This window comes from Aythya fuligula, chromosome 23, assembly GCF_009819795.1.
Source record: "Aythya fuligula isolate bAytFul2 chromosome 23, bAytFul2.pri, whole genome shotgun sequence".
NCBI lineage: Eukaryota > Metazoa > Chordata > Aves > Anseriformes > Anatidae > Aythya > Aythya fuligula.
The window spans coordinates 2832064-2902924 of record NC_045581.1 but is presented as its reverse complement, the minus strand read 5'-3'; the positions used below and the strand labels follow the sequence as shown (position 1 = coordinate 2902924).

Genomic DNA, 70861 nt, shown 5'->3' with positions numbered 1-70861 from the left:
AAGAGGTGACATTTCTCCGGGAAAAAAAAAAACAAAACAAAACAAAACTTTCCCCATCCACAAATATTCCCATGCACACCTGGGGCTGAAGCAATGGGGACATTGCGCTCCCGACCCCAAGCACCCTGAGGGCGAGACGAGGCGGCACCGCGTGGCATCGAGAGAACATTTAATGGCCCGGCCGGGCTGGCGTGCGCTGCTCAAGCAAATTTCCCGCTGGGGCTGGGTGAGGGAACCCCCCCGGTGCCCCCACCCTCGCCCTGGTGCAATGAAGTGCCCTGGGGCTTTGCCCACCCCGTGTCCCCGTCCCGTGGTCTGCGCTGGGTGTCAAAGCGAGGGCTCCTCCGGGAAAGCCGCCAGCAGGACTTGTAGGGCCGAGAGCATCCAGGAGGAAGCTGCTGAGGAAGAGGAGCAGGCAGGGAGGAGCACAGGTCCCAACCCAGGAGCCCTCCCCGAGATCGGGGACCCCTCGGTGTGGTGATGTCCGCTTAAAAACCATGACCCTGTAGCCTGTGGGGCCGTCAGACCCGCGAGCCCCCCTCCACCCCGACTGCCCAGGAGCTGGGCCGGGGCTCGGCGCGGCGCGGGGTCTCGTTGGGCTCCAGCAGCCGGTCCGAGGACTCGCCCCGGTTCTCCAGTTTGGCGTAAGCCCCCGGGGTGACGTGGTCGAGCCGGGGCCAGCTCCGATTTTTGCGGTCCTTGATGGGAGCCACCAGCAGCACCCCCGGCCGGCCCAGGTCCAGCGACTTGGAGTGCCCCGGGTTGTGGGGCTGAGCATCGGGGCCAAGCTCCGCCACGGGGCAGCCTTCCTCCACGGTGACGATGACGTGGCCACCGCGGTGCTCCTGGCCCCGGGGCGGGACGCTGCTGCCACCGGGGGACAGCAGAGCCCAGGGGGGCAGTGGGGCTTCAGCGGGGGGCTCGGCTGCCTCCACAGGCCTCCCGGCCCCCCGTGTTGCTGCATCCAGCAAGCGGTTGTTGAGCTTGATGATGGGCAGCGCCAAGGCGCCGACGGCCGAGGAGAGCCCGAGGGTGCCCTCTGAGTGGAGGCTGAGCAGGGAGGCAGTCGGGGAGGCCCCCGGGCGCTGCAGGAACTCAGCCGTGGTCTGCAGCCGGTTGGGGCCGTAGCAGTCGGCCCATTTGCTGCCCAGGGACAGGTCCACCTCGTAGCAGCCCTCCAAGCACTCGGGGCTGGCCTTGGGTGCCAGCGGGCTGTCCGCGTCCTCGGGGCCGGTCCCCTCGGGGAGCCCCGTGGCCATGCAGTAGAGCCCCTTCTGCATCAGCATGCGGGTCTCCATGTCCCTGTTCTCGTAGAGCATGGTGTTGGCGCAGATGAAGATGAAGAGCCCGATGCCCATGATGACGGGGCCGATCAACTTCAGCTTCTCGCTGTGGGGCACGGCGCGCCCGGCAGCCACCTCCCTCCTCATGTCCCCCGTGCTGCTGGCGTTCCCCGCTCCGGCTCCAGCACCCCCGTGCCCCCGGTGGGGCCAGTAGCCCACCACGGCGATGGTCATGCCCACCAAGACCACCGAGATGCCCACCATGACGAAGGCTCCCGACGGCGAGCGCATGCGGAGCTGCCCCTTCACCTGCACCTCCGGCGGGGACTTGCGGCGCAGCCTTCGGCCCCGGCGCCGCGGTGGGGCTGGGGGGGCCGCCGGTTTGGTGCCCCCCGCCGCCGGCTCCCGCACGGGGCCGTTGGGTTCGGCGCTCTCGGCAGTCATCGTCGCCCTCCCGGCCGCTCCTCCTGCAGGGTGGGGAAGGGAGAAGGGGAGAAAAAGAGGTGGAGAAGTCACTCGATGGTCTGGGGGGGGGTCCACGTGCATGGGATGGTGGGGACATGGGGACCACAGGGACACTGGGATGCTGAGAACATGGGAGGCAAAGGGACACCGTGGCTATGGGGGCATCAGGAGGATGGGGACCACAAGGACACCAAGCCCGTGGGCTGCACCACATCAGGGTCCAGCGGGTTTGCTCTCCTCTCCCACCTGCCTGCTTCCTTCTTGTTATTTCTCCATCCCTGCTTGGTGGTGGAAGAGCTGAGGGGCTCCTTCACACCCGCCAAAGCCCTAAAAACACCGAGCTGTGCAGGGCAGCAGGGCCAGGATCCCACTGCACCCTGTGCTGCAGAGCCTGTCCTGGGTCACCGTGCCCTATGGCACCTGCAAAAGGGTGGCAGCAGCAAGGGAAGGGACTGTTTATTAACCCAGTGGGGAAATTGTGGCATGGAGACGGGCAGCTACAGAACGGCTCTCCAAAGCCACCAAAACCATCCCAGTAACCCCACTCCAAAGGTTTGACAGGGCAGCAGCATCACGGTGCCCTGTGCACACCGCAGCCGCTCCCTGGCTTGCTCTGCTTGCTGCCAAAGTGACCCCAAAACAACAAGGGGACACAAATGTGCCCTGGCCATGCAGGTGCCCCAGCCCCACAGCGAGCACCCTGGCCCCGCAGACCCCACACCCCAGATTTGTGCTCGGCCAGAGCCCTGTGGCACACAGCCGGTGCGATTTGGGGGCTGCAACAGGAGCCAAGCACTGCGTAGGGCTGGGGGCAACCCAGCCTAATTAAACCCAACCTAATTAAATCTCGGAGAGGTTCACCTGCCTCTTCTGGGGGCTGCCAGGAGAGCTCCTGGGCAGGATTTACGCTGCAAGGGTTCGGGCTCTTTGCTGGGATGGGAAGGCTGGGTGCTGGGGGGAGCCAAGGGACGCTGCGGGACAGGGGTCACCGCGCCTCTGAATCAGCCGCAGCAGCACGGGGAGGCTCCGGGCACCGCAGCAGCTCCAGCACGCCCATGAAAGCAGCCCGACGGCACCGCGAGGGAAAGCCAGAAAGTAAAACTGATTGGGAACGCAAGGGCAGGGGGTCAGGGAGGGGAGGTGACCAGGCTCATTTACTTCCCGAGATGAATGAAGAGGCGAGAGCCAGCAAACAGCATCACCGGCGGGAGGAAAATAAAATACTGAGTTTTTTTTTCCCAGTCTTAATCATCTTAAGGTGTTATTAGCATCCCATGGAAGGGAATTAAAGATATGAGTTTCAGGATGACAGCGTGTTCCTGGCACAAGGCTGTCAAGCTGTGACAATTCAAATGAGGGAGATTTAAAAAAAAAAAAAAAAAAAAAAAAAAAACACAGCCCCAAACAAAAAGAGCCCAAACCCCAGCTCGCTGCTGTGAGATTTTAAATGTTTCTCTGAAACAAGCTGATAATCCTGCATCGCAAGGCAGAAAAGACAATAAACACTGCTACACCAATACAGTGGTCACCCCAAATGGTAAAATGAGGTTTTAAACGTTTTATTCTCAGGGGAAACAAGCGGGCACTCAAACACCTCCAAAGGTGTTCGTCCACCTCGAGCACCATGGCTTAGGGTCCCCAACTTTCTCCAAGTCCCATCCTAAATTCAACCTCTCAAATGTTACATGTCAAATGCTAAATGCCTTGCTGGTAACTTAGGGCTCAAAAAAATGAAAAAACAAAACAAAACAAACAAAACCCTAAAGTTTCAGAGCTGTGCAAAGGTTCTGGGGAGGAAGGATAAAGGCACAACCCCCCCGGGTGCCCAGCCCCTGCCCTGGACCTGCCACGAGCACGCAGCCAGCTCCTATTTCTGGCAGCGAGCCCCAGCCGTGCCTCTTTACACCAAATTCCTTCGTTATCTCCTGCACCCCCCCGAGCCCCATCCCTGGGGGTGACCCCCCCATGGGAAGCCCCCTGCAGCCCGCTGGAGCCCTTTGCCCCCTCCCCAGGTGCCGGAGGTGTTGCTGGCCCCGCCGCTGCCCCCTTATCTCCCCGCTGCCCGATAGCTGCCTGCTTGCAGACGTTGCAGCATTTAATTGCTCGTTGCTGGAGATGGTTGTTCCCAGAGTTCAAAACCATTATTTTTATTAATAGAATCCCCAAGGTTATATAAGCTCTTTAGGGGGGAAAAAAAAAATATAATAAAAAAAAAAAATCCAGCGTTGGCATCAAATTCAGAAGCTCGCAGACACCGACACTCCCACCCCGGGGTTAATTTGCTGTGGCACCGCACGGGGTTGGGGCTGGGGGCAGTGACGAGGGTCCTGGTGGCACTGCCAGGGTGGGGGGACAGCCCCGTCCCTCCGTGGGGACAGCTGGTGGCCTCGCTCCCTGCCGGCCTCCTCCCTCCTTAAGGCCTGAGCTGAGCCGTGGTTTGGGAAGGGTTCCCACCCCGCAGGAGCAGCGGTACAGAAATGTAAATGTCATTTAGTGTTATGGGGCGAGCTGACGGCTCGGCTGCCGTGCTGCCAGGTTCGGGGCTAAGCTCCCAATCCCCGCAATAAACCCGGCATTAAAATAAACGCAAATATTTCTCTAATCCCCCCCACCATGAAGGCACATTGCTGGCTCCACCCTCCTCCCCCCAATCCCTCCTTCGCAGGCAGACGTCCCGAAAATGTGATGCTAAATCCCAAAGTGTCTGAGGGCAAACCTGGGGTACTGTCCCTCCGGCTGGGGTGCCTGGGATGCTCTGCCCTATGAGCATGTGTTGGCTGTGCTAATTTGCAGCATGCTGCGGTCCATAAAAAGGCAGATTTGGCCTCAAAACCTCCCTCTGGACAAAGGATGAGGGCCTGGTGCCATGCAGAACCGCCCGGGGCTGTGCCAAAGGGGACGGCAGCCCCGTGGAGATGCAGCAGGATGAGGGCTGCACAAGCCTTTCTCCACACGTGGCTCGCAAAGCTTCTCCAAAACATCCCCCCCAGCTCCTCGAAACGCACCGGGGAGCCAGGCCGATGAGGAAGGCAGGATCCGTGCCTTCGTGCAGAGCTCTGCTGCTGTCTGTTGTAGGCTGAGAGACCGAAGGGTCTGCGTGCTCCGGCTGCGCAGAAGCTTCCAGCAGCGCTGACACAGCCCCAGTGTCCCCCGCGGGCACGGAGAGGGAAGGAAGCAGCCCAGGCTGGAGCAAAAGCTTGGGAAATCACTGACAAACAGCAAACACCTCCTTTTTCCATTTCTTTTTTTGGAAATATTGTGACTTTAAAGCTGCTCGCTCGATTTTTGGAAGGAGGCGAGGTTGCAATCCATCACCCAAGTGCCCAGAAAAGCGCCAGCGTGTTTAAAGCCGCGGTGATGGGTGAGACCCAAGAGCCCCGGCGGCACGGCTCAGCCTCTCCGCATGGCCACGTGCTAAAATAAAACCAGGTTCAGATCGCTTCCAGCTCCTGAGATCCCGATGCCCCTCAAAGCTGAGCTCCCCCCCGTGCCGCACAGGGGGCCCCGGGCCGCTGAGACCCGTGGGTGCGAGGACGCGCCGAGCTGCGCCAGCCCGCCCCGGCTTCCCCACCCACGGCAAAGGTGAGAGCGTGGTAATTACAGTCTGCACCGAGCTGCGCCGGTTAAAAATAACTCCGTAACCTCCAACGCCGCCCCAGCACGGGGCTCTCGCGGAGCAGCGCCCCGACACCAGCTCCCCTCTCCCATCCTCGCCTCCCCTCGTGGCAGGAGGCAGGATGGGGCCCGCGGTGCCACGGAGCTGCCTCAGTCCCTGGATGCGTGCACGGCTCGTGAGCACCGCGTGCAGCCTTCACCCCAGTGCTGTGCTCTCCTCAAGCAATGCTTGGTGGTGCCCAGGAGTTTGCAGGATCCGGCCCAGAGCTCTGCTGGCTTCTCACTTGCAGCTGACTTCTCCCCAGCAAGGGGACCCCCAGCTCGATGCCTCCAAATTTCCAGCCGGCTTTTTCCCCTCTTTGGCCCAGCAATCTCAGCGTGAAGAACTCGCCCCCAGCCTGGCTGCAGCCTGCAGTCCCGTCCCTCCTCCTTTCCTCTGTTCTCAGTCCACTTCAAATTCCCCCTTTGGCTACACATTAAAGGTGTCCAGACAGAAGGAAAAAAAGATGAAAAGCAGCAAAAAAAAAGATGACGAGGGTGTCTCAGCGGAGGAAAGCCCTGTTTAACATCCCAGCCCTCACCAGCAGCTCTCAGCCCAATGGGGCAAAGCCTCCTCCAGGCTTGGTCCCTGCTGGTAAATCCCCGCATCGAGCCCGCAGCACAGGCACGCTCCCAGCACAGGGACAAAAAGCAGCTCTCCAGCTCCAGCTTTTGTTGGGGACACCCGTTAATCAATCGTAATTAATTAAGCTCCCTCGCAGAAGCTTTCAGGCAGGCACAGTAACTCTGAGATTATCACGGCTTGGGAGGGATCATCACAGCTCCAGTCCCGGGCTGGGGGTCTCGTGCTGGCTTTTAACCAAGTTTTGGAAACGTTTCCACCGCAGCCTTTGCTGCAGAGCAGCAGACCCCGGCTGTGACCTGTCCATGGCCCCAAGGTGACAACGGCTCACCAGACTGAAACATCCCCGTTTTCCTTCTGCACCCCTGTCTCCCCAGGCTAAAGGACGGGGTGCACAGGGTGCACCGAGCGCTCGCAGGCGGAGATGTCCCCAACACGCCTGGCTGGGCAGGACACTTGCTGGCGTCCTCACCAGGAGGTGACCGATGTCACTCAGAAATGAGATGCAGGGCATTGGGCTGGGGGTGCTGCAGAGTTTTGGGGACACAGCTCGGCCCCTTTGCTCCCTGCCCCATGCTCAATAATCCCCAACCAAAGGGGTCCCCAAGGGTGCGTGGCCCCGTTCCCCTTGGCTTCTCCCAAGGCCCCCCTGCTCCTGAAACGGGGCCATCCGCTTAATTCCTCCCTGCCCCTCAGGCAAAGAAAGTGTGTGGAAACATCCAACTGATTGCTAATTACGAGAGCTTGCCTTACCCAGATTTGCTCTGCTAATTAGACTAATCTCCACGGCTGGGAGACGAGCTGCAGTCACCCGTGGTGAGGAGATCATGCAACTTGGACGGCCACTTAACTCGTACCAGGCCCCTGGAAGGGGGCTGCAGTTCCCGGCCCTTTCTGACGGGCCATTGTTTAATGAGACAATAGAAACGCAGGCGAGTTTTGTGTCTCTCCTCCAAGCCCATTCTGAAATCAGGACATCTGCATTGCTCAACTTTTTGATATGAACCAGATGCAAATAATTAATAAATCCAAATTCAAGATAATGCAGGCATCTAAATTTAAACTGAGAACGGATTTCTAATGTCAGCTTTTTGCTTCCTTGAAGGGGGAGGAGGCGTGGGGAGCTCAGAGGGATTTCCTGGGAGAATTCCTGCCTCGGGAAGCCGAGCAGGGTGGCAGAGCACGGGAAGAAGGCTGCAGCCAAGCACCTTGCAAAAATCATCACAGCCGAGAGAGAAGGAAGGAGGGAAAAACCCCTTCGGCTGGGATTTCCAGGGAATTGGAACCAAACTCTTTCTGAATTTGGCACCTTCCCTTCTGCGCCTCTGAAAATCCCTGCCAGGGTGGAGGAAGGGAAGGGACGGGGGGCTGCCAAGTGCTCCACGCTCGCAGGCACAGACCCAGCTCCCCAGCGGCTCCAGGCAGGCGCGCTCCATCTCCCCCCCGACCCAGGGACCCCGCTCCTCACTGCGTGCAAGCAGGGCTGGCGGAGAGAAGTTCCCCGAAGCGTTCCCAGCTGGGATCCTCTTGTCTCCAGCAGTCTAAACCTCACGCCTCCCCTGCTCTGTGCCCTGCTTTACCTTGCTTTGCCCTGCAGCCCCATCCCCAAATTCACGAGCAGGAATCAAAACCCACCTGGGAGCGACACAGGACAGACGCAGGTCCCCCCTCCGAGCGGGCTCAGCCACCGGTGCCAAAAGGCCCTCCCGATCCCCAGCTCGGGGAGCTACTGGGATAATTTCCACCCACTTCTCCTCTCTAGAGTGTCTAAATCAAATCCTGCGCGGGGATTAGCTCCGTGACCAGCCCTCACGCAAACCCTCTGCGAGGAGACTCGGGGAACTGCAAAAAAAAGTGCTGGGGTTTGGGTCCTACAGCCGGCGCTCCTGCTTGGCTCCTGGGTGTGCAAGGGTGCGTGGCCGGGTGCGTGCTTGCACGTGAGCGTGAGCATGTGTGTGAGCATGTGAGTGTGTGAGTGTGTTTGTGTGTGTGTGTGTGCGTGCGTGTGCTTGCTCTCGCTCCAAGCACCCGTGTCCCTTCGTGTCAGCGTTCCCACGCGTGTCCGTGCCCACCCGTGGGTGCCGGTGCCCGGGGAGGGGGACGCGTGTCCGTCTGTCCTCCCCCTGTCCGTGCGTCCGTGCGCCCCGCGCCCCCTCCGTGTCCGTACCCACGGCTCCCCCCGTTGCCCCCCGTTCCCCCCCGGCTCCTCCCGACCCCCGGCCCCGCTCCCCGCCGCCCCCAGCCCGCACTCACCCGCGGCCGCCGAGCCCTGCGCCTGCCGCCGGGACCGGGACCGGGACCGGGACCAGGACCGGGACCGGGACCGGGGCCGGGGCCGGGGCCGGTCCCCCGGGGGCGGCGGGCGCTGGGGGCCGCCGCCGCGGCCGGGGCCATGGAGGGGCGGCGGAGCGGCTCGGCTCGGCTCGGAGCGGGGCGGCGGCGGGACCCGCCCGGCCCCGGGTCCCCTCCCCGCCCTCCGCCCGCCCCGGCCCCGGCCCCGGCCCCGCGGGGAGGCGGAGCGCGGGGCCCGGAGCATCGCCGGGGAGGGACGGAGGAAGGGATGGAGGGATGGAGGTTACGGGGAGGGGGTTGTTTGGGGGCAGCATCCTTAGCCCCCGGCCGCCCGGCCACCGAGAAGTTGGCCCCGCTCCGTGGAGCGCTGCTGCGGCACCCGGGGGGCTCCTGCCCAGCCCCTGCTCGGGGAGCGCACGGAGGTCCCCTGGGGGTCTCCCACCCGCCCCCCTCCCGCATCCCCCCTCCCGCAGCGGGGACCCTCGGCCCGGCAGCCCCGTGCTCGGGATGGGACCCGCTGAGACCCGAGCGAGGCGCTGGGAGCCTGGCCGTGGGCAAGCCCTGGGGAAGGAGATGGAGACCCTGCTCCTGCCCCTAACCCCTGCCCCTGCCCCTGCCCCTGCTCCTGTCCGCAGGGCAGGGATGTGCCCTCATCCCATTGTGCCCAGCCAGGCCAGGGCAGCTGCACTGGGAGAGGGTCTGCAGCAGCAGGAGCCTTTACTTCACCCTTTACTTGCTCCCTCCCAGTCGTACAGCTCCAGGAGAGTGTATCAGCTGGAATAAAAGCATTATCCTAAGTTCACTTTTCAGCCACGCTGCTTGAAGGCAGCCCCCCGCAGACGCTGTTTAAGCAGGTTCCTGAGTGCTCTCCCCTCTTGGGCAGGCACAAAGAGGAGAGGCTCTGAAAGCAGCCAGGTTTCAGCATCCCACTTTGATTCTCTTCCCCTGAATGTGCCAGGGACGTGCTCAGCCCCTCTGTCAGTCCCAAGGACTGTGGCACTGCATGAGCTGCATTGTAGTGGCATCCCACTGCCCCCAGCAGCCAGCAGCACGTTGTGATGCCCAAAAAAACAGCCCAGCCTTACTCCATGTGCTCACACACCAGCACGTATGGTGTGTCCATCGGTGGACATTCGGCCTCATTAAAGCCCTCTGCCACGCATCTTTTGCAGGCAGGCTCGTTATCAGGCTTTAATTAAAAATGTGCCAGGCTTTTCCTCATCACAGTTGTGGCAAATCTAAGAGCATCAAACCAGACCCCTGCTTTCCCCAGAGAGCCACAAAACACAGCTCCACTGTTCCCAACATGATGGGAGCCACAGCATCCCATGGCCTGTAAGGAAATGCAGATTGCAGGCACCTGGCTTTATTGCAGGGACCATTGCTGGGGAAGGTTTTTAGGGCCAAAGCTCAGGTGTGGGGCTCAGGCTGTTCCTCACCCATCTCCGTCAGGGAAGCATCACCCCGTGGCCTGGCCTTGAGCCCAAATCCCCACTGCTGGGTTTTGCAGCGGAGATGCTGCACCAGGACGTCCTCCCCACCCCCCCTGTGAGGCTCAATTAAAGCAGCGCTGCGGAAACTTTGCAGCTTCTGGAGCTGGGAAGGGACTGGGGCTGCAGGTTTGTGGGGGCAGCCATCCCACTGAGCTGCACAGACACCTCACTCATCCACTGTCCCGCTATCCCAGCTTCCCGGTGAGGAATTATGGCCTCAAGTTGGATTTGCTCACTGCTCAGTGACATTCGTCTCCCTTTGCCACCACTGGAAACCATCAGGGCTCTCCCCAGCCCAGGAGAAATTACTGCTTTTGAGCAACGTTTGATCTCTGTTCTGGGCTGTGCCTGTGCCAGGCGGAGCCAGGGATAGGAGTGGTGTGAGCTCAGAAGCAGTTTCCCAGTTCCAGGCCACCCAGCGACACCCCAAGTGTCGGTAACGCCACCAGCACCAGCGAAGGTGCTGGAGGCGGGCGCAGGGGACGCGGGGAGGTGGGTGCTGCCGTTGTCCTGTCGCCTCCCACTTCTTCTTGCAGAAAGTGGGAAAACACCCGGAGGAGCAGAGAGAAGAGGAGAAAATAGCCCAATGGGGGCAAGGAGGCACCAGGAATAGAGAGGGGTGGCCGCTGGGGGGTGGTTCTGGAGCAGAGCTCTCTGTAGGACAGGAGATGTGCGGGACCCAGGGCTTGGAGAGCTGCTCCTGATGCTCTGGGAGAAGGCAGGCAGCGCTCGCCCTGCTGCAGGCACTGGATGGGGAGGAACCACAGAAGGCAATATAAAAAAGAATCTACATCACTGCCTCTTTTCTGAGAGAGGAAAAAAAAAAAAGAAAAAAAAAAAAGATCTCATGGTAATTGAGCACCTCCCTCCTGATTTGGGGGAAGGAGGAGAATCAGAACGTGCCTTTTTTCAGGCTCTGCTGGTTGCTGCTCCTGGCAGAGCCTCCCCCGCTCCCTGCTGCCTCGTTTGGGGACCGGGTCCGGGCACAGGAACCATGTGGACGGGGGAAGGAGAAGGAGACAGAGACTGATCACAGCCAGGATCTTAGATCAGAGAGAAGGAATGTTGTTGTGGAGAGGCTGAGCGCTGGGTGGGATGACTCATGCTGGAGAACATACAGCTGTTGGAGTGGGACTTGGCACCGCACGCTGAGGCTGTGGAGCCTTCCCCGACAGAGAGGAGGGGAGGAGAGGAGCCCCCGCCCCGCATCCCTCTCTGACCCTCTGCTGGAGGTGAAGGGGAGGCCACTGCTGCCAGCCAGAATTGGGCCACAGCCCGGCTCTGCCCAGCCCCAGCACCGGTCTCAAGGCAGAGCCCGGGGCTGGAGCCATGAGGACACACCAGGCATGAAGGAGGCATCCCTCCCCCTTCCCTGTCAGTGGGGAAACTGAGGCACAGAGCAGGGACCTGATGGATTCCCCGCAGGCCAGCTGAGGAGGTTATAAAGGCTCGTGGTGAGTGTTGCTCGCTGCTGTACCCCTGGGCTGTGGCTGCGCCCGCCTCGCTCCAGGAAGAGGAAGAAAGTTTCGTGGCTGGGAGCAGTCTCTGGAGGAGAAGCCGGACAGCCCTCTGCTCCTGGGCCAGGAGATGGCATCTGTGGGGTGCAAGAATCTCAATCTGCCTGGTGCCCAGGAACCTGCAGAGCTCCCGGTGGTGATGCTGACAGCGGCTTCCCAGACGGGCACGGGGTTGCTGCAGGGGAATTGGGGAAGCAATTCTCTCCGCATCCACCAAAGTCCATGGACGCACATTACCGTGGAGGAGATTTGGGGAAGGCATCAGGAGAACCACCAAGGCAGGGGGATGAGCCAGTGTCTCCCCAAAGTCCCTCCCAGACATATTTTTGGCACACGCCTGGAAATAACCCGTGCGCCACATCCCCAGTGCACAGGGACAAAAAACTTCAGAGTCAGCTTCAGAGGTGGCCCCATTTTGGCAGGGAGGGAAGTGGCTGTAAACACAAACAGGCCGTGATTAATCGTGCTCTGCTCCCGGTAGATGTGGAGTCATTACCTTCACGTCCCTGGAAAAGTAATTATCTCCAGTTTGTCAATGAGAACTTGGAGAAACCTGAAGCTCTGGGAATGCCGTCCGGTTCCACATACAAGATAACCTGCATATTTTTGTAGGTTAATAAAAGGTAACCAAATTTACAAAATGAGTAGATTTAATACATTGCCAAAGCTTTAAGGGTAAACGACTTATCTTCCTGGGGATTTATAATCCTGTTTTGCAGACTTTGCCTTATGCTGTATTTTATTCTCACGTCCAGCGGTACTAGCGCAGGAGACAAGGTGGAGAGCACGACATTCCTGCTCTGATTTATGGGCTCCCTCCTCCACTGCCATGTAAAGCAATCCTTCCCCACAAGACCAAGCCCACGGGTCGCAGAGCTCCATCCTGCTCACAATTTCGGGAATTATTCCTTCCTCCAGATAACCAAACAGAAACCTCTTCCAGTCGAGGGGAACATCGGGGCAGTAACTTGGGGCCAAAAGGCGAAGTTTTGTGCAACAAGAGGGCCACAAAAACACAGCCATGCGAGCACGCCTGGCAGAAAATATTTCTGAAGGAGAACATTTACATTCCTGGAGTCCCAGCGTGGGGGGACCAGGGGGCTCAGAAGCACCTCAACATTTCGCTCCCAGCTCCGGCACTGCAGCGTCAGCACGAGCTAGGGAAGGAAATCTGCACCGGGGCTGTTCCTAATTGCACCCGGTGCCTGCGGAAGGCAGGACTCGCACTGCACATCATCCCCCTGCAGAAGGAAGCAGGAAAAGGAGAGTGCCAGCACTCACTCCTGGTGTGAACGTGCCCGGGGGGGTCAGCACCCTGGTTTGGAGCAGCCAGCGATGCTCAGGAGAGGGGGCTTTGCTCCGGAGGCACGCATCCGCCTGTCGCTTCGGATGCTTGCTCACACCAGGGATCAAGAGACAGCTCGTGATGGAGGAGAAATTATCTAGAAAGAATTATCCCAAAACGCACCAAGTGCCTTCCCATCCCAAAGGGCTCGGCAGAGCGGCTGGAGGTTTCTCAGAAATGCCGTCAAACTTCTCAGCACGAACTCGTCAGTGTTTTTGGTTTGGCATTTAGGTTCTGCTCTAAATTGCCCAGCATTAGTGCTTGCTAATGTTGAAGTAACAAAAATAAAAGCCGAAGTGAAGTGCTTCAGCTAAAGCTGGGATGGAATATTTCACAGAAACGCAATATTTGGAGATTGCCTTTTCATTTCGAAATGAGCCATAACAGTTCCAGCTCCACACGGCCCTTGTGGGAAGACAAATCTCATTTCCATCCACCTCTTCCTCCTTCCTCAGGCACCGCGGGGGCCAGCCTCGATCCCTGCTTCGTGGGCAGCTGCTGGAGGTGGAGGACGTGGCAATGCCTTGGGCGATGCTGCTGCAGGAGCCCTGGACGTGACAGCACTTGGCCTGGGCAGAGCATGTTAGTGAAGGATGCTGCCCTGAGTCCCGGCCATCCCACAGACCCGTCCTGGCTGGGACGTGCCCAGGAGACCCCCAAATCATCCAGTGCAATGGCCACAGCCTTCTCTATGTTTTGGCTAGTTATTGTGGGTAGGTTGGAGTAGGAGGCCCCAAGCTGTATCCCAGCACTAACAATACCTTTATCTCGCCCCAGCAGCCACATCTCAGCATCTTCCAAGCACCACTACATCTACCCACCCCCCTGCCTCAAGTAACAGCCCAGGGCACAGGCAGGGAGCTGAGGCCCCAGGAAGGAGCAGGACTTGGGTAACTTCACATGGAAAAGGAGCTGAGCTGACCCCGAGCCTCAGACACGAAGCTGTCGTGATTTGGGATATCTGGATTCAGGCTCATCCTCAGCAGACCGCACCCCACAGCCCCGTCCCTGTGCTGAGTGAGAAGACCGAGAGGAAGAGGAGAGGGGACGTTTGCTGGCATCCTTCCCTGCTGCAAAGGTCGGGCGGTGAGGATGGAAATCCGGCACTCCAGCTGCTTCCAGGACATTATTTGGGCTCCAGCATCTCACTGAGCTTGACCTCGGCAGAAGAAGCCGGGCAGGGACAGGAGCAGAGCAACCCGAGCTATTAAAGCTAATGGGTGGGAAGTGGCCATGAATAAATCAGCAGCAACTTAGCAGCTATCAAAGCCTGAAATCCTCCAGGACAGAGGGTGAAGCAGCAGCGATTTCAAGATGTTATACGCTTGGTTTTGGATAGGGGCTTTCGAAGCTGTTACCTACAAACCCAGAAACCTTGCCCATGCGTACCCTGGGGCACCGTGGTTGGGGCAGGAATTTGGGGGCAGGATCCACGCAGGGGTTTGGTGCTCACCACATCCTTCCAGCATCGCATTTGCCAACTACAGCAGCTTCCAAGCATGGAGCAGGGAGAGAAGACGCGGGGAGGAAAACCTCCCATTAAACCGAGACGTCCTTCTACCTCAAACCACCCAGACTGGCCTCGGTAATCCCAAATCCTGGGTATTAGGCATTTAATCTTGCATTTCATCGTGTCCCCTTGTGCCAGGGGTCTGAAATTAAAAGGGAAGCGGGGAAGGGCTGAGCTTCTGCCGGCTTAATCGGTTCTTGCTCGTGGATGACAAGGAAGGAGGGAGGAGAAGGCGGCGGTTCCCTTTTCCCTGGCGTTCCCAGCTGCGAGAGCTGGCACAGGAGAGGGGGACGAGCAGCAGCATCAGGGGAGGGAAGGGAAAAACCACCCTAGGGCAAGGAGGAAGCGGAGCTGTGGCTCAGCGAGCGGCTGCGTGGAGCTGTGCCAGCGGCCCCGGCCGGAGGCCGAGCTTTTGTTTCCATGATGCAAGCTGGGGAGAGGGGCCGAGGCAGGACCAGGAATCATTCGGGGCTTTGGTGTCTTTGCTGCCTCTGCCTGCCCTGCAGGAAAGCTGGGGCAGCTCTGCTGCATGGATCCTGAGCACTGGAAGTGGCTGTAGGAGGAACCGGGGACAGAGACAGAGTGGGGGAAGCATCTGAGCCCCTCCCCAGGCCAGGCAGCCCCTGGTTCCTGTCCCCGCTGCTGAAAACCCCGTGCCCTTGCCTTTCCCCTGTGCCACTGCAGTGCTGTGCGATGTCCCATGTACAGCCTGATGTGAGGGGATCCCCTGTGGCTTGAGAGCAGGGGGACCCCCCCACCTGGCCCCAGGAAGAGAAAATCACAGCTTGGGGCAGCCCCGCAGTGCAGGGCAGGGGGTGCTGAGTGCTGGGGCAGCACCCAATGCTGGGTGACAGCAGCACAGTGCCCAGTGCAGGTCCCAGCCCCACGGGACCCACATATTGCCCCTGGGATGAAAACCCCTCAATTCTCCCTCCCTCCCAGCCTGCTGCCCTGGCTCTGCACCCCTCGGTTTTGGTCCAGCACCGACGTGCAGATCCAGCCCCTCTTGCTACTCAGCCCTGGGTTCTCGTGATGCCCATCACAGACAGAGCTGCTCTGACTAATAAATGCACTTGTTTAATTATTGTTGGCAGAATGAAGAGCTTTTAATTGCACTCTCCCACCACAGGGTGTAACGAGGGGCTGTGCTTTGACCTCAGCTGAAATATCTGTTAGTAACAGGTACGTGCCCTCGATACACTGATTTCTAAATAAAACCAGGCAGATCCACAGCTGAAGGGACACAAGGCAAAGCCTGAGTCTAGAAACTTCAATCAAGCTTTTTGCTCCTATTAAACTTCACCTTCACCCATATTTACCAAGAAAAGGCACAACACAGGAGCCTCAGCGTGTGCAGCTGCTGGGGAAGGTCCCCGGGATGCTGCAGGACCTCAGCACTGCCAGCCCGCGGGAGCTCGCTCTGCTGCGTGTCATTACAGAGAAGATGGATTTTGGAAGAGCTGCACGCACTTAAAGAATAATGCAACCTGCCAGGCACTTAACGCAGCCCAGATAAATGGAAGCAACAGCGAGAGCTTACCCAGGTAAAACTGCCAGAGCAAGGGGGCTCTGGGGACAGGAGGGGGTTTGCAGAGAGGAGCTGGAAGAGGCTCCTGGCTCTCGGCAGCCCAGGTGTGCCAGGAGATGCCCATTTATCTTGCACGCTGGAGAAATGATGGAAACAGTGGAAATTCAGAATTTAGCAAGGCCACAGGCTAGGTACAGACATGTAACAGACACACAAGACGCGAAGACGTCCTGCTGCTCCCTGCCCCATGCTGAGCACTGGAAGATGGGGCAAAAAAAAGGAGTCAAGAAAGTTTTGTGCAATGGCATCAGCTACACACACACTGCACAAATCTCCCCAGCCAGCAGCTCTGCAGCGTCCCAGGGAGAAGGTGCCCACACACAGAAACAATGAACGCTTTGCAGCTTAAACCTATTGTGAGAACGAAGCTCTGCCTGCCCCCTGCGAGCCAAGCCAAGGCTCGCTGCTCCACATGGCAATCATTACTGCATGCGGCAACGGCACAGCGTGCACTGTGCACACACAGAAAACACACACACAGCGCACACACACACACAATGCACACACAACACACACACACAGCCATGCATGCAGGACAAAGCAGCTCACAACTTCCCTGCAGTGTCTGCACAGAGCTCTCCCAGCCCAACGCAAGCGTGGCCTCACTGCAGCCCATAATAAAGTGCAGGAACAACCAAAATTTCCAGAATTGTGGCACTTTCCCAGCTCCCTGTCCCTCCTGAGCTCCTGGAGATGCACTGGGCCTCATCCTGCCGCCCCATGCAGAGCAGCATCTCTGCTCGCCCTGGGTGCAGCAGCGGTGCTGCCAGGCAGTGCGTGCCGGCGGGGTTTGTCCTACCAGCGCGGCCAGGAGCGCTGTTTGCAATTAAGGCAGCCCCGCCGTTCCCATCGTGAGGCCTCGCTCTCATCGCTGGACCTCAGCGAGCTTCAAAGCCCTCGGCTGAGGTTTCTGGTGCCAGGCGAGTTTTCCCCTTTGTGGGAAAATGCAGCAGCGGCGAGGGGCTGGATGCGTGCACAGACGTTCGGGAGGTGGAATAGCACCAGTTACCGCATTTCGCCAAGTTTTACCCCAAAACCACTGAGCCTCGTGTGATCCACGCGTGCACACACGCACGGACAGCTCTAACCTGGCACACTCGGAGTCCTGAGGTGGCAGCAGCCAAACGGCCTTCAGCATAAAGGCACTGACAAGCGTGACAAATGCTGGCAGTAATCCCTCTGGAGAGGATTACACCACGCGGGTATCGGGAATGGAGATGTTTTATGGCCACCTGAACACCGGGCAGGGGGCAGGCCCCAGCGGGGCCCCGGACGGGCCAAGAAACCCATTGGGAACAAACCAGAAACTCAAGGGGTTCATGGGAGCAAAAGGGATAACTTTAACCTCAGCAACCTGACACTGCTTCCCCCAAGCAAGTTTTCAATTAAGAACTGGCTAACGGAAAATCCTGTGATAATTATGTCAGCGTTGTGGTGGTACGGAAAGCCCTGTAATGAGATTAGGTACGCACCAGGACGCTCCGCAGCAGCACGGCCTTGAGCACGGCTCACCAGGCCCCTCTGCACCCCTGGGAAGTATTTCGGGGCTCAGGAGCCCTCCCAAATGCCCTCGTGGGGTGGGTGAGCATGAAGATTTTTCCCCACCTTAAGCCAGGGCTGGAGGGAATTAAACGCAGGTCTCTGGCCGCAGCCCCTGGAGGAGGCTCTCTCCAGACCTCCGATCGTTTTCAGCTTCGTGATCTCCATCGGTGATTTTTCCTGGAGATATTTATGGCTCTTTCTGTGTTGATTTCCATGTCCCACTGAATATTGCATGTGCTATCGCTCCCCAAGGACCGATAGTCTGAAGAAAGCAGCTTCTTCGCAGGCTTTTCTGGAGCTGCTAAATGGCACCTCTTCCCTTCCCCAGCATGATTATATCTGCGCACTTACCACTGATTATATTTGCAGGCACGTTGGAGTGTGATTATTAGCTGAAACCTGTCAAGGAGTCAATCGGAGTGGTAAGAGCATCTCTGGGGGCTGCAGTGGAAAAACAAAAGCAGCATCCTCCTGCTGATGGGGGCACGTGCCTGGGGCTCAAGCCCTTTGTCCCCATCCTCCGTGAGCAGGAGAGATCTTGACCAGACACAAGCAGCTGGAAGCAAGGATGAGAAGCTAAAAAGAGGGCAAAAAAGTCAAGAAATGGGGAGCAGAGGAGATATGTGGGCCCAAAGGGAAGGTGGGGAATCAGTGAGAGCAATTCCTGGGAAGAGATGCTCCAGTACCAAGAGAGAAATCCACCTCTAAGAGCTGCTTTCCTCAAAGTGCTGCTTCATCTTACCAAGTGATATGAAATTTGGGATGATTTTCTGCTGAAGAAATAAATGAATAGGCTCATGAACGCTGGATTTCTCCCAGGGCAGCAGTGCAAGCTCTTCTGGCATCTAAACGCTGCAAAATGGGCTCCCTCCCACCCCTGAGTGGTCCAGGGGGAACAGCCCTTCTGATTAGCAAAGATTTCTGACACCACATTAAGCTGAAAACTTGGATCAGGTCTCTCAGTGGCTGTGCCGAGATGAAAAACAAGGGAAAAAAAAAAAAAGGAGGTGCCATGCGGGACAGGAACTCACTCACCCTGCTAACAGGCGCTGGAGCAATTACACACCCGGCTCTAATAGGCATGAAAATAATTAACACTCTGCCGAAGGCTCAAGTAGTGATTTTATGAGTCCTGCTGAACCTGAGCTCCCAGCGGGGTATTAGCGTAGGGTTTTGTTTTATTTTTTTTCATCCTTTTGGGGCTGTTTTATGACCTCACGTGCAGCTGTTGTTTTTTTGCCTCTCTCCACGTAGGCTGAGCAGCAGCGGGTGAGACGGCGAGGAAACAGCTCTGGGACGGCCCCGGCCCCTCCAGCTGCTGAATTTCCCATCCGATGGTTTCCTAAATTCAGCCAGCACCTGCTCAACACTGCGCGGAGCCTTTCTGGGTTAATTACACTCTGAGGTCCTGCACAGCCAGGCCTAAGGAAGGAGGAGATGGGAGAAAAACGCTGCGGTGTTATTACGGTGACACATGCGGTGCTGCTGGAAGCATCCCACGTACCTTGCCGGGGGGGATTCACCACATCCGAAGGGCAGGCAGAGATCCTCTGGGACCCCCGAGAGTTAAGGGGAAAGTCAGTGCTTCCACAGGTCCGACCCCAAGATGGCTGTGTAAGAGAAGGGGGCATCACCCCTTCCCACCGATGCTGTTTTTTTTCTCCCCTGTGGCTGGCACAGGAGCTGAGATGCCCAAGACAAAAGATCCTCCTGACATTGCCCTGTGCCTCTATGGGTCACTCTGGATCACATAAACCCACCCTGTTTGTTTCCTTCTGTCTTTTGTGACCCAGGGAGACGGGATGGAGGCAGGCAGGCTCAGGCTGTTGCTCTCGTCCTTCTTTGCCTGGAGCAGAGCAGCCGATGCCCCCCTTGCAGTGTCTCACCTGCACCCATCCGGGTGATGCTCAGCACCCCTGCGGAGCCTCCCACAAGGTGAGAATCCTGCTCGAGGGCGGCCAGCAGCCATCTGTGGGATGTTTTTCCATTTACACCCCTGCTCCACCTCTTGAAGCTGGGCAGGAGCACCTCAGGATGGCCCAAAGCGTTTTGGCTGCTGCCCGGGAGAAGGACAGCACAGAGGGGGTAACGGGAGGTAAAACCGTCCATTATCCGCCGAGCATCTCCGCCACAGCAGGCCTTACCCCGCGGGATCAACAGAAGGCTTTGTTTTCCTTACCCCTTCCAGTAATTCATCAATTTTACTGCTCAACAAAGCCACCTCTTTGAAGGGAGGTCTCCTACTCTAAACCCTGGTTCGGCGGAAGCAGTGGATGATCCTAACCAGACGTGTCTGCTTAAAGGGCTGCAGATGCTACCGCGCTGGCTCTGGAAGATGAAAGGAGAACTCCCCGCGCTGCATCGCGCTCCCTGCAAACACCGGTGACCGCCTCCCACCAGCCAGAAGGACTTGAACACCTCCACCCAGCTCTTTTAATCCCTGAGGCTTGTGCAGAAACATCGTGTCCACCTCACCTGGGTGCTGGAGAGCTCCAAGGGGGGGGCGGCAGCGCCTGCAGAAGCCCCAGCTTCTCACCGCAGGCTCTGCGATAACCACGGCACCTCCAGCTGGGTGAGATGGGCTTTGTAGCACACTGACACATTTCAAGATACCAGCACACTACGCTCCTCCTGGTTATCGCTCCAAGCCCTTCTCAGATGCACGTGGTCCTTTCCTTACAGCTTTGGGGCCAAACCCCCCATTTTTCTCCCACCACAAAGCCGACTCCGTGGCTCCGCGGCCAGCAGCTCTGCATTTGAATTTATGAAGATTTTCCATTTGTGGTGGATGTGGAGCTGCGCTGCCAGCTGGAAACACGATGGCAAGGCGAAATGGTGCTATCTGCTGCATCACTCTGGATGTTTAATGTAATTTGATTGTAAGTAGATGTAAACAAGCACTGGCTTTAGGGCAGGAGGAAAGCTTCAGCTGCTCCGCTGCAGAGATAACTCCGTGCAAGATTGAAAAAAAGGGTCTGCTTCCTGCCCTGCTTGCATAAAGCCTTCATGCACATTTTATAAGAGAAGCTGCCTGGATATTAAAAAAAAAAATAAATAAATAGGAAAAAAAAAAAAAAAAGAAAAAAGATTTACTCAGAAACTGGTAACACTGAACGTAACTACATTTGGAACCGAAGCCAAGAGGCTTTATTTACTTGCCGTGTGAATTATTCCTTCACCCACCTCCAGGTTCAGGAGGAGTTCAGGGCAGGTTCCTTCCAAGCGGGTCACCCGGCCCTGAGCTCGGTGCGGTCCCAGGGGAGCGGCGTGGGAGGCTGCGAGGGGCTCGGGGTCAGCTTATGGGGAGGAGGAGGGGGGAGCAGCTTCCTCGGGAAGTCCTTCACAGGGCCACCAACGCCAGGGACCTTCCGTGATGTTGTTGCAGTGAGATGAGCAGCAGCAGCAGCACTCTCCCACTTGCTCCAAGCACATCACCGCTCGTTATTTATCCTCCCAGCCCAGCCCGCAGCCTCTAATTAGCGTTAGGTAAGGCTTACGGGAGCACAAAGACCCCAGCAGGCATGGGTGGAAGAGAATCAAGAGTGGGTGAGGGGCAGAATTAACCGAGCACAGGATGAATTGACTGGCAGGGGAAAGAGGGTCCCAGGGCAGCTGAGCTGAGCGGGCAGGGAAAACCAGATGGAAAAGGGAAGAAAAACAACCCAGGAAGAAAGCAAAGCACGTGAAGAAGGGTCACTCACAGCCCTGCTGAACACCCCAGCCCTCTGCCCCAGTCCCATCGGGAGCCCAGCCTCGTGCTGCTGAGCTCCAACAACTCATTAGGTGAATTCTTCCTGCATGTGGTGCCCTGGCACGCTGCAAGCCAGAGGAAAAAGAAATCTGTTCAATGGGAAAAAACAAACAAACAAAAAAAAAAAAACGAGTTTCAGCTGCTGTGCTGCTTCTGAAATGAAGATGCTTGGAAAGTTTTTTCACTGAAACCTGAGAGCAAGACCTTCCCCAGTCTGGGAAGAGGGGAATTTACACGCAAGCCTCTTCTCTGGCCATTTCCAATTCCACCCCTAAGAGAGATGAGTTCAAGACGGCGCAAGATGCATCCGGAGAGGCTCATTGAAGAGCTGTGTGGTCCCGCTCAGTAGCGCAGAGACATACCACAGCTTCCTGTGCTCCTGCCAGGGATAACAAAACCCAGAGCTGCATGCCCTGGGTACCTGAGCCCAGAGCGGAAAAGCTCAATTCAAGCTTTTTGGTGGTGCAGGAACATTTGGCATCGTGCAGGTGGGGCAACTCCAAAAATAAGCGTTGCTGCAAAAGCCGTTTTCTGGCCCCAAAGAGCTCAGCACCGATGATGCCCAGGAACATCTGACTGACCCTGGTGCTGGAGCTGGTTTGGGAGACAAACCGTGCTCCAAATCCCTCGTGTGATCACATTTTTGGGCAGGAGCTGCTCAGATTTGCCAGGGGCTGGTTTGTCGGGGGGTGTCAGAGCCCCCCATCAGCTCCCGGCTGTGGTGCCGGTTCCCTCTTTGCCCGAGTCCTCAGTGCCTTTCTCTGAGAAACAGCTGGAAAGCCTCCAGCAGCAAATGTGGCCGTCTCCAAAAGGGAAAAAATATCTTGCTTACATTAACAGTGTCTGGGTGGTGAATAATGCACAGAGCCCAAAGCGTCACGGGGCAATTCATTAGCCGAGGCTGTGCGTGGTAGCGAGGCTGGCAGAAAATATTAGGGGAAGTGCCAGGCAAGGCCAATAAATAGTGCAGCAAATGTGTTACTTGGGGAAGGAGCGGCAGCACAGCCCCAGGCCCCTCCAGCCCCCAGGTTTGTCCTTTGCACCTTTTTCTTTTCCTCCCAAAGGCAGGATTTGTCCAGCAGCTTGCACGTGAGCACGGAGAGGGCACAATTCCCCCTTCTCGCTGGGCTGGCAGCCTGGGGGCCCTGGAGGAGCAGGATCCATCCTGCACAATGAGGATGTGAGAGCTGGTGCCCAGCACACGCCTCCTTTTACACCGCCGGGTTCTAGCAGGTTAATTGAGCACCGCTAAAATGCTGATTAACACCTCAACCCCGCTGCGAAAGCACAATGAAAACTGGTGTTTAAAAGCACTTAGGAGGTGAAGGGGCTCGGCTTCTTCTTCACCTAACCCCGGCTGTTCCCCGCCCTGCTGAGCATCGGGGGGACGTGGGCACCTCCTTCACCAGAGCGACCCCACTGCAGCCCCCAGGTTCCCCCAGAGCAGATCTGGGCACGTTTCTCGTGCAGGGCAGGCAGCACCTCAAAGCAACAGGGCTGGCCGCTCCAGCACAAGTTTTCCCTTTGGAATTAATGTCATTTACACCCAAAAGCAACAGCCCCTAGCCTCAATCCGCTGCTGCCATCGCTCTGAAGGTGCCCGCTCTGCATCTCCCCACCCCGACGGGAGCAGAGCCCAGCCCAGCAGGGATGGGTGCTCAGCCTCCAAAATGTGCAGCCAAGGCAAACAGCCCCCGGCAGCCGCTGCAACGCGGCCCCGGGAGATGTTACGGGAGGGAAGGAGGAGGGGAAGCCACCGCTGTTCTCCGAAGGCTGCGGTGTCAGACAAGGACACCGCTCAGGGCACGAATCCTCTAGGAAAAGAGGCCGAGGGGAGGACCAGGGGCCGCTTGCTGCATGGGGTTGAGGTCAGGATGCTCCTTTTCCCCGGTGCTGGCTCCATCCCCTCAGCCAGATTTTGCCCCTTTGGAAGTTTTCACAGCAGCACGACAAGAACCGAGCTGCTCAGAGGGGTCTCCACAGTGATGTGCAAGCACTAAGATCACACAACCCCTGTGCAGGTGGCAGAGCACACCTTCCCTGCAGGGAAAACAGCACACGTCCAGCAAAGACGGGCGACAAGGGACGGATTCAGCACGTACCCCACCACGCAGCGCTGTCCTTCCTGGGGCAGAGCTGCAGGAGAAGGGGAGAGCTTGTGCGGGGGCTCAACCCCCCTGGGCAGCGTGCAGGAGCCCCAGCATGAGCAAAAACCCAAGGAGCATGGTGAGGGCTGGCCGCAGACGCTGGCATCCAGAAGGCAAAAAAATAAATGACAGGTTTGGCCTGCCCGAGGAGAAATGTGGCTGAGAACAAAAAATTCCCTGACTGCTTGAGCAGAATAATCTGCAAATGTAATCAGCCATTTGTGTGATTAATGCACCCTGCTCTGTTAAGACTTCTCTATCAAAATCTCGGTTAAAAAAAAAATCCTTTCGGCTTCCACAGAGAAACTCAGATATCAAAAGTGCAACGACAGAGAGGAGCACACATCCCAGCAGGACCCCAAGGGAACAAATGGAGCAAGCAGACGCAAAATTCAATGTTATCGAGCATGCAACAAGCATCCAGGCTCACCAGGCTGGGAATCTGATCACGGTAACAAAAGCAAACAAGCCGGGGTTTAAATAGAAGCAAAAACCTTGGAAGGGAAAACCAGCGAGAGCAAATGTTTACCCTGATGATGGGATAGTTTAGAAATTATGGCTGGAGGCCAGCTCGCCAATATTTTTAGTTTTGAGAGGTCTGCTAATCTCAGCCCGCTAACAAGCGAGCCCATACCCTCGCCCCCTTTGCTCCCGGCTCAGCTCAGCACCGCAGGAACCGCTCCCACGTTTCGGCTGGATGAAGGCTTCCACCTCAAAACAGAAACAAATGCCCAGGTGAGTTCACTAAAATCCTTCTGAGATGCCCAGACAGCAAGGAAGACGCCCAACAGGGCCTCAAGAAAGGTGAAACAGGCACAAAGAACCCAAAACGCCAAGGTTTAACATTGATTCGTGCTGATAGCAAGTTCTTGCTAATTTTAGTTAAGCGCCCCGATTTGGAAGCTGCTTTAGGCCAGCATAGTCCTGGGGGAAGTTTGCAATAGAAAAGCACGAGGGATTAAAATATTGTCAGCAGCACAGGAAGGAATTTGGGGGATTAGGCACAGCCTCGGCTGCGATACTGGCCGAAGTCGATGCTGTCCTGTGTACAAATCAAGGAGAGTACAAACACAGGGCTTTGCTCTGAATGATTAAAGAGATGATAGATGCAAACTCTCCCTGCATTTTGATTCTCAGGTTTATGGGGAGGAAAACAAGGGCTAAAAGCAGGGCCCCTGAAATGCCCAACCCACCCTGGGGCCAGCCCAGCAGGGCAGCGAGCTGGGGTCGGCCCCGCGCTTGGAAAGAACCAGCCAGGTCTGAATTTATATTAATTTTATTCACATTTCCAGAAGAAAAGCATTGGTGGAGTGCAACATCATGGCTAGTGTCAAAAAGCTCAAGTATTTGTTTGGTTTAAAACAGGCAAACATTTCAGAGGTTGAACAGAGACAACGTGCACCCTCCCTTCCCCTGTGCATGTTTCCAGTTCAAGTAATAGGAATTTCAGAAATAAGCTGGCTCATCACATGGCGGGGAGAATGTCAGAAACTTTAAAGCTTTCTGTGGTATAAATCCCTAAGCAGGGCATGAAAGTAGCAGGCAGGAAATCTTCTACAGCTGAACTAGCTTATCCCCTGGGCTGAGTTTTTTCTTTCTTTTTTTTTTTTTTTTTCCTTTGGTTGTAGAATTTTGCTCTCAGTGTTGCCGAACGCTTCTGTCCGACGTTAATGCGATTCATTACCCAGAGCGGAAATTTGCTGCTCCTGGATTACAAGGACGATCATTTGCGGTGGCACAGAAAAACTTCAACAGTAGAGTTAACGGTAGAGGAGAAGAAAGAAAAGGAGAACCGTTCGATCACTTTGGATTTCCAAAACACGTACAGGAGTAAGAGCCACCCTAGCCGAGAAGGGAGCCTTCGCAGCTGTGCTGCTGGTCCCCACGAAGCTGTCCCAGCTCCTTGTGGCTTTCAAGTCATTTATTTCTGGGCCAACAGCCGGTTTCTGTTGATGCTCAGTAGACTATGAAAGCCTCCTAAACCAGGTGGCACTAACCAGTTGCAGCTTTTGTTCGACACAGAGCCCCTACTTTTGGCTTTCTGCTTCAAAGTGCATGTTTCAAATTAGACAACAAGGCATTAGGACAATCAAAGGCATCTGCAGAGCCCTCGCCTAGACACAGGCCGTGACCAGGACTGGGAAAAGGCAGAGCTGAGGCTGCAAAAGCAGAGCCTGGCTGCAGGACCAAGCCCTCAAGCTGCCCACGAAAGCAGGGCTCCCTGCTGCAGGCAAGGTGGCATCAGCCAGCAGTGAATTCCTAAGTCAAGGAGCAAAGCTGAGGCTAAAAGATGAGTTGTTTTCACTTAGTCTTGTAAATATTAGGGAATTTTAAACGCGTCCAGCGAGGACAGGAAATCTTTTTGCCCTTGCAGTACCGTGAAGATGTCTGATTTTATTAGAATATAGCTATATTTGGAAAAAGAATCAGTAATAGATGTGTGCACATTCTTGCTTGCTCTGCAAAGACAATTACTGGATTACAAAAAAAGGCACAAGAAGCACATTCCTCCTTCTTCTATCCCTAAAAGGGTTCCTCCTTCCTCCCTGCTGAAAGCACTACTTCTGCTGTCACTGAATAATCTCCAAGCACACATTTCCATCTGATCCAGCTGGCTTGGAAGCCCCTAGGATTAAAGATCTCTCTTCTGTTTGAGTAATTTCAGCGATGAGAATCTTATTGCTTGTTGCACCAATTCTCTTCATCCTCTATCTATATATAGCAAGAGATGAAATAATATCACATTTTGTTTTATTGCTGGAGGCAGTCTGCCGTCCCCCAGGGCAGTTTCCCAAAGGAAGGAGGTAAAACAGAAGATTTGGCAGGACCTGCTTCCTGAGACAAGAACAAGGTAGCGCTGTGCTCACCCCACCTGGCTGGCTGTCACAGCAGGGAAACTGGAGCAAAGAAGGGCTCAGGGTTATTGAGCAAGGGGTGGAGAGCCAGGAACAAAGCAGTCCAGCCACTGACCCTCTGCTCCATTTGTCATGAACTGATTTTGCTGTGCCTGGAAGGCGAGCTGTGTCACAGCCCAGGACGTGCCGATCCCAAGTGAAGCCTTTACACAGACTTGGGTGCACGGAGTGGGAAAAAGGAATGTGACTCTTTGGTGAAAATCCTGGTTGTCATACCATAGATTCATTTTAATAAATTAAGTTTGTATCTCTAGTCCCTACTACTGCATTAAATCACTATCTCCTGCAGTTGCCTGGCTGTTATTCAAGGTTTCAGCGATTAAATATCCCCCCACCCCTATGTCTTCTCTGTGGAAGGCTTAAAATCCTTAACACCTTACACAAAAATAGAAAGCAATGAGACCAAGAGCTCTACACATTAACCCAGGACTGAATGGATTCTGCTCTATTGATAAATGTAAGAAAAGTCACCAGGACCTTCGCAGAAGCTTCAAGGCTGGACAAAGGACACAGAGTGATTAAAGACAGAAAACCAAGTGTGTTCCTTGTGCCATCACACAGTCACAAAGGGTGTGCCCTGAGAAATTCGTGCAGCCCTGGGCTGTGATGGCGTGCCTGCCTTCGGCAGCACGGTGCAAGCACTCTTCCAGTGCTCGGGAGGATTTGCTCACTCACTCACAGCCTGGCGGCTTCGAATGAAGAGGTGGAAAGTTTTACCTAGCTGTGATGGTTCTTGTTGAACTCCAGAAGAGACAGAGGAAGTCAGAAGCCAGCATGCTGCCAGCTGCAACAGGAAATGCTGAGCAGGGCCCCGGCAGGGCTCCCCGCTTCCCACTGGAAGAAAATGGCTTTGGAAGTAATGGCATGGAAATCCCCCATCCAAGGCATTGCAGTCCCTGCTGCATGTTCCTAAAGCTGTGCTTTGGCTTCCAGCAGAGCAAGGAACACCAGTGCTCTTCTGGCAGGAAAGCACACAGGCTGCCACCTGCACACACAGGAACAGGGCCACAAGCTTTGCTGATCTGTGCCAGCGAGGAAGCAATCTCTTTTGAGAAGTAATTCCTACCTTGCTTTGCTGTCTGTTCAAACCCTGATCCCCCTTCAGTGAAACCTGCCCACGTGTTCTTCCACTAAAGATGCAGAGGAGCGAGTGCCCTGCTACTACAGCACACAGCTCACCGGCACAACAGATCAATGTCCACCTGGAGGCCGAAAATGCTAAAGCACTAAGTGTTCATGGGGTTTGGATTGTTTGAAAATAAAAGCAAATTGCTTCTAGGAAACTTGCTTGCATCTGTACACGTAACACTGCCCACTGGTGGGTTTTTAGTTCCTAGCATTTGGCTGATAGTGGAGAGGGCTTGGATGAACCCATCAAATTCCTGAGCGCTCCTGATGGCATCATTTTGCCGTAAGATGTTCATGGTCCAGATAGCAGTTGCACAAAAGCACTGATGGGAGAAATAGAGCTAGAATATTTACCTTTGTCTCCTGTGGGAGATATCTGTATGAGAGAGCTTTGGCTACGCAAAGCCTATCCAAACAGGGCTGGCCTGGAACTGCCTGGTGGCATGAATGAGAAAGGTTTGCTTGTTAACAGAAACGATGTAAGCGACCACTGATGGAAGCTCTTTGCCCATGGTATGCTTCTGTTGTGGTGTGAGCAGCCCAGGAGGCAAGGGTATTAGAAAACAATATCAGCAGGAGAAACTGGAGTTTAAATCAGTCATGAAAAGGTCAGCTTTGGACTCATAGCACTGCTCTGAAGGACACCTTTTTCCTATTTTCTTACTCTCAGAGTTTTTGTACATATATATACATATTAAACATGCTGGTGATAACTCAGTCTCTCTTTCAGGCACTATCATCGGACACAGAATTCATTTCACTTGGAACTTTCCTCTTACTATTGCAGCTCCACCAATGTTACCCTGGATTCCCCTTATAACCGGAGGTGTCTTCTAGATCTCAAAAGAGATTGATATATCAAAACCAAACTCAATTACAAAATATAATAATATCCTCTTCTTGGAAGTGAAGCTGCCCCATATTCCAGATTGCGGCAGGATTTTTATGTCCTCAAAATATTTTTTAATAAGTTCTACTTAAAATATATCCGAGTCCAAGTTTGCCTCTTGGGCACGTTGTAATGCTCAGTGGAAGATCTGTTCCCTGTCAATTCCTCTTGGGCTCTGCCGAAGGGCTCTTCTCACTCTTCTTCTGCAGACTTGAGCATGAGAATGGCATTGTAGATCTTCAGGGCAGGACCCAGTTTGATACCGAGTATTTTAACTATGTCGGTCTGGTTCAGGAGCAGAAAGGCTTCACCATCTATCTGCTAGAGGTGCAAAACACAACATCAGATAAAAATTACCATGAAGATACAGGCAGGATTCTCACTTCTGCTTGTTCAGTTAAATGATGTGCTTAGAACTGAGGAACGAAAGCACAAGCACAGCCCTGAAGACTGAGACCTCATATTTCTCCCTAGTGTTGGCACCCACCCAGCCTGAAGTTCCCAGGCATGCTGCCCTTCCCAGGGGTCTCAGGACTCAACCAAGAAGCCCGTCTTCTAGAAACAGAGAAGCCAAAGCGTGGGCAAAAATTACAAAGAGATCACGAGGAGGAGGCTCGTTCATTAGACTTTCTGTTCACTGTAAGGATACTTCTCTAAAAAGCCAACAACTGTCAAAAATCCTACTGCCTATTCATAATATGTGGCCAGAAATTAGATCAGGAAATGCAAGTCTTCAGGAGGCAGCTATCCAAGAATTAATCTATTACACTGATCTGCAATGATTAGAAGTATAAAATCACCATTTCCTAGTGCATTCATTACATACTGTCATTGCACAGCTTCTTGGATTCCTGCTGAGCTGTTCAGGGTAAAGTTTGAAGCTGATTTTTTTGGTGAGCTTTGCTAGAAACCTTACAGATGAGAAAAAACCCTTAGATGTGCACACCTGGCTGCTCTAAGAGCCAGTCCTTTGCCCACAACCAGCCAGTCTCCATTTAAAGGAGTAAAACAGGAGGCTGTTATGAAATAACTTTCAATGGCACTAAATGCGCTTGTTCAGCACAAGGTAAAAGAAATGTGCTATATAAAACACGGCACAGTAAAGACCTGGAATCTGTCTGGATTTATACACGCACTCTCCTAATCTATCAGCAAGGAGACATTCAATTAGATTCAAAGCAAGCGATCCAAAAACACACTACCTTGTGGAAGTAAGGGATGCTCTAGGTACCAGTGAGTAAAAACATATTAAGAAAAGGTTAAAAATGTACTTGGTTTCATAAGGACATCCAGAGAGACAACAAAGATATAATTAACATAAACCCCAAATGCTGCAGGGAGGAAGCCAAAGATTAATGGACACAGACAAACAATGCATGTGTCTCTAAGTTATTCCATTAAAGTCCATTTACAGAGACCGACAGCCATCTCCTCCTCTCGCTTGATGTTCACCAGTCCAGCAGACACCACCAGACTCTCAGCTGATCCAGAATAACAATCCTTCTGTCCCTGCAGTCTTCCTAACTAGAATTCTTTTGAATGTCAACAACTGGCGGAAGAGGATACATTCAATAAACTTGGACAAACATACAATTAAAGCAAAGAGCTGGGACATGGGAGATTTGGTTTCCTCCTCTCTGGCCACACAAGAGACTGTTAGCAAGTTACTTTTACCTCCCAGTATGTACACTGGAAATGACAGCAGGGCTCCCAGTCCACAGACAGCCACACAACCTCACTGAATATTATTTATAAGCTGCCTGGAGTCTACACTGCTGCAATGCCCATGTTAAAAATAGCTTGAAATGGATGGACTGCTGCTTAAATTAAATAAAAAGAGTCAAGAGCAGGAGAAAGCTGCTGGAAAAACAGTCCTGTGTTTCAAAATGTTTTTGAGTTCAGTATTATTATTACTGTGTTTCACTTTCACTGCATCGCCTCGAAGATGCTTATTTTAACCAGACCTTCCCTGAACCGGTCCTAGAAACAAGCGCCGTTATCACTGCCTGTGGTTTACTATTCATTTCTTTGTTCCATCTTATTTGGATGGTTTTTAAAATTCTGGGCACAATTTGTTCTCTTCATTCATAACGTAAGCAGCAACTTATCCCTCTCCCCCCAGCCAAGAGAAGCCTGCAAGGGATTTATTTATCCTAAACTGAGAGCACTCAGAGGCCTGATTACAGCTAATGGACAATCCTGGTGGAGGCCAGCAGTCCTGTCACTCACACCTGAATTCTGGCCAAAGCCAAACTGCTAAAAGGGTTTTAATTTCAAACTGATAGTTCAGTTTGAGCAGAAACCTGAAAAACAGTCCAAGCCCCTCTCGTTTGGCATAGCGAATCATACTTGGAGGTTGCAGAAAATCAGGTACTAAAATAGAACACGGCCAGGCTGCTCTCTGAACTAGAAAACAGCCACCTTGCTCAGGGCCCATTTAAATTATTGCTAGAAGAAATGAAATAAATTGTGAATGGTTGGATTCATTATAAGACTTACATCTCACTTACCAAGCCCTCATTTCTGAGCACAACTTCACTAGAAATCAGGCTGCATCTTTTACACTCAGCTACACCGAAGGACTGGTTCAGTAGGATAAATTTCATTATTCCCACTATATTCAATTAAACAGCATTCCACTAGAATGTCACACTGCGAACGGTGCTTCTCGCAAGCCTCAATTTATTTTGCTTTTTATTTGGTGTGTGTGTGTGTTTTAAAATAAGGGAAAACAAAATACAGAGACATAAATCCCATAAAATGCACTACGGCCTGATTCATCCTGAAAGGAAGCCAGCTCTGGGGAGCAGTCATCTATTAAAAACCTGCCCTTTACAGTCACTACAGCGTGCAGCGCGTCTCCTCGGTACAGAGGGTGTGCTCAGTGCCTCGCAGAATACAGAGAAGGCACAACCCCTTCTCTCAAGCTCTTCCCATCAAAGCAGGAGAGCTGTGGTGACAGAAGGGAGGCACGGCTGTGCATATTAATCAGGGGCTCGCACAGAACCTCCAAGTTGTACCTGCATCATAACTGGAAGCCAAAGCAATCAGCAGAGCCTGGGCATCGTACCATCAGTGACAGGACGTGCTAAGGAACAGGACAGCCGTATCCTGCACTAGCTGCGGTTTCTGAGAAGCCACGGTGAAGGCACCACAAACAGGGAGCAGAGCCCAGAGCCCAGCCTGGCACGAGGCAGCAGTGACAGGACACACCGCATGCAGGTGACGCTGACTTCCCAGCAGCTGCTTTTCAAGGCGAGGACCTTCTCCTGCTCCCACCTCAGTCCTCAGGAGAAGCTCCGAAGACACCCTACAACTGCCAGCCTCACCAAGAGGAGCAGGCATATGTTCTCGTTAGAGGGAGCAGATGAGATCTTCGCTGCACCATTCCAACAGGACATCTTTATAACGATGCCAGAAACACTATGCCATAGTCCAAGACAGGATGTTAAGCATAAGCTAAGTGATTGGAACTGGAGGGGAAATTTAAAGCAGCAGAATGCAATTAACCATGCTGGAATCGAGCTTGATGCCGAAGCTGCCTCCTAAATGCCACGGGCTCCTTAATGACAAGGCTGAGCATGTCTGTGCAGCCAGCCCCGTAACTCTGGAGCAGCAGGGGTACGGAGCAGACCCAGCAGTGTCACAGCACTGCACTTGGGAGTGCACATGGCAGGCTTGGCTTACCTCTTCCCTGAACACGGACGCTTGTTCTTTGCAACCAGGTAGACGCTGGATAAAGCTCACCACCTGTAATTAGATGTAGAAGAAGAGAAACGTGAATAATTGAAATGGACATCAAGTAAAAAGGCCTCATTTCTGTATGTGAGTTCTGTATGCAAGAATTTGTCAAACTTGAATACTTACGAATCTCCCACTGATGAAGGACATATATGAAAATATTACTGAGTTGTTGCTGCAGCACAAATACTTTCCATATTGCTGTTTGACCACCTCTCTTCCTTTAAGAGAGCAGTTTCTCCAATGCTCTAAGTGGTTCTTATAAAACACCATTATTACTTTTACAGATTAAGAAGTGTATATGGTTATGCACTAGTTTAAACCCATCCCCAACTTTACTTCCTCTATGGTATTATCAGAAAATACAATTACAAAGAGAAGGATATAGAGAATTTCCCACGATGAAAATCCTTTAAGAGAGAAGATAAACCAACCAAATGAGTACTCCTGGTTTACCAACACACAGGAGGCAGAAGAGCTATGAAAGAAAAGTGGGTTTTATTTAATCTGTGGTGGATGCAGGGGATCCATGGAACCAACAGCATTAAATAAGTTAATTTTACATTCCATATTAGAGAAAACCTTTCTAAGCAGGAAATGTGTTAACATTTGGAATAACCTCCTCTGAGACATGCAAGCAAGCCTTGGATTACATTATATAACACTAACTAGTGCAAGAAGCAATCCTGAATGCAGTGGAGGATGACTTAATAAGCATTGTCTTCTCCATCTGTAGCTTCACTGGTTCACAGAAGATTTGTATATTGAGGCATAATCAGATCAAACATCGCATGCTAATTGGATGCTCCCTTGCAGGAACAGCTCTGTTTCACGAGGCATATTCATTTGAGTTATTACAGATGTGACATTTCTTCCATAAACACAAACAGACAAACAGTTAGGAGGGTTTGCTGTCAAAGATGAGCTTCCCTTTAACTCACGATTGTCAGACTCTCTCCTAAATCACGTCCTTGCATCTCCAGCTGATCCCACCACTCGTGCTCATTCCCTTCCCCCAGTTCCGTCCGCAGGGAGCTATCAGCCTGCCCCCGGGCTCCCCTCCACCCTGGCAGAGCTGATTTTTGGTGAGCAGCTCTGACTCCACTGCTTCTGTTACGCAATCTGCCAGCAGAGCCTTCCTCTCCTCTCACGTTTCACCATTACATGGTGCTAGGAGGGAAAGCTCCATTTTAAAGAGAACCTCTAAAATCCACAGCTCTAGCACACAGTGACTCCCAAATCTTCTTCTGTAGAAGTGCAAACAAGTAACAAAATACAACTCTATTTCCTTTTGAACTCCTCCCCAACTTATAACGAAAAGAAACAAATCAAAATGCCTCTGCAGGGCAGCATCTTCCAGAATTTAAATGACACTAGGACCCCTGGGGACAAAACCCTTAGGGTCTGCTGCATGGAGAGGTTGGCAGAGATTTCAGGGGACTGCTCTGAGCTCACTTTGCTCTTCCGTCTCTTCTGTCCTTCCCTGGAGAATTGCTGCAGGCCACTGTCATGGTCAGTGTGATGGGGCTTTGATCTGTCCCAAAGTCACTTGTATGTACACAGCAAGCACCCTGCTCCAGAGAGGCCTTTTAAACAAATAACGGTCCTGGGGGTCACCAGAAATGGAGAAAAGGAGGAAGGAGGAGGATGCAAGAGAAGAATACTGGAGGGATCGTTGTCGGGGTGTTAGCCTGACCCTGGGTCCTGCAGAGCCGGGTGGCCTGCCTGGCCCGTGCCACTGCCAGAGAGGACAGTCCCCAAACTAAGGCACTGGGGAGAAAAGGGAGCAGCAGAAGCCCAGGACAGCAGCACCTCAGGCTGCAACAAACTTATTTGAACCCCGACACAGCTGCACAATCACTGCAGGGCACACAATTACCCAGGGAAAGGCGAGGATGGGGAGGGCAGGAGATGTGTTGGATAGGTCCGGAGCACAGCGGGATCAGGCAGATCAGGGCCTTTCCTTTGAGGAGGTGAACTCCTGCCTGCCTTTCCTGCTGGTAATAACCTCACGTCATAACCTCAGAGCTATCTGGTGGAAGTGTCTCACACTATGACTGCGTATCAGTGATGGTGGTGGGGAATTGTGCTGTGTAACTCTGAGAGCACTTAAATCTCCACGCAATGGGTGATAATGAGATCCCAGACATGATACATCACACTTGGCACAGTACTGGAATATCGTTTAGGATATTTTGGGATAGGAGCTGGGCTTAACTCAGATGCAGTAACCCACAAGCAATTAGCACAGGGACAGTCCCTTCACAAGGTACCAGCATCTGATGAGGGATTAACTAATGAACAATTCAGCTCCGGCACATATTAATGTTCTCCTGTGATTCCATACCCTACACTAACTGTGCTTTGAAAACATGATAGGAAGCTTTCAATACATAACAAAGCTGCATTAAAGTAACTAATCTGGTTGAACTGTTCAGTGTTACCAAGGGTTTCTTAGCTTGAGGGTCCCTAAATACTGCTGCTGCTCTGTCATTTCAGCTGTTCTCAACCAACAGAGAATTAAAGCAAGATTTTTTTTTCCCTTAATGTGGGTTTTATAAAATAAAAACAGTTCTTGGGTCTGAAACCAAAGGAGAATTTTGCACTCCCATTGCTCTTGTTTCACATCAGCAGAATAGGCTCCTTTGTGCAGCAGAGTTCAAAGCACAACTCATAGGCGACTGTTTGCCCTGCAGGAAGATGTTAGAAGCCCAAACACCGACAGATCAAATCTACTTTGGACTCACTAAAACACAGAGAAGTCCTACTGCTTTCATCTTCCAGACCTTGCGGCTACATTGCCCTGCACGTGCCGATCCTGCAAGTGCTCACACAAGGGCTAAATTAATTCCTACGGGAATCTGGGAGGAACATGAGATTTGCAAAACCCCGATCCACTTTACTGAAATTCAAAACAAAACCTGTAAGGACTTTAGCCGGTCTGTTGTGGTGCTGCAGCTGATCTTTTTAATGTGCCATTCACACTCCTACTGGTAGTCAGCGCATCGCTGGTAGTTTCAGGCAGTTCACTGTGTTCTGGATTGTGAATCACTGCACCACTATGCCCTGCATCGATGCCCTGTGGTCCCTACTTATATTCATCTGCTATCAAACTAATATCCCAGTTAAATTTACCCAGCAGTTGCTTTAAAGGTCAACTGTAAAGGACAAATTTTATTTGGCTTGTATCCTGTCTCTGTTCCTCCATGAAACAACCTCCATGTTTTGTCCAAAAGAAAGAGATTTTGATTGTTTTCATGTCAGAGGATTAGCTGCTCCTGCCTGTATTGATTTACTAAAAGACCTTTTGGAAAAAAAATAAAAAATCAGTGGAAGCTTTCTTAGAAGGATACAAATAGAAAATCTTTCAGAGAGATTTTTTTTTTTCCTCCTTGCTATGAATTCAATTCTAACTCATCTTCATTAAAACTTAAAAGAAAAAAAGAAGAAAAAAATGGACAGTTTTTAAAGCAGCCACACTAATTGCTCTATTGCCTTCACATTTGCTGTGGTTCCCATCCCTTGTGATTCTGCAATCCCACCAGACTCCAACCAGTCCTCCAGCATGAAGAACAAAGTAAAGATTGGATTTATCTGACGTAAGAGGCACTTAGGGAAAATGCACTTTTTAAAAGTCTCTGAAGATCCTCTATGCATCATGAAGAATGGCACCTTTTCCTGCTTTGCAGATTACTCCTTCCTTGCAAGCGCAACATTACAGCACATTTCTCTTCAATTAAATGGCCTGTGATTAAGCGCCAGGATCCAAATTGTCACCGCTTCCCGAGTGGAGATACAAATATTATTTATGCCCAAGGCATCAAGGCAAAAACCAACTACTCAGCACACAAAAGATACCAGCGTTTTCACATGCCTCCTAATTACAGGAGACATCTCAAGAGCTGGGACTGCAGAGACATATCCCCAGCTGCACAGCTACCTCTGTCAGAAATCAGGTCAGGCTGTGGGCAGTTTTGTTGCAGGGGAAGCAGGCAGGGAGACGTGGGAGGAGTGGGTATGCACAGTGCAGTTTCGAATTATCTGCAATGTAAAAGTGAATAAGCAGGAAAGTCACAGGAGAGGGGGAGGGAGACCAGAGAGAAACAGAATCTGCTGTCAGAATCGTGTTTCAGGCCTGAGCACTGAAAGATCAAGGGGTAAATAAACAAAGAGAGTCTCACTCACTGAAATAACCCATGGGCACCAGAGAGTTAATAGGGATCTTTCCCCTCCATTTATAAAGGACTCAGGTACAACTTCTAGCTGAGTCAGCTCTGGCATATGCAAGGCAAATGGCAAAGCATTACCTAGGGACGCACAGAAAATAAAGATGTTTTCTAATCAGCACTCCATAAAAAGGGGGGCTCTGGCATTCCCGCAGCCGAGAGCAGAGCAGGTAGCAGGTAACTCACCTCTTCCACAGTCCATTTGGCCACGTGCTTGGCTGTGAGGCCCGAGACCTCTGGCAAGAGCTTGCAGTGCTGCTCCCAGCAGAGATGGAGGCGGTGGGTCGGGTTAGAGGTCAGGGAAGGCATGAAGATGGACTGGTGGAGGGCCTGCTGGAGATCGAAATCAGGGTCTGGAAAAGGAAACGAGACAAGTCAGAGCGAGTCTTCAAGTAGGAGCAATTACAACAAAAGAGGAAGGGTCACAGTCTGGAGGAAAAAGCAAGGCAGGACAAGCAGGCAGCCAGGCACTGCTATTGCAGGGCACACAGCTCTCAGGGCGTTCTCCCCCACCCTCCCAAGAAAAAGAAACCAAAAAAAGATAAGATAAGATAAGATTGCCAGGCTGGAGGCTTTATCGTTAGCTCGTTAGCTTCTTCCCAGGAAAATGATGTCACGCTGCTAACACAGAAGATGTTTGCAGCATTTTATTGACAAGGTGGAGGAGTTCTGGTAACAGCATCTTCAGCTGGAAACTAATGGCATCGTTCCAGCTCACAGCTGTAGCCAGCCTGCAAGGAGCATGCCAGCTGATGGCCTGGGCTCGCCGCCTCCCCAGGAGGCTCCCAGGCCAGGAGTGCTGCATATTACCTCCAGACATCAGTTCCCTCCTCATGTGTCAAGTGATGGAGGCTTTTAAAAAAAAAAAAAAATCAAGGAGGGAGGGAAAAAAAAAAAAAGGGAGACAGAAGAAATCACCCCTCCCTAATGAGATCATTTGAGTAGTGCAGAGTCATGGTCCTACAGGGATTTGCCCGGTTATACAACAGGAAGTGAAGCAGAGGATGGAAACAGCATGGAAAGCGTTCCTCTGCTTTACAAGGGGTACCGTGCCCCGTCCCCTCGCCCCCCGGCAGGCACGGTGCAGGCTGCCAGGCGCCATCCCGTGGCAGCAGTACCCACGTCCCGTTTTGCTGCTGTTTTCATAAACCTTCCCCAGCCACAGCACCGACAGGGCTGCTGCCTGCCTCGGATTTACTCAGTGTTATCGTGAGCAGCGTTTGCAGGACAGTGTGTGAGGACCTGTGGGGTGTGCCAGGCGCTGCTTGTAAAGCACAATGAAAGCAGTGCTACAGGGAACGTTTTGACAGGTTGCCTGCTCCTCACCAGCTGAGGTGAAAGAAGTGTTAGAGGCAAAGGTTATTCCTCTGTCCCCTGCTGGGTCACCTTCCTTCATCGCCACCTCACTAAGGGATGCAGGACAGCATCAGATACGGGTCTCTACTTCTAATAACGAGACCAGAGTGGGGGAATTAAAACTTCAATAAATAAAGCCCACGAAAGAACTGCTCCTTAGTGCAGAAGCTGATGCTGCTGGTGATGACACAGCATGAGACATTGCTCCTGGGAGGCTGTCACCTGCTCCTCACCTTGTCTCTCCCCGTGTCCCCAGGGGCTGGCAGCAGCTGGCCTCGCCCCCCTCCCCGTGCCAGGAGGTCCCATTCGTGCCAGGATCTTATGTGCTGCCACATCCCTGCTGCGTGGGCACGGCCTCGATCACAGGCTGTTCCCTATTCATTTTATTCCCTCCTCATCCTTACAGCTTGGCTTTTCTTCATTTCACCCCCTTCTCCGCCCTGAATGTCACCAGTAAGCCTTTAAACCTTTAGTCACATTGATAACATGGCAGCTCACGGTGAACAAAAAGCCTGCCTGCTGCAAAGCGTGCACAGGAACAGTGACAGGCACCTGGAGGGAGAGGGAGCCTCACAGCAACACGAACTGGAAGGCCTTTTCCTTCCCTGAGCTCAGATCCTCGGGGAAAGCGTCCAAACCACGATCTACAGAAATTATTGTCCATTCAGAAGGAAGCGGTGTCCTAATAGTTTAAATATAGATGGGATGAAAGCTCTGGGCAATCACAAAATTACAGGTCAGTGGATTATTGCAGAATTTCCCTCTACTGATTTCCATCACTCTGCTTAAGGTAAATGCGACAGGAAAGCAGACAGCTTTCCCTGCCAACTGCAACTGCAGCTCAGAGCTGGCAGACTTCTCTAGCTCTGACTGCAGAAGTCAGCACAAGGTAAAAATGAATAAAAAAAAAAAAAAGCTAGGCACCTGCCCCAGTTTGTGCCTGCTTAGCTATTTTTGATTGGAGACTTATTACCATGTTAAATCCTCCTAAAAGCCTGGTCAGCTCGGTTCTCTGAAATGGCTTTTTATAGTAAATCTGAAAGTTAAGCATATGGTTTGCCAAAGTGATACCAGAAAGCTTCTCTTAAAACTTAACCTGTCAAGTACCAGAATAAAAAATACATTGTTTTTTCACTTGATTTTCTTTTTCCTCCTTAGGAGAACCTTCAAAAAGTTACCCTAAATGATTCTAATCATGTTTCTGAATACCCAGGGGGAATCTACTGCAAGAAGTTAACTGAACTTAGCACCTATCTGCCAGGTTTTGTCTGTCTCCCATGACACCTCTGCTCACTCTACCAGCAGCCGAGGGAACAACTTCCCCTTGCCATTTCAGGAGAGTGTGTAGTGGTACTACAGATGATGAAGGCTCATCTTTCTCAGTTAATAAATACAAAGCTGCGCTCTAAAAAGTATAAAACCCTCTACCTCTAAGCAATTTTACTCTTCTTCTTCATTTTAAAGGAAAAAAGACTACCATTATCGTAATCTCCAGGGTATGTTCTCTCTTGACCGTGGAATCAACAACAAAAAAAGCTGTAGAGTTTTAAATTGTCCTTGGGGGTCTTGTATATTGCACATGCAAACACACACACACAAATAAATAAATAAATCAACCAACCTTTCCCATTGTTTTCCTGTTTCACCAGCTGGAACTTTATATAGGCACGTGAGCACCCAAGCCTGAAATTATCAAGTACAAAACATTTCAAATGATAACACAAACTGATAACACAACCTCCTCTACAGAAAGAGATTAACAGTGTATTTAGCAACCACAATTATCTCCCTCTTACCATTAGCGATAAAACTACTTGTCCCTGGCCTCTCTACGCTAAGGACTGTGATATTCAGTTCATAGCTACAACTCAGATTTGAGTTCACAGTGGGAAATAAAGCCCCCGAAATAGTGGGAGGAAAGGAGGAGACTTAACAACACGTCATTCTAAAACTCTGTGCTGCAAACCTCTGATCAAACTGAGCCGTTCTAAGCTCCTGATTTACATCTGTATTTCCTATGTAGCAGCAGCATCAAGAGGCAAAATTGCTAATCCATGAAAATACCTCACAAAAATCTTATTTACTTTTTCGGTTTGGCTTTGATGTCTGCAGACGATTCCTCTTCTATCCAGTCTTTCTCTTGATTGTTTTCAGACTGTTCCGACAGACTGTGAACACTGCTTTGACATGACTTTTCACTGTCTTGTGCAGATTTTCTGGAGAGACAGATAAATGATAGCAGCTAAGCTGACATCCTCTGTTCCCTTTTCCCAGAGGAGAGGCAAAGCCGGCAGCTTCTTGCAAACGAGAGTAACAACTACCACCTAGTGGTGGAAGCCTTCCTCTCCCCCACCATCGCTACTGGCACAGTACAAAGTGCTTTTTTACTCTAGCATGGATTGAAAGAGATTATCTGAAATAATCAGCCCCTGTGGACCAAGACTCTGATCCCAGCAGCTACAGGAAACCCACTGAAGCATGTACTGCGGTGAAATCAAGAGATTTAAGATTTTGGAACTCTGATTCCTCCGGATAACATTTAAGACAGTTTCCACAGCTAAGTTTGCTGCATAAATAGAGCTACACAGTTAACCATGATAGGACAAACAGCAGAAGTTAAAGGATATGCACACTGAATTTGAACCTCCTACTATCAGGAAATTAACTAGTTAGAAAAACATAAGTATACTGCAATTTTAGTTTGCCATTTATTCTAGGAGAATCCCAAAACTCCTGATAAAATTTTCAAGTAACAGTGCCATTGAAATGCAATCAATTCCGTTGTCAAGAGTAGCAAAAGGAGATCCCAGCACATTACTGGGATAAGAAGAGGCAAACTTTGGCCTGGCTACGCACACTTTAGGGGAGAGGTATTCCTTTTGTCTGACCAAACATATCTCAATAACGTTATAAATCTAAGCAAAGCAAAGAAACCTTAAAATGCATACAGGCCTTAAAATACAGAAAAGACCTAAGATATCACCAAAGACTGCCTTAGTGAGACTGAATTCCTACAGATTGCAAGTGACAATAGTGAAAGAATTCCTGCCCAGGTTTGTCCCAGTGACAGACTGACTGCCTCCTGCAGCCAGTGAACTAATACACTGTTTACCTCAATGATACTCAATTCCAAGATCTTCATGTAAGAAAATAAAATATCTGAAGGAACTCCACTTGTTTGCCAAGTGATACATACGGAGCCATTACACCTAGCAGTGTAACGCAACAGGCTCTGGGGTAGATCGCAGTTACAGTTTAACAGTGCAAAATAATCTTGCTTGACAGTTTTAGGACAGGAAATGAAGAAAAAGAATATATTTTAAATTGAAACAGCAAAGAAAAATTTATGGAGTCAGAATGCAATTTCCTTTGTTGGAATGTGACCAGAGCAGCAGGATTAAGGAATCAAGAAACCTATTAAGGCATATGAGGGTATAAAATGCACTGCTCTGTGTTAAGAGTGTCTGGGGCATGGGTCAATATTACAGACAGATGAACTCAATGCTCTACTGCTTCTCTGCCAATTCCTGTGTTTGTCAGCCTTGTAAAATGGTTTTGTTCCCTAGTACCTGCCTAGGAAATGTGTTCAGCTCACCTGGAGTGTGGAGAGTCCTCCTGAGAAGACTCTCCTGTTCCCAGCAGGACTGGGGCAGGGGTCTCTATCCTCTTGGCTTTCTGAAGGCTATTGGCAGGGGAAGGTCTTTCCCCACTCAGGCGGTCCTGTAACGAGTTTTCTCTGCTGAGGTTCACGTCAGAATATGGGCAGCCAACTAACCTGAGTTAAAGAAGAAAAAAAAAAAAAAAAGAGATCATGATGCATGTTTCTAAAATCAGTCTTACCAGCCTCAGGCAGATATATACATCAACAAACCCAGAAAAAGCAAGGCCAAAACATGTCTGGAAGGGAGACATCATTACCCAATCTAAGGTGTGGGAAAGCACAGGACCAAATAGCAGGTTTAGAAATCAAAGTAGCGTTTTTAGAGTCATCTTAGAGAATAACAACAGCTTTTCCTGTGCAGCCTGCTTGTCTGAGCAGTATTTCATGAAACAAAACAGTCCTGCAACTACCACTTTCAACAATGCAAAGTCCTTTACCACATTATCATTTACCACATTATATACTCCTGGACCTTCAGACCTCCCATTTGAGATTGTTTTCTTGCTCTGTAAAATAGTTTAATCAAGAAAAACCTTTCTTTTCCAAGAACACATAAGAAATCAAAGGCAAACCACAAAACAAGAGTGCTTTCTCCTTTCTCCTTATGGTATAATAATCTACCAACACTCTCCCTCTTAGTTGTCTTCTTGCATCCTGTTCTTGGGTATGTTATTTTATAAAAGAAATTCCCTCAGTAATACTGGAAGATAGAAATTGGAGAGAATTCATCTATGCTAGATTGTATTGCAGTTGTAATGATTATACTGGTATGAACTGAATTTATGGTGGAACAGTGCATTTAGACACAAGAGGGAGCTGCAATTTCACTAATAACTATCTCCAGAACAAACACCCTGTGATAATTTCAGTGCAGTGCAGGTGCTTGTTGCTGCATTACTCTTACAGACAGCATCAGACAGCTCACAAACAGAACCCTTATAAGATCTCATATACATACGTATAATGTGTTCCATATCGTGGGCCCCTGACATGACCAATACCGTGACAGCCTGGAGTAGGACACGCTTGTCCCACTGTTCCCACAGGATCAACAGCACCTGGCAATAAGAATTAAAAAAAGGTTAACGGATTTGTAAAAAGTTTCATACACCTCAAGAGCAGATCACATTTAGGGAAAATTATTTAATACAACAACGAGGTCATCTACATTACCTAGAGGGACTTGCAAAGCATGTCCAGTTTTTGCACACCAGCCTACTGGATGAACATCAGGGCTGTCTGCATCGACCCAAAAATCATAATTATGGTCCCAGCCATCAAAATGTATCTAAAAGAAGCACAGAGTCTCAGTGAGAGATACAGTTAAGGATATGACTCAGCTTTTATTTTAACTTCCCCCTTTTGTTTCACCTTGCTCAAGTTGGAGCTGATTCATTCAATCTTTCAGTCAAGCACAATCATTCTTTGTGCTCATTTTGTTTTCCTGACCCCTATGTCTATCTTTTAGGGAACAACCAGATTCTGGTGACATAGTCAAATAACAGGGCCTGCAAGAAAGCACAGACCGTTGGGTACTCCAGCACACTCCAGGCTAAATATATGCAAACAGAATTGCTTATTTAATTGTTTTGTTTTCTATGAATCCCTGAACACCATAAAAGCCAATGAGTTTGGCAAGTTTTGCAGTAAACAAGCTAGAATTTTCCACTGGACGAAGGGACTAGTAATGGTTGTTCAGATCCAGCTCAGGCAAACAGAAACTAAGGATTGCTGCTGTTTAAAGGTTAATGGGTTGCTCATATGGCAAAGCTGCAAAAAAAAAGGTATGAACTGCGTGTCATGCCACTATACACTGGCAAAACTTGACTTTAGCTGGCAGTCACAGTGATGAGACTGAGAATCAAATGGCCAAGGGGGAGCAAACTTCACTCCTGACCACATAATCATCCTTCAGGAAGGAGACCTGTGGCCAAGAAGCCCCCATCAGTGCAGGATCCACTTTAGCCAACTGATAACTAATTTCTCAGAAGCCAGTGCACAACGGACATTTCTGGTAGTATATTAACATGAAAATAATTAGCTAAAATGCATCTGTGTAATGAATTTTTATTGGTTGGCGAATGAAGCTGCTTCCCACATGTACCAGGGCTTAACTTGCTTTTGATTTTCTTTTAAGTGTGTTAGAAAAAAATTGTCAGGTAGCTTCCCACCAGCAGAACATTAATGCTGCCTTCACTCGTACAGATCACACAAAAACCACTAAGAGATGGAAAATCATTCTGTCAAATCTTATTTCAAAATAGTTACATTAAAACAGTAACTAACAATACCAGGCAATTCCATCAGATTTCAATAGGCCAAAACAACAGAAATCATTTCCAGTTGGGCAGGCCTGTAGGCTCGATCATCTGTAAGGTGTGTGTTTGCTGCTTCTCATATCAAACGGGTATTTTTTTTGTACTGCCAATCACTGCATTCCTCAGCAGAAAGGCTCTGCGCTTCAAAGCAAGGTCATACCTTAATACGATGGTCATCTTTGTCAATTATCGTTGCTACTCTTATCAAGATGGGATTTCTTTTGTCTACAGCCTCTAACTTCATATTAACTTGGAATCCGTGAGCAGGACGCTGTAAAACAAGATCGTAAGCAGAATGCTAAAAAGTCAGGGCATTCACAACTAGCTGCCTTCTCTGAATAAAATGCACTGAATTTTTCATATACCAGTCAAATGTTTTTGCAGCTTTGGCCCCTGACCTCATATGGCAGACTATTTCAGAGGTTAAAGTAAGAGTTTTCTAAAGGAGTAGGCTGTCCATTTGTCAGAAGTCCAAAATTACTCAAGGGGAAGCCTGAGCTTCCCCACGGCAGAGGAACATCTCAGTCAGTGCAAGAGGCTCTTCCTTGACAGAAGAGAAAAGACCAAATACGACCACAAGCTCCACTAATACACAGACTGAACAGTCTTGACAGCAAAACCGCTCAACACGGCAGAGATTACCTCACATTTGACAAGGATGCTGGCCAGCTTGCTTCTGTCTCACATCAGAATGCCTGAAATGCTGCTGTGGGACACCTCCCTTCACTACATTACAGAGCATCATTCTGAGCATCAGATGCAGCCACCTCTGCTTCTGGACACTAACAGAGTTATCTTCATTTGGTGCTTGGGCTGGGAAACAAGTGGCTTCACTTCAGTGCACTGCCAAATTCTTCCTCTGACAAACACATTTTGCCTTAACTGTAACCTGGCAATTCCAGACACTCCTCTTCCTTCCCAGAGTAAAGAGGTACAAAAATCCCCACTTCCAAGACAACCGGAGGTATTTCAGATCTTTGCTTTGAGCCTGGGCTTAAGCCTCTCTCATGCAACAATGGTGCAGGACCAGGAGCCCATGGGTCAAAAGAGTAATTGCCATCTGCTTCTTATGATAACTGCACCTGCTTGTTATCAGTTGTTGAAAACTGTGGCACTGGGGAACAGCGCTGGGACATGAGAGCAGTTCCAGCCACAGGAGTCTCATGCCCACAGTTGCTCATTTACCATTTGGTCGAAGTACTTTGTAAAGATTCCAGGATGCCCTTTGACGTGACGTGTGCCCTCTGCAGCAGCTGTGGATGTAAACCTCTATGTAACAGACAGTGTTTACCAATTTGTTTTCCATTTATTTTTGAAGGACTGTGAATTCCTCCTCTGAACTCCTCATCTGGGGGTTACAGAGCACTGGGTACTCATTGAAAACACACCCCTCTTCACTTCTGCACACAAAGGTCAGGGGAGATGACAGTTCTAAATCATGTCTTTGAACAAGATCAGGTTAACAAAAAGATTAATATCATCACTCTTTCCTCGCAATCTTCCTTACCCTTTTCACTGTCAGCAGCTGGGTACAGGGAGGGAGGTCACTTCTGAGATGAGGGGATTACAGACTCCAAACCTCGAGTTTCCCTTCAGTCTTTTCACCTGGATACAAGCTTTTATCCGCAGGCTTCCAGCCACGTGGTACATCACAAGCCAAGCAATCTAAACTGCATTTAGTTTTAAGAGTGTCTTATTGAGCCAGCCAACATTGCCTGACTTTCTTGGGGAAAGAGTGAGTGCTAGAGAACAAAACGCTGCCCAGAAGAGGAGTCTATTTGAGTCTTGTTGAAGGGTTGCTGCCTTTCTGGAATAGCTTCTGAATGTTTTTGACATCCCAAGACAATGGGTTGAAATAGTGCTGCTGACAATGAAGCTGTCTCCTCCTATGTTTCTGGGTGGAGGAAAAGGCAGAAATCCAGATACAAGATCTACCATTTGCGCTGATGATCAGTGTCTCCAGACTACATACATTAGCTCTTGAAAACTGTTAAAAAATAATTCAGTGAGAAATGCCAGTTCTGGCTCTCAACCCGTATTTTTATGTACTGATTTCCTGTAATTGCTAGCTGGAAAAATAATAATAATAATACAAAAATCAATAACTGTGCCATGTATTTGCACTTCAGACCAACCATGCCAGAAAAATAACAAGGTTTGATCCTGGAAGAGTTCTATTAACCGTTGTTATATCAAATGCAATTTTTTTCTGCCTCATTTTCATAGAAGAGTCTTGGATGCTGATTTAGACTCCAAAGTTTCATGAGAGCCAGAATTGGCCCTTCAACCATTCTCTCAAAGCCAGATATCTGGACGAACAAAGCAATGGCTGCAGAAATTGATGAAAAACAGGAAGAGAGTCAGACAAGGCACTTACATTCCCCCTTGGGAAGATGCTTCATTTTGGAAGAATCCAAAAGAGGGAGTATCCACATTAAAAAGGCTCTCTGTACTGAGCAAAGCCCTATTATCTTCAGGTGACATTTCTCAACACATTTTATATTCTGAAAATCTGAGGAAGCAATGCTATAATGATAGATTACTGAGGACTGGAGAGTGGCAGTTTTAAGTAGGCTGCACTCCACTGTTTTTTTTGTCATGGAGAGTTTTATCACCTTTCCAAAATATTTGTCTCTACAGCACCAGTTCTGTTGTTCCTCTATCGTGCAGAAGACCAGTTGCTGCATTCCTTCTCTCCTGTATTCTGAAATTCCCCATTTTCCAGCACTGTTGGGATTTTGCAAATGCAGCTCAGAAAAAGGCTGAGCCTACGCTGGGGGTAACAAACGCGTCCTACTGACAAGCCTCACTCATTATCCAGCACACTGCCTCCGAGGTGCTTCGCATGCTGCGCTTCGTGATCGAAGATGCTGCCTGCCCAGCTCTGGAAAACCTTAATCCAAGGGATGCTTTGGAGTTCCACTGTGCTGCAGATAGCTCCAGCTGTGGCCTCACAGCTCTCTAAAGAGGCAAACCCAGCCTCCTCCTATTACGTGACACCCGCCTTGACAACCTACAACAATTTCAAATGGACACCTGCTGAAATCTAGCAATTATCAGCCCTGCTTGGCTGGATTTTTACCTCCCTTATCTGAGGCCTCCTTGATTGCTTTTCCTCCTCAGGCCCAAAGACCTTACCCACAAAATGTAAGGGAGGGCAGCAGGTATTAACCTGCAAGTCTAACTTTATCAAAAGGATTCAAGGCAAATATCATGATGCCACAGGAAAGTTTTTAAACGCACCGCAAAGTTTAGCAATGTGAACCAGCGCCATGGAAGACACTGCTAAGAAATAAAAAAAGCAACTACAGAATTTATTTATGAAGTTATTTTAAAGGCTTTTGTTGCATTTTTGCTCACAGTGAGCTTCCAGATAAATGCACTGAACTCCACTGTAAAAAAATGAAGCTCAGGCTCCCATGGTTGAGAGAATCTGAGAATCTTCAGATGGTCTTACTCCATTCTAGGAGTCTGGCAGAGATGCTCCATCACCTGGCAGTACGCTTATTCCTGCGGAGGGCACAGCTGGCTCCCCCAGAGAAGAACCACGATCGGTATCAGAACACGCTAGTTCTCAACAGGAACTTTTCACTCTACCTTCATTTTATCCTCACCAACCAGGGGACAAGGGGATTTACACAACTTCAAGGGGAAAATATTTCAGAGGAGTTTTTAAAATTTAATGTGGGGGAGACCAACCAATGAGAGGAATTCCAGACATCTCTTTCCCTTCAAACACATACACACATACCACTGCTTCTCCTCCCTTCCTCACCAAATATCCCAAGCTGCAGACCGGTGATACTCAGTTCTGATCCCAGCAAAGGGAGTGTCTGGAGTCTCCTCAGCCAGCACCAGTCTTGCCCATCTCACCTGGGAGAACCCCTCTGCCCACCCAGTCAGACCTTGAGCAAAATGCCAGCTCCAGTAAAAGTAAAAAACATGCCTTCACTTTCTTAGCACAGACATGGTGAACCACCACCAAATACAACATCTAGAAAGAAAGGGTAGATAACAGAAGTTTCCCCTACTCTTCTGACCTAAGAAAATCAAAGAGATTCACCAACCAGTTTGAATGCTCTTGCTGGAGCTGCCTGGGAATTAGTTTCTTCCAAGTATTTCTCCCATGAGAAGGCTTTAGGATCCTTGTATCCTGAAAAACATGGAGAATTAATATTTAAGTAAGAAAAACCCAGCTATTGTTATAAATAACAGAAAAGCAGCTATGTAGCACACGGTTATTATGTTAACTTAGCACTTTTAAAGGATGGCACTGGGAAGTGTTGTTCATACACATCACTTACAGCACACACAACAGCACTGCAAGTTTCCTGAGCTTCTACACAGGCCTTTAACCCTGACCTGAAAAACCTGAAGAGTTTGTTTCTGTACAGCTTAATCAATTCTTACTCTCTAGAGAAAGCTGCCAATTAAGAGCTACTCAGAGGATTCTGTGATGTGCAATGGCATCACTAAATTAATTTCCTATTTTATTAACCATCCTATGTGTGAGTGCCTGCCAGATTGCAGGAACTTCTCATCTCCTCCTACCTACTCACCCATAGCTGAATAAAATTAGCAGTCTTGAAGCAAGAGGCTCTGTCACCATTACCTACCTACCCAGACACCTACATGGCTGTGCTACTCTAACGACAACAGGATGCATCTCTCTGGCAGCAACTCCTAAGCTACGTTTAAGAAACTGCTCTACCTTCTTTTCCTCCCTATTTCAGTATTTTTTTTAGCCTCAATATTGTTCCCTTTTGGCAGGAGGACCCGATCACTAATTGCATAGGACAGTCTGCAAATTGCTGCACATAAATCTTTCAGCAGAGAAATGAGAATTGACTGCAGATTCTCTTAGGGGCACAGGCAATCACAATGTGAGTAGGGGAGCTGCACGCCACAGCCTTGTTGTACTTTCCAGAAGCAGGAACAGAGGTGGTGCTGCTGAAGAATAAGGGTCTACAACCCCTTTAGCATCTACAGTAAAAGGCACTACGGCTAATTCTTCCACTGCAGAGGCAGCTTGTAGTGCTACCCACTCTACTAAACTTGATATGCAGTAATTACAGAATTTCTCACTCCAGGGCTGTCAATCTAGCAAACAGCAGACATTATTTTTTTATTATTTTTAAGGTGAATAAGCACTTGCATTGCCTGAAAACAACACTCGTTTTCCTGTAGGTTCTGTCCTTTTTCATTTGCCCAACATTCTCCTCATTTACTGAATTCCAGTGCAGCAGAAGGCGATGTGGCTTCAGTTATTCCTTCATTTTCAGAAATTCCATCCCATTATCTATAAAATCCTGATACCAATTCCTCTTTCTTCCAACTCACCTTAGAGGAAATTCTGAAAATACTTCAAATTTCTTTCCCTTCTGAAATCAAATTCAATTGCAAATTACCAAACCTTGTTCCTTTGCTTGAAAGAGCTGTAAAACAAAATAAACTGCAGTGCAAAAAGTATGAACAATAACATTGTTCAGTCGGTAAAGAATACTGAATGGAATCTGTAAATTCCTGTAAATCTTGCAAATACGTAATTATGTGGAAGATAAAGCCTGCAGGTTTTTTGACTGAGGCAGGAAATAAGTCTCACTTTCAACATACCAGGTGGTGTTGTCAGCGGGGTTCCAGTTTCTTGGCAATAGCCAACAGGACGAATATATGGGCTGCTAGCTTCACACCTGAATCAAAGAGAAGTTGGCATCAGTCAGTTTTAAAGCAAAAAGAAAAAAAAGAATTTCAGATGCTGTCTGATACGCTTTTGCTAGGGTAGCAGATGCTTTCAGTGGGTGTGATCACGGTGTAAAAGACAAGCATTACCTCGTCAGAATTTATAAAGCCAGGTTTTCAAGGCATTCAAGCTGCCCCAAAAGATGTCTGTTGCTTTAAAAAACAACAACCAAAAAGCTCCCCCCATGGGCCATACAAACCACACATCACCCTGGACCATCCAAGCTGAAATATAAAGGAAGCAAACAAACGAAAACCAAACTTTTGTCCCTAACTGAAACCCAAACTTTGGAAGAAGGGGCAATGACTTTCAATATCTCACCAAGAACTACATGTTACCCATTAACTCCAGCTGAAACCTACTGGTAGTTTGCCTGGTTCCCAATTTTATTGCATATATACACCTCTTGAGCTCCCAGAGGAGGGGATGTGTCCATTTGAGACAGCCACTTTTGTCACATCTGCTCTAAGGAAGGGACCAAAGCAGCCTTTCAGACTGAGGAAAAAAACTGTATTTTCAGCCAAATGCTGCTCTGAAGCTTTGTTTGCTTGTGTTTCCAGTTAACATTTCCAAATTCCAAACAAAACATGGCATGGAAACAAAGCTTCATGGGCTACAGCGGCAAAGGAACTAGATCTGAAGACCTGCTAATCGAAACACCAGTGTTACAAAACTCTGGATGATATATTTATGGCAAAGAAAGAAAAGACTCTCTTGGCACCAGAGAGGTACCTATGCTGAAAAAAAAAAAATCATACAAAAGGAGGTGAGGGAGAAAACACAGAACACTGATTGAATCAGTGCTATGTAGATAAGCATGTGCCTCGTGTTGCTTTCACAGGCAAATTCAAAGAAAGTTTCTCCATTCATGTGGGCTGGGAAACCTGGGCCAAAGAGGAAAAATGGTTTTTAAACTAATACTTCACCTGGCCCCAGCATGAGGGGTGGGGATCAAGATGCAGATGCAGAACAATTGTAGTTCAGGTCAGGACTTCAAAGCCTAAATGTTGGCAATCCCTTCTATTTTTGAAGTGCCTTATCTAAACTCTGCTGAAGCAAATGGGAAGATTTTTACTGACTTCAGTACTACCTACTTCCAAACGTAAGTCTGCAGGGAAACATGCCAACAGCCATTACTAGCTCTAGAGGAGAGGATGTTACTAATTAGAGGTGGTTGTCACCAGTGGAGCTTACTGTTTTTTATTTCAGTTCTGCCGGAGGATAACATGAACAGTTCCTAACCTGGCCCCCAGTCACCAGCTGCATTTCCTCAAAGGCTGCTCTAGCAGTTCAGGTTAATCCCACTGACTTTGCACGGAGCCAGCTGAAGAGTACACAAACAGCAGGGGAAACTACTGGGCAGTGTCACTTAGTAAAAAACCCCAAACAATTACTCGGATATTTGAAAGCTAATTTAAGATCCCAACTTTAATGACTACACTTAAAATATGAGATGTTAGTGACAGAGTGCAATAAACCACGGTCTACTTGCAGATATATATTAGGAATAGATTCTCTTTACCAGTAGTCATAATTCTCATCCCAGTTATCAAAATGAATTAGCAGGCGATTTTCCACCATGTCAGTGATGGTTGCAACACACATCAGTGACGGATTCTTCTTGTCCACTGCCTCTAGCTTCATTCCCAGACGAAAACCAGATGGTGTGACAGGCTGAGGAACAGGACATCAGGAAAGGGAAATCAGCCACATTCTAGCCCACGCCATTTAAATCACTGTTATAAACTCATTAGTTGCAGGTTGTAACCCTGAAACCCACAGACCAAAACACAAGCCACCAGCAAGAGGGCTACAGACGAGATTTTCATGTTTTCTGGCAATAAACGTTACTATTTCTGAAAAAGAGCTGGTGCAACCTGAGTAACTGAATCTCCAGGTATACAACAATACAGATCTCAAACCAAACCATTCTGTGATTCTATGCACAGTTTTGTGCTGCTAAGTACTGGCTGAGGATAAGCATGAGCACTGATGGTTCTCTCTTATTAGTGGAAAAGTTGGAGAGTATCCAGACAAAAATCTACTTGGTTGGGCCCTGATCCCTCTGCAGACAGTGCTCTGTCCACTGGCAGCACCAAATCCACCAGGCTGTGGACTTTGTGTCATTTCAGTGACACAGAATGGGAAGCAGCATTATAAACAAACTGAAGCTAACAAAGGAAAACAACAGTGGGTGAAGGATGAAAAATACTCAAGATCCATGGCCTCATAATAAATCCCATGGCGCACATGAGCATGCTGCTGGAAACTAGAAATTATTTTGGAAATGATTAAATTAGAGGAAAGTGACACAAATATCTTGACTGCAGGGACACAGCAAAACAGACTGTTGTAATATATTTAACAAATGGTAGAGTAAATCTTTTCCTCCAGTATTAAGGAAGAAGGGAAATACAAATTCTCTGCCTGGAAAGCCAGTGACTGGGGGAGGGAAAAAAAATGTACTAGCTTCCATCTTACAAATAAATCACAGCAGGAAATAGCTTGCATCTGATTGTACCGTGGCTGTACCTCTGACATGAGCATATTAAAAACATGTAAATATTCTGGTCAAAACTTGCTTAGCATCAGACCTGATTTGAAAACATCTTGTATTCAATATCACCACTTACAGTGCTGAGGGTCTTAAAAAGGCTTTTTGGAGCTGCTTGAGCTTTGCAATTCTTCAAATAGGAAGCCCAATTAAATTCTCCCTCCTTGAAACCTAGAATGAGAGATAAAAAGATTGTTTTACACAAACCCATTACATTCAGATTGGTTTTTCAGAAATGGAAATTACCTGGGAAGAATATGAACTTTGCATGATAACTGCCCTTCTACAATCTTCAGGGGTTATGCATTTCAGCTAAAACATCTCTCTCTTTTTCAGTATAATGTCCAGTCATTAATCTCAACCTTCAAACATTTCTAGGAAATTGAATGCCAGGAAGAATAAAGTTCTGAACTCCAAAGAAACTCCTTTGCTCACCCAATAAAGAGTTTCTAATTTGACTAACAACGTCAATCTTTGGGAACATCAAAAGGAAGTTGTTATGTTCTTTTTGTGATTCACTATGTTAATTACACCTCTTCCCTTTAAGCCACTCAGATCGAGTTCGATAATGAAATCATACTAAAAATGAAACATGCACAGCCAGGACAACTAGCTCTTAGTAGAATTTATGGCATCTTGCACACCATTTTATTTTTGTCCATACCTTTAGGAGGGAGCAGCTTATGGCTTGTTTTTTCACACCAGCCGACAGGATGGATGTCTGAGGAATCAGCATTAACCCAGAAGTCATAGCACTCCGGATAACCGTCAAAATGTAATCGCATTCTATACCCTTGTACCTATAAGCAGGGATTGTACAACATCGTCATACAGAGCCTTAAGAAAAATACTAACACAATGTTTTTCCTGTATTTTGATTTATAGATAAAAGTGTAAGACCTGGTCTATTTCTCAAAAGCCTACTTTTATTTTTCCTGATTTACATCTCCCAGTTTCCATGGTCTTCTTTCCTCACTTCAAAGAGCTGACAACAGAACCAGTCAGTGTAACTTCAGTGGACTTGTTTTTATTCCATACCCCACATATTCCTGTGCTGCAACATCCAGAGTGCAAATGCAGCAGGAGAACACTTATATCTACGTCAGCTCGACACAGATTTCACAGAATTGAAGAAACATAGCGTTTCCACTTGCTGATATATACTAAGTCTCGGGGCCTAATAGCATTGTTCCTTTCACATTCATTCATTGCATGGAATTAAAAGGTTTATTATTATTATGAAATACAGTTGCAAAAGTCTGAGCACAAAATCCTACAAAAGTGGGATTTCATGGATTCTTAACCACATAACCATATTCCTCCAGTGTCACTTTGAAATCCTCCTAATCATTAATTAATTAAAATACAACTATTCCTATGTTCCTAGTTTTTATTGAAAAAGTATCCTAAATATAAACGGGATTTTTGGAATCAAAGATAGGAATAGCAACTACCTCAGCCACTGTAAGAACACAGAATCGAGATGGGTGCTCAGGGTCCAGCCCTTCCAATTTCATTCCAACTTTAAATCCATTTCGGCCTTGTGGGAATGATTGATACTGTGTGGGAGAGGAAAAAAAGACAGAAATTTGTTTTTAATTTCTAAAGAGAAAATCTATTGCAGAGCATTCATCAGATATGCTTTGAATTTTCAACTCAGAGCAGAAAATTCTATCACTAAATGATTGCTGCTTTAATAGACAGGCTCAGGTACAGAGATCAATAACAGCATGATCACCATATTTCAGGTTTACTTGTTATTCTAATTAATCTCTGAAAAACACTGAACCATGAGTCTGTTGCAATTAACTGTGAACAAATCTTTCAGCAGATGCAGAAATGAGCTCTATTCAAACACAAAAGAATCCCCTTCACAGCCCAGTGTAGGAGGGCTGGCAGAAACAAACAGCCAGGAAAGCTAAAATCATTCTGCCTGTGTCAGCACGAGGTCAGCAGTCCAGACTTCCCCAAAAGGTAACTTCTCATCTTCAAATAGTGGAAGGGAGAAAGAATGTTTAATCTGGAGCCCATTTATACAGCCATTCCAGAAAGCATTTGTGTTATTAATTTATTTGCAATCTGAATCCAAATTAAGCATCTGAAGTATAGCAAAGGCTTAAGCAGAAATTTTAACTGCAATTGCAAATAGCTTATTGCATCTGCTGTAGTTAACTGCCTCTCCTTCTCATCTCACCCTGGACGGTGCAAACAGCTCTCTCCTTTGAAGAATTCACTGTGAGTTGAACTTTTAATTTGGGCTGCCGAACCAGAATGTAGAAGCAGCTTCCCCGCATCTAAATTCATCTTCTCCTAACTTCAGTGCACCAGACTGTGGATGACCACAGCTTCCCTTCTAACGATTACTTCTCACTGAGGTAATCTCTGACACTCTCAGAGCTAGCTGACTTACAGTTTTCTACATAGGAAGGCTGGAAGGGGCGTAGTACAGACACAGATGAAACACAGGACATATGAAAGACATTAAACTGTTCCTCTATGATGTTGCTTAGAGATTGCCTAACAGCCAATTTATTCTGAGCTACCCAAAGCAGACCGACACAGTCATTGTTTATTTGTGAGTGGGATTCAATCCGTGGTTTTTACAGCGCTGGTTTTGGATGAGACTCACAGGGTAGATGTTTGTTTCCACAGTGCTTCAGGGCTGGAAACAAACATGAGGTTTTCACTGCCTGCTTGCAGTAAATAGCTAATAAATGTAACTGCTGGTTTGAGGATAGTCTCACATTCTACTTGCATTGAGTTAGTAATTCTGGGAGGCTTCCTGAGAAAAACAATGAAAGAGCTGAAAAAGCTGCCAACCTCTCTGAACAGTTTTAGGGGAGCAGCTGGCATCCGTTCCTCTTCTAAGTAGGAAACCCAGTTCCATACCTTCTTCTTTGCAGGAACAACTAATCAAAAACAAAAACAAAAATGAGTGTTTCTCCCAGACATCTCCCATTTTTCCCTCTCTCCTCTTTCTCCTCCCATTTCTGCAAATCATTTTTACAGCACCCGGAGCAGCTCCAGGCAGCGGCGCTGCTTTCCGATCAGGTGCAGAGTTACTTTTACAGCAAGTAAGGAGGCAGCTCTGAGCTCAGCTCCGCCAATGCTGTTTTGCTGCAGTACCCCAGAGGAGGCAGTGTTACCCAACTTTTGAGGAAAGGTATGAATTCCAACAGTAGGACAACCGTGCTCATTCCTTATTAGCAAAAATTTATCGCATCGCAGGTCAAATGAATTGTGGCACCCAAATTGCTGGAAGCTACCCATGGAAAGCTGCCACGGTAAAGTTTCGACAAGATATAATAACTTAAAATAGTGGAAAATGATTCCTTCTGATAATTCACAGAGAAATAAGGGGTTAGATATGAACTAAATGACAGCACAGAGGCATATAACTGCAGCTGAAATAAACCTAAAACAAAACAATGAAAAAACAAGTGAATTTTCATTCAATTCACAAGATTTTTTGTATGTACAGATATATGAACTTACATATTTATAACCTGCTAATACCACAGTGCATCTACTACAGAGGCAGCTACCAGTACATACATGATGAAGACAACTTGGCAGGTGCTTGGATTCGTTTTAGCAGAACCATGGTCATACACACAATAAATTACATTTTAAATGCATATTAAAAATCCCCCCTGGTTATGCTAACTCCTTTAAGGTATGCAACCAATTTAACCCAAAAGTTTGCCATCAATCTCATGTTGCTTACAATTTATGTTCTATTTGTCATTTGTGGCTATGAAGCTCTCCAAAGTCAATGGAAACAAAGATTCTTATCGGCTTCAGCGAGCTTTGGATCAGGCTGTCTCCTTCCAGATCCTCTACGCTGTGCCCAACATGCAGGCAAATCTAGCATATTCTTGCTAATACATTTCAGAAGACTGACTGTGGTAAGAGGGTTATGTACCTAATAAGCTATTCTGAATGTGAAATGAGCTCTACTGTCCTTTCTTCTTCTGTTTACTATTACTCACTTTATAATAGCTAGTAAAATAATCTATAAACATTAAAGAAAAGAGACTATGAGCTTAGCTCACCTTGTTTTATTGGTTTAGTGTTTCTGCGGCTTTTCATATTATTTGATTTATTCTTCTCCTAGACACAGATACGTTAAAAAAAAGTTTAGCAATATTGTTGTTTCCTCCCTCTGATCATCTCACAATGCAGGTACAATAAGGATGTAACATGTAACTAACAGGACTATTAGCTAGCATTATTTCCCTTTGAATAACCCTGCAAGAGCATTAGTAGGGTACGTTACATAAATAACTTTGATCCTGCAGTATCCCAAAATACTTTACAAATTAATTAATATGCTACTGAAGTTCATTTAAACATGGCCATTGAAGAGCAGTACGAGCCCTAAACCTCCATTACAATACACAGGATTTGCCTTCTGCAGTGCTGGATTTACTGCTCACATAAGCAACCTCACTGTAATGCTCCATTTTCCTTTCAGGGGTTCTTATGTCCATCTATGCCAGGGAATGGATACAGGAAAAAAAAATCACTTATGAAGCCCTGAAAGAAGCAGATGCTTCAAGGAACTATTGCCATAGATGAACACCCCAGAAAATATCTCCCTGTGTCACATTCCAAGCCAGATTGCCATTCAAAGTTCTATGTCAAGCTCATTAATTCACCCACGGTTGTCATTTCTTGAAGTAGAACAAAAAGGGCAAAATGTGAAATGCAAAGCTGCCTGCCAAAGCACGCCCTAGAAGAGAGAGTGGGGCAGTTTCAAATGAGGAAGAGGAGAAAGGGAAGAGATGGAGGGCAAGGACTTCTGCAAACATATATACTGAAATCTCTCTCATATGCATCACAGAGAAAAACTGAGCAATAAAATGAATTAATCATCAGAAATTTCATGACATCAGAAATTTCAGCTTGCATTACCACCAAGCACCTACCCCAGTGGCTCTCCATTAGAAAAACAAGTGCAATTCATGAACATAAATGTAATGGTTCAGGTGTGAGACTGTGCACATGGCAGCAGAGTGCAGACTTGCACAAAGGAGTAGGATGCTTAATGAATATTAAGAAAAGCTGAGATCAGGACTGAGGTACTTCTATGCGTACACCATTAATACATGTTTCTAGTGGTGTAGAGAATGTACATACAAGCACATTATAAAAAGCAATCAAACTCTGCTGTTTGACACTAATCTTCAGCCTCACGTAGTATTTCTTGACTGTAGTTAGGTGTAATATTTGGGAGGGCATGTATTCTTATTGGGAAATAAGCTCAGTGCACAGGGCTATAGCTACGTCTATATTACATTACTGCCTGAAACCTTGACTGTGACTTCACACGAGCTATTCACCAATACGACTCCTCAGATTTCAGAACAGATATTCTCGTTCCTGAGGTAAAATCAGAATCAGACCCAGACCATTCTCATGGGTACAGAACAACCTCCCTTGGCTCAGTTTTCCTTGCACAGTGAAGCCACAGACTTCTACATGCTCTTTACAGTTCTTGTTAAAGAAAATACATATGGCCTTATTTACCTCATCCTCATCTGCATTTTCCTCATCATCCTCAGACTCCAGAAGCAGTCTTCTCTTCCTTCGGAGACGTTTGGCAGGTCTGTCAACCTCATTCACCTGACAGCCAATGCTGACATTAGGATTTCTGCTATTTCCCCTGTTTCTGCAATCATCTGGAATGTCTTTGGTATCACTATATATTCAAAATTGGAAACAAAAACAAATTAAAAGACCAGTAATATTTCTGCAGGATTCCCAATGTCTCTGTACCTGTTTGGCAGAATGAGGTTGCTGCGAACCTAAAGAAATGAAACATGTTTGCATGATTTGCCGTATATTTATCTCTTAAAATACTTGAAAGTACCTGAATAGCTATCGCTACCAAAGCAGCTCCAGAGGGTTTTTAATACTGCCTTTTTACAGCTCTGTGGAAAACAGGACATCATCCTTATCTACAGGAGAGGGAACTGAGGCACCAAGCACAAAATGAGAACTTATGCAGGTTGAGAAATTAGGATTGATATCCAGAAAAAAGCTCTCCTCAGTTTGGCTTGAGAGCCTCAAGGGTAACAGGAAGGTCACCAGCAGAGCTTTGCAGGCAGCCCTGCTTCTGCCATGCCATGTTAACACTTGCTCTGAGGACTTCATTACCTTCACAGCAATGCTTCTCTCTAGCACAAAGTTATCCCTAAGCAGTTTTAAACACAGAAGAAGAAGAATCTGGGGTTTATTTACCTGTCCCTGTGCTGCTGAGAGCCTGTCTGAGTACAAAACTTTCCATTCGCAAAGCAATCCATTTGACCACGGGTTTGGAAAACAGAATAGGGCAAGTTGTCTTTGGACACTGCAGAAGCAAAGAAAAAGAAAACTATTAAAGTAAAATGTTAGAACTTTGTACTTCTTAAACACCTTTCATGCAAGGAATTCTGTCAAAGTCCTTTACAAACTTTCAGTGAGCCTCAGTACCCCATTGTGAGGGAAGTAATTATTATCGGTACACTGGCATACAGAAAGAGTGTACCACCTCATTAAAGAAAAACCACTTTTATCTGTAGTATTTTAATTTCAGAGACGCTCTGCCCTCTGTGAAAGTATTAAAGAAGATATAATCTCAAGGCTATAGCCAGGACACAATTACAGATCTTTTTATATTTCTTTATTCCTAGTAACCCTCTAACTTGAAAAGCAAATGTCAGATGAGCCCACTTTGTTTGGATACTTTAAATACAGTTGGTTAAGTTTTAAAACTTCAGTCTTTATCTACACTTTGTACATAGGAAAAAATCTTTCATAGGCAGTCTTTAAAAATAGCATTATTGATGGGAAAATAGAAACAATTATTTCTGAATCTAGCAAGGAGTATATATCCATCTTGCTTCTGAATGAAAGCATGAAAATACAAGAAGTATCTCCAGTATACTGTTTACTTTCTACTAATGTTTGGCTTTTTCCTAATGCAATTTAATTTATGTTGAATATTTTAACAAAACATGGTTGCAGTAATCCCCATTACCAGGCATCTGTGCTATCCCAATGCATACTTCGCTCAAGTTCTCTGACGTGCAAATTGTGCACAGGGCTCTTATGCAAACGTCATTCATATTCTGCACTTTGGGGCACCGTTTGTGTGCACTGGTTTGATCAATTCATTCCTGTACGCGCCATTTAAGAGAGAAAAAAAAAAAGCAAACAAGGCACCAGGCAATCGAAAACGCTGAGATACGAGTCACTTTGCTTCTTGTTTAAAAGCATTTTCATAGTCTCCTTACCAGTACTTGCACTCATTCTGTTGAGATGACTGAAATTTTTCATTTATATCTGATTGCTCCCTGCGGACTGATAGGGGATGTTGGATGGTCCTGGCTGGAATTTGGCAGACAGACTGCCTACACAGAGCGAACACAAGCCTGCTCGTGTTGCTACTTAAAGCTTCTCCCGGTGCCACTGGGGACCAATGATTCCAGGCAAGGAGAAGGCAAAAGAGGGAAAACGTGTAAGAGCAACAGAGCTTGAAGAGCTTTGCTCAAATAGAAGTCACGCTGATAGATGGAATACACTTGGATTAAAAGGGTGTGAAAAATTCTTAGTGCTGAGGTGACCATGTAAGCACTGGTTCTTTGCCTGATGAATTGACGTTTCCGCAGCTCTCACAGGCAAGAACTACCCGTAATCAGCAGGAATGTAAGCGAATGCCTGTAAGCAAAGTGCATCTGCAGAGCTTACAATGAATTCTGAGATGAAAAGAGCCAACACGGTAGACAGGTACGAAGACTTCCTACCAGAAAACAAGGTATGAAGCCTTCCTACCAGAAAACAGAAATAGTTCCATCAAGATCCCGGGGAAGAGCCAACTGGCAGATGCTTGTCCAGGCAAGCAACAAGAGGAGAGATTGTTCTCTTCCCAAAAAAGAAATTCCCTCCATGGGTGTGTACGATTTCAGGGACGCAGCCCTGCCTTGACCAGCGATCCAGCACTGGATCACTTGGGCACTTTCACAAAGAGCTCTACTGAAACCCTTGATTAAAGGAAACAAATGATGTACCAAGTAAGTGAGGCTGCCCAGCTGAACCAAGTGGGCTGGAATGAAAAGGCTCAGAGGCTAAGAGAAGTAAATCTGCTTTCAAATACTGGTTTCTGGAGAAACAGGGTAAGAAGAGGTCTGCAAAGAACCATCTGAGATATTTTTTGTCCGTTATATTGATGTGTATGTCTAGTAACATGCTTACGTTACCCTGTTAAAACAATTACCCCTAATTTGGATTGCAGCAGCCTTGGAAATGACGAAGTCCTTGTGGCTAACAACGCACCTATCGGCATGAGCCAGGTTACAGGCAACTCTCAAGGGTGTTCTCGCCAAACCGGGGATTCATTCTGGGCCACCAACGCCAGGCTGGCACAGCGCTGTGCCACCCGCTCATGCTCTGCATGCACACAGAAGAATCTCACTGGAAAATCCCCTCACGCACAACAGCACTCAACTAAGGCACATCTGTGTTAGCACATCAGCCAGAGCACCTCAGCTATACCCATCTTTAGCACAGCCCTGGGCACTTCTGGCCTGAGGCACCCAGCAATGTCCAGGGCAATTCCCAAGCGTGGTTCAGGACTCAGCATGGAGCTGGAAGTCCTCCCAGGGGGTGCAACCCCTCGATTTTGGAGGCCGAGTGTTTAGTAAGGTCTGTAACACCAGACCATTCTGATCCCAAAGCCCTAAAATAGGCACTGTTCAGTTTAATACAGATGCAGAGCTAATCACTGTCATGACAAGTGCATCACCCCTGTTAAGGATGTCACTGCTGATCCACTACCCCGGAAAGAAGGGGCTCCGACATCCCAGTATCACCAGTTAAGGAGACCCCGGTGTTTAAGTTGAAACTCCGTGTGAGCGAGATGTTTGAGTACAGTGGCAAACCCAGCCCAGATGGTTTATATAACCACACTTACCTTCCACAAAGGAGCGCACAACGCATGAGCCGGGCTCTGTTATGACTCTGCAGTAATTACATTCACTCTAAATACCTCTACAACATTCAAAACTGGCAGTGACTCACTTCACACGCTGCGTCAGGGAGCACGGCGCTGCTGAAACACACCCTTCAGTCCTGTTTCTAGAAGCTTTTCCAGAAACCACATATTCTGTCCCACAGCAAAAGGCTCACCTTCCAAATCAGCGCTAGAGGCAGCGGAAGCGTTGACAGCAGCAGGAGCAAAGCTGGTTGGGCTGGCATTTATTGCTGAGGCTGAAAGAGCTTTTATGGCTTCTGCTTCTACTTCAGTAATGATTTCTAGCATTCCAAACTCATTTAAACGGAACTGCAGGTAACAGAAGAAAGCAGGCAAATAAGCAGCAGTAAATGGGCTAGAAAAGGGGGCAGGAAGGAATAGGATTCCCTGAGAAGCAACTAGGTATGGGACAAAAAGAAATGGCTGTATGTACATAGAAAAGCAATAAAAATAGCTAACGATAAAAATACGAAACACAAAACTCTTCCTCAAAATGCCAGCAGCGGGCCCCCAGAACCCCAATGGTGCATTTCACCATCAGAGGAGGAAAGCAGCGTTATTCTACCTGCTTTGATCTGTTCCCCTTATAAATCCCAAACCTCTGACAAACGCACCAGAATAAATTCCTGCAGAAAACCAATTCAACCCCAAACCTTTGTTCTGATGGGTCAAGTTCATCCAGCAAAGCACAATTACGTTTACTGCAGTTATCAGATACTGCAAGCTCCCTAAAATCCCGGTGGAAGCAGGAATCACCCAGCTGTTGAAGGAGAGGTCACACTGCAGCGGAGAATGATGCTGTGTGTGCTCCCAGCTGCTGCTGGCCGAGCTTCACAGACCTCGGAGCACGGCTGGGACTGCACAAACGCAGTACTCATCTGAACAAACCACCCCTGAACAGCCCAGAAACACACCTAACGCCCTGCACACGCGCCGTCTGCCCTACTGCCCGCCAAGAGGAAACTGAGATGCAGAAGAAGAAAACCCCTGCAGACACGCAGGGAAGTGATCAACCCATAGGGTAGCCTGGAAAAAAAAATGGTATGTGTCTGACTTCAGAGACTATCGTTTAAGCTTAAAAAATGTCTTGGGCTAGGAACACACTTCATGGATCCAGATAAAATTAGCAGCGTGCCAAATAGCGTCAATGCGCATCTTTTATTAGTCCCCATCTGCAAAGGCAATCAAACACGCACACAAAAAGACTAATCTGAAGATTAGTCACTCCTTGATCTTCTCTACTGTCTGCACTACAGAGCTGCTGAACTCCAGAACGAGAGGCAAATACCGGGTGGGTTGCATTTGCAAGCTCTGCTCCAAAGCTTTTATTCACAGCAGTTTATTAGCTTGAGATCTTTTCTCAGCCACCCGTTCTTCACTCAAACCTGGCAAACCCAGATTAAAAGCGAGTGCTTCACCTCTGAAGCAGGGCCCTCGTTGCATTGAGAAGTGCTGTTCTTCCTCTACTGCTGCACGCTTCCTGGTCTCCAAATCCTGCCTCCAGCCCCCTATCAAAGCCTCATCCCAAAAGTTCCTCCCCCTCCTTCCTCTTTTTGATCAGAAGCCTGTATTTGTTAAGGATTCAAAGATGCTGGACTTGCTTCTAAGAGCTCACTTCTTCCTCTGCAGCCCCTAAGACGCGGAGCACCTTTTATATTTCAGCAAGATGAGAAACAGCCCATTGCAAAGAAAGAATTTACGTGGGCCTCTGCGTTTCCTGGAGCCTGGCTGTTGTAAGAGAAGCAACCTCTCGCTTTCCCCCAACGCCAGAGGAGCAGTAGCCAAGGGTGCAGGATCTCAGCAGTTCCTTGCCATCTCTGCCGAGGACAGCTCAGCACCATGAGCACAAGGTCAGGGGAAGGAGCACCTCCCGAGCTCCACGTGCCATTAAGCAGCAGAGTGAACGAAGGCGAGCTCACAGCTGGAGGTGGGGAAGGGTGCCAACGTCGCTGGGTGTTAGCAGATGAGTCTCTGGGGTGGACACTGCTGCATACAAATCACGGGCTCTGCTTCAGCCCAAGCCAGTGAAGACAAGGCTTCCTTTTATTATTTGGTGCCATATGAACTGGGAAGCCCAGCCCAGGACCCCAGAAGCAAAAGTTTGCTAGAAAAATGACCAGCATTGTTATTACGAGCTCCCGAGCTGTGCTGAGGACTGGCTGACCTATGGAACCCATCTCTGGTTTCATTCCCCGATTCCTCAAGGCAATATCCTTCATCCTGAAGGTCTGGAAATGTGTAACTGTTTCTATCAGGACTGCTGCTTCTTTTACATATAGAAAGCAGTTCAACATAGCACATTTGCTAACGTGAAATTCACACAAACTCTCCAAAAATAATCTGTCCTTGCTGAGAACTTTTGAAAAGGGAATTCAGGGAAAATGTATTTAATTGTGCATGCAAGAACTGGAATACAGCAGGAAGAGAAGACGGGAGGGGAAAAAAAAAAAAGATTATACTGCAAAAGAAAAAAAAAAAAAAAGAAAAAGCTGTTTGGCTTTTTTTTCAGGAAAAAGAGTGTTTGGCATCTTGAGAATGAAGCAGGTTCCTGTGGAGCCAGTTAGCATGCTCCACACTGCTACCACGCTCAGCAGCCACGGTATCAGTGCTCTTATAGTTTGTTGTCTAACATAAAATAATACAGTATCATTTGTTTTCTTCCACTAAGTGTGGTGGTGCTTTGCTGGTTCTCTGCTATTGCAAGGAACCAAAAGAGGTGAAGCTGTTTCTGCAAATGAATGTTACTGCTGGTTAAGAGAAAACCCGTGGCAATACGCTGCTCAGCTCTTTTAAGCAGCAGAAGTATAATGACTGAATAAACACAGCAGAAAAGTTAGGCCACTGCAAAATGATCATGAGCCTCCTAGAGTCAGTGGACCCAACTCCATGCCTGTTTGGTGCAAGAGCCAAGCACTGATCTCAAAATACTCCAAGAACACAGGTTCACCCATGTTCTCTGGACATTTGCAGGCAGAAGCATTTTCCTCGCAGACTACGCGAGGTCGGGCAGCCCATGGAGAAGACTTTTCTGCACAGCTGGGAGAGGAGAGGAAGGGGGAGACTGTCAGCATTTTTAGGAGGTGGAGGCCCTGATTCTGAATGCCTGATGTGATACCAACAATAGGATTTTTTGTGAGCTCTCAAGTCCCTTCAGCTCCAATTTATTTCACTCGAGATTGATTTTTTTCCCAGATTCAGAACTCGCCGCCTCGAGGCCAATTTTATGTATTCATTCCCAACCATCAGAAGTGCAATCAAACTGAAATAACAGCTGCAGGTAATTTGGGAAACAGTCAACTGACACTCCCCTCCTCCCCCCTCTACCACAGCACACCTCGTTTGTGACCATCAGATCTTGGGTCTGATTTACATGAGAACCGTACTGGAGACATTACCATGAGTATTTCAGCTACAGGCAGCTGTCAAAGCTGCAAAAAATAACCACTGGTGTGAAAAGAACCTAAAGGCCCAACCCCACAGGTATTCACTCATGACAAAGTGTCTCTCATGCTGGGCTGAGCTTAACGGGATTTCTTGCCCAAGTATGTTGTATGGACGTGACTGAGAATTAGGAAGATCAGGCCCATAATTTCCAACAGCAGAAAACAATTCTTTAAAACACTTCCTACCTTTAGAAATCAATCGAGCAAGAAATTAGAAGGGGGAAGGAAGTATCAGCAGGCTTTCAGAAACATCCCTGAACCTTCAGCACCTGCTTGGTAATGCCAACCCATCTGCTTAAAGCAAAGTGTTTCCTCTGCACAACTCTTACTTGCAAACTAGAGAATATATTGTAAACTTGTGTGCAGTGCCAAAGGCATGGTGGCTGCTCATTTATTGTGTTCCTTGGTTTCTTACTTGTATGTTGCTACCAGGCAAGGTACCAATGCCGTCTTTCCAGTCTAAGGCACTCAGTACATCGTAGTCTGCTGGCGGGATGGTGACGATTCTCTCCGAGACATTCTGTTCCATCTCTCTGCTTAGCCTTTGGGATCTTTATTTAATTTTAAGAAAGAAAACTAGGGCTTGAAAACAAAACAAAAAAAAAAAGAGGCAGATAATAAATCCTGGGTTCTCTGGATTCAGTGGGAGTTTTGGTCTGGATATTAGCAGTACCAGGATTTAAATTGACAGAATCACAAATACACAGGAGCATGCACAAACTCATATCCCACATCCACTGTGACCAATCTGTACAACTCGGGGAGTAGCAGCATCTGTCATGGGGTTCCTCTGTACTGCTGCAATGCTTAGGCTCTAGGCTAGAAATCCTAAAGAGCTCTCAAAATGCTTTTGGTGCTTGTGCTGCCCTCGTCTCCCAGGAAATGACCTAACGGGCTCCGTTAGAAGAGCTGATTAAAAGCCATACAACTATCTGGGCCCCCAGTTCCCAAATATTCAACGATTGTTGTGGTTGACTCTAAAACACTGACCATAAATTAACTGTTACTGCCCTTTGAATGTAACCTGAATATTTTCAAGCTGTGAACATCACTGCTTGCCTACAAAGAACAGATCCACAACCTTGAACTGGCAGCGCTGCTGCATTTTAGGGGTGTGAGCTCCTGGATATCAGCAGTGTGAGCAAAACCCGCTGTTCAGTTCCCCAGAGCAGAGCCCAAGCGCCAGGTCTAACTGCATTCTTGCTGAAATGGGCCAGAACTGCCTGAGTGGGAAATCTCTGCTCTGACTTTTGAATTCCCGAGGTCGACAAGGCTGCTCTGAGCTCTTAACCCAGCACTAAAAGCAGGCATCACCCAAGAACAATTTGCTCCATCTGCCTTTGGCAGACTGTTTCTCCCCGTGAGTACTGAAAGGAGCTTTACAGTGACATGGCTGGGGCAGGTTTTAACCACCGGGTGCTTAACTTTGGGCAGCCCAGCTCCACTCCTGACCTGAAGTCCTCCGTGTGCTACACCATCTATCTGCAGGCTGGGAGTGCAGGTTTATTCCAGCCAAAGGCAAAGCCACAGACCTGGTGCAGGGTAACTGACGATGCCTGCGCATTCCTGCGGCTGCAATTCAAGCACAGCAGCTCTCTGTGATGATCTTATTGAGGTTAAAAGCAGGAGAGATGTGCGTGGACTGCACTACCAGGTATCTCAGGGGTATCACAGCCGAATCCGTGCAGGATTTACTTTTTTTTTTTTTTTTTTTTTCCACCCCCGGGTGTAAAAACCCAGCTACTTACAGTCCTGCCGAGGTGTGAAGCTCAGCAGCACGTAGCCAAGCGGGATGGGGCCAGGAGGCTGCAAGTGGGAAGCGGCAAAGCCGTGGGTGCCTGCTCAGCTCCCAGCGGTCCTCAACCGACCTGCGGAACCTGGCGGTGCCCCGCGGCGCCCCCGGCTACGTACACAAAACCCAACCGCCCCCAGCCCCGTGGAGATTCACCCCTCTAGTTAAATTTTCTGCTCCAGTCCCCTGGTATCGAGCGACCACAGCCAAGGGTTCGCTGTACGTTAATATTTGATGTAGTCTTGTGCGTCTGTAAACACTCGTTTGTAGCCCACGCTTTGATGCCAGTTCCAACAAGGACAAAACCAACACTTTTTAGATGTTACTCTTCGCATTCAGGCTCTGAAAATAAAGAAGCTGCAACACCAAGACTATTTAGGGAGCTCCCTCAGGGATGAGGGGTTTGGAAAGTAATCGGACAGAACCTGAGCAGAGGTAATTAAGCTGCAGGATTTATTTAAAATGGGACGAGGAAAACTGTCAGGAAGTATAACATACCAAACTATCTTGTACTACCCGGAGAAGACCCGATATGATAATAGGCCTTTTCCATCTCTTGTGTTTTATAAATCTATTAAAAGCCCTAGAAAAATGTAATGAAGAAATTACTGTTCTTATAATGCTCCCTACCAGTACGATCTACAGTAAAACCAAGATAGCCCAATAAAAGGAAGCAAACTGTGCAATTACAGACAGCACAATCCAACTTGAAACATTTTGAAGAGCCATGAAGAGCACAAATGCTTCCCATTTGTCCCTATTCGCGTGATTGCTTTCATCCTCAATGCTAGGCGACTCAGAAACAATGCAAAGGAAGATGCAGAAAAGCTACGATGAGTCAGCCAGTCCCAAGGTGGAGATTCAGATTTATTAAATGATAAACGACCAGCGTGCTGGCAGAGATAATAGTTCATAATTAATATGCTACCACCCAGACCTCTGTGCTTTATCTTTAGATAGGGAACCCATAGGAAGAAGTCAGAAATACTCAATTCTGCCACTGAGCCACACTGCAGCCTTGGGAAGCCGCTCCATCATTCCTGCAGAGAACCAGTTTTGGCTTTTAACATCCATCTTGCCTTAGCATGGAAAAAAAAAAGAAAACGAAAAAAGAAAAAAGGCACAAGTTCATACAAACAAATAAAAGCGTGAGGGCTAAATGGGTGGACTGGGGTTCATTATCCTTCCCTGTGCACCATCAGACCTAACGGGAAGAGAAACGTTTCAGCAGAAATTCCAATTCACACGCTGCCAGCTTGACTGCCAACGACACGAGGATTTCAGGGTCTTTATATAAGGGTAAAATGTGAGAAACACAGCGGGGTAATACATCCAGAGGCTGTAAATCAAGTAACAACAATATTAAGTTCACAGCCCTTCTGGCTGAGCCTTGGTATACCAGCAGGCAAAACTCCATTCGAGAAGCAGCTGGCATCAAGGAAACCATTTGATACTGTGCTGTTCTGGGAATAATCCACTTACAAATCACCCTTCTTTCCCAAAACAGAACAGGAAACCCAGGAAAGCTGGGCATTTCAGTCAGTGCAATGGATGTGCACTCAAGCAAGCTGGGATTCGGAGCTCTGTGTATCCCCAGTTTCCTGTAAGATTTGGTAGAGTTATCTCACACCCAATATATTACAGCTGCCATTCATTCTTATGACGTTAGTGAAATTTAAACAGGGGGGAGAAAAAATTTAATGACTTCTCGCAGGGCACAACTAATCCAGTCTCAGGAGCTGCTTTGAGAACTTACCAGTTCAGACAAAAATTGTTTGCCTGTCCTCTGCTATGCCGATGACTGATGATCTTTTACTTACCCATCAAAAAATATTACTCACCTCAGGCAAGTAATATTTTGCAAGGCTGAACTAATACTATTACCAAAAGCCCAGCCTCACCTCCAGGAACCTCATCAGCCCAGCCAGGGATTGAAATGAACTTTCTGAGCCTGCAATGGAACCACACGACCACATTTCAAAAGGAAGTGTTTGTAGCCACCAGCAAGCATTTAATGGCACGAGTAAGACATAGCTGCTTTCGCTATCTGCTGTGTCAATGAAGGGAAAAAAATGGGCTTGCAGCACAGGTATGAACTGGGGAGACACAAGCAGGTCGTGTTTTAGCTCTGCCACAGGACCACTAAGACAAACTAGTTTGGTTTTAGGGAGTTTGCGGTGTTCATTTGTGCCATACAGACACTGCAAGGTCACTGGAAACACACAATGTATGGATTGTGCCTACCTGTTATTGTGCTGGGAGCCTAACAGACAGGCAGCGGGGCCATGTGGCGTTAATCAATGTGTAAGATCAGTCAGCAATATTGTGAGCTCCCTCTACACCTAGCAGCTGAGCCTGGTGTTAAGCCCAGATCAGCATCGCAGCTCGTAAGCTGCTATCTCTTGTTTCTTGACACAGCCGTGCCAAATTGAAACAACAAACAGAAGAAAGCAATGCACGCACACACTCAGCCCAGCTGACACAAGAAAGCAGCTGCACAGGCTGCTGGCGGCACGAACACCAGTTCTGCAAGGAACCTCTCCTGAGCACAAACCCACCCCACTGTGAGAGTGCTGGGAAGTGAGCAGGCAGCACGGCACGGCGCTTCGCTGCCCCAGCTCACACGTTCCCAAAGCCATCCTTGGATCATGTGCAGTTGCACTCCCTTTGCTACCTTTCTCTTTACATTCGTGTGGCATCTCGAAGTCAGCAACACGTCTTCCTCCTGCCCTTCTTCTTGCAGAAGGTGAAGGAGGCATTCGGCGCCAGGCTGCAGAGCCTCCTGCCGAGAGAAGGGAGGGCGCACGGAAGGTACAAAACCTCCTTCCACGTCCGCAGTTAATGCTTGCTGTCAGCGGCACGAGCACGCCTTAATTTCATTTTGATAGCTTTCATTAAATCCATTACTGTCAAGCTTCTTCTCCCCAGCTCCTCATGCTCGTGAAGAACTGCGGGGTCTGGGGAGGGAACCGGGCACCAAGGAAGCACAAAAACACCTTCATCACCGTGCTCCACGGGGAGGCCGAGAGAAGGCTGTGCCACCACTGCTCCCGGCCTCTCTACCAAAGAGAGCCACTTGTAACCCCCCAATACACACACCCAGTAAGGAACTGCAGTGCCGCACAGAAAACAGACCCCACAACTACTGCCACGTTCACGACCCCTGGAACTGTGCCCTAAAATGTTCCCAATAAGATACTCCACGTTTTGCCATTTCTAAATCTGCACCCATTTCTCCAACACCAGCTGTAAGATCCGAATACCGTCCATTGCTCTTGATCAGAATTATTTTCCCTCGGCATGTAACGACCTGTAAGGAAGTTGTAAGATTTGCGACTCCAGAGGAAGTCAATTTTGTGGCAACATAAAAATTGTAGTGCTGAGGAAAAAAAAAGTGGTTCTTCTAATGGAAAACTAAAAGTTCAGCCACCGCTGAAATGTTTAACTAAGACACAAAGAATTAATTTCGCAATAAAACATGTTCTTAATTGGGATGTAGTTAATGAAACAAGAGGAGCATGCCATTACCCGTAGCATCTTGTTGTCCTCCAACATGTTGGTACCTACAGTTGCGTGTTGGCTGTAGGCTTCCAAATAGGAATTTTAAAGGGATGTCAAAGCTCTGCACTAATTGTTTGATTTGCTTCTGTTCTGAAGCTATATTACATTGTGCTTTATCGAATATTCATCTTATGCTTTTTGGGGGAAAAATTAAGGTTGATTATCTCAACCCCAAACGGCTGGCATTAGGGCAGCTAGTATTAACCGCCAATACTACCCGTACCTACAGCAAAACAGTTTTTAATGTGTCATACTGACATCAACAACAATTGTTCCCTGTTGAGTAATGCATGCTTAGGTCAAGTATTTCAAAAGGAAAAAAAAATAGCGTACAGAACTGACAAAGCAAGCTTCAGAGTACAAAATACGCGTGGGCTTGCTGTTCAGACCCATTTGATGCAGAAGTCAATAGGCACAACGAGCCAGAGTGCCCATATTCCCCGTACATAATTGTGCAACAAAAACTGCAAAGCAGATTTTTTTTTCTCCAGTATTTGTTTTCGAAATAGCTTGGTATAGTATGCAGTCAAAGCGTTATTTTTAGACTTAACATTACTAGAGAATGAAGGAAGTAAAGTACAATCTGGCAGTGATGGCCATACAAAAATATCCAAACTTCTTTCAGGGAGCTGTATATACAGGGGAAAAAAAGAATCAGAAAAACAGTTCAGCATCACATGCCTTCTTTGTGTTGAACACAATGCAGAACCGCAAAAATATTGTTGTCCCTGCTGGAGCAAAGGTTAAGTCAAAAAGGAACCTTCTTGGAAGACCATCTGAATCTGAAAAATGAAATGTTTAGTCAAGGAACTAATTAAACAAAAACCTAACAAAGTATTTTTTCAGATACAAAGAAAACAAACAAACAAAAACTTGCAAACGTGTATCTTCCATCCCTCCTTTCCCATCAGAAGTTTCAGAAGGAATGAATGGGTGGCTATCACAGCCACAAAGGGCGATCAGAGGGAAGAAAGCTCGCAAATTTCATCAGCAATATTTGCTGTATTTTATGTGCATTGTTGGCTAAATAACACCTCAAATGCAAGTGAATGACAACCAGAAGAACAGGCAAGGGCCTCTGCCTTTTTTTTTGAAGGCAAAAAAAGGGAAAGCAAATCCACCACCTTCACTGAACTGGCCTATTTCCTATGCATCTCATTTGTTGATATGAAAACTTCTTGGCTGTTCCAGTCCTGTGCTACCTCATTTGCAAAGCTGCGTTGTGCCGACCTTAAATACATCCTCCGCAGGAGGGGACGTATTTCCAGAGCCAAGAGGGAAAGGGGAGCTGAGGCTCCTGCCCACTGCTGTCCCACTGGCCCCAGTGATGGGGTGCAGAGGAGCTCCTTCG

General features: G+C 48.5%; 2 protein-coding genes across 3 annotated transcripts; both read right to left on the bottom strand.

Annotated features, from left to right (window-relative positions):
- Positions 1-152: 152 nt before the first annotated feature.
- TMEM200B (transmembrane protein 200B) lies at positions 153-8293 on the bottom strand. Of its 2 annotated transcripts, none has more exons than XM_032202290.1 (2): positions 8239-8293; positions 153-1750 (listed from the first exon to the last, which is right to left on the bottom strand). In XM_032202290.1, exon 2 carries the CDS (start codon positions 1725-1727, stop codon positions 522-524), a length of 1206 nt encoding a protein of 401 aa, XP_032058181.1. In that variant the 5' UTR covers positions 1728-1750; positions 8239-8293; the 3' UTR covers positions 153-521. The 2 variants fall into 2 exon arrangements, with proteins under 2 accessions (XP_032058181.1, XP_032058183.1); XM_032202292.1 differs by lacking the exon at positions 8239-8293 and adding an exon at positions 7621-7655.
- A 16475-nt stretch (positions 8294-24768) lies between these two features.
- On the bottom strand, positions 24769-64686 carry LOC116498198 (lethal(3)malignant brain tumor-like protein 4). The gene is made up of 21 exons (XM_032202456.1): positions 64573-64686; positions 60870-61023; positions 57945-58053; positions 57231-57402; positions 55754-55811; positions 54519-54607; positions 53153-53257; positions 52363-52498; positions 51778-51869; positions 50667-50818; positions 49018-49094; positions 47472-47557; positions 43565-43675; positions 42260-42374; positions 42045-42144; positions 41021-41200; positions 39510-39641; positions 39047-39108; positions 36256-36422; positions 31790-31852; positions 24769-28423 (listed from the first exon to the last, which is right to left on the bottom strand). Exons 1-21 carry the CDS (start codon positions 64684-64686, stop codon positions 28295-28297), a joined length of 2403 nt encoding a protein of 800 aa, XP_032058347.1. The 3' UTR covers positions 24769-28294.
- Between the last annotated feature and the right edge of the window lie 6175 nt (positions 64687-70861).

Coding starts and splice junctions, on each gene's coding strand:
- TMEM200B (XM_032202290.1), bottom strand. CDS start 1,727: ATGACTGCCGAGAGCGCCGAACCCAACGGCCCCGTGCGGGAGCCGGCG.
- LOC116498198 (XM_032202456.1), bottom strand. CDS start 64,686: ATGGAACAGAATGTCTCGGAGAGAATCGTCACCATCCCGCCAGCAGAC. Junction 47,558..49,017: donor CCCGCTGACAACACCACCTG/GTATGTTGAAAG, acceptor CATGTTTTTCAG/GATACAAGGATCCTAAAGCC. Junction 31,853..36,255: donor CCAAATGGACTGTGGAAGAG/GTGAGTTACCTG, acceptor ATCTAATTACAG/GTGGTGAGCTTTATCCAGCG.